Source organism: Sinohyriopsis cumingii, chromosome 4 (genome assembly GCF_028554795.1).
Source record: "Sinohyriopsis cumingii isolate HCF-2022 chromosome 4, ASM2855479v2, whole genome shotgun sequence".
NCBI lineage: Eukaryota > Metazoa > Mollusca > Bivalvia > Unionida > Unionidae > Sinohyriopsis > Sinohyriopsis cumingii.
The window spans coordinates 43,636,366-43,708,454 of NC_142964.1; the positions used below are offsets into that span (position 1 = coordinate 43,636,366).

Below are 72,089 nucleotides of genomic sequence, written 5' to 3' on the forward strand. Positions count from 1 at the left end.
ATCAAAATCATGTAGCAGGTATTGATAAATACTGATAACCATCGATTTATAAAGAAAGTATTGAAGAAAAAATGTTTTCCTGTTGTCTGCCAAAAAAGGGTTGCTGAAAATTTGTGCTTTTTCTATTTTCTTTTTTCATTCTGACATCATTGCACCAAAGGTGTAAATGCATTTTAAAAAACTTATGAATTGCATTGGGTTTTTAAAATATTTAAAAAATGGCTTTTGTCTGGAATTTGTGGGATTTGACACTTATTATTTAATGTGACAGAAAAGATAAAAGTCATTTTTGGCATTAGTGAACCTTATTTCAAGCCAGACCACTTGTGACGACACCCTTTAATCTTAAAATTAAGCTCATGATGATGACATGTAATGTTTAATCTGAATAGAATGCGATTTGTAATCAATTAAGGAAACTGTTTAAGTATGAAAAACAATAAAACAACAATGTAATTAATAAGGGATGTGGAAAATGACAACTATTTCTTAATTTAAAAAGAAACAATTAAGGATGAAGATTTTCCAAAGCAAATATAAATGAGAGCCACAATGTGAGAAAACATCCCTTTGGATATAAAATTGACAATGAGACACTACAAATTCAAAGAAAGCAATATTTTCCAAGTATACTGGAGGTTTGTTTTGCATAAAAAAAATAATGAATCTTGATGGAGATACAGTGGTTCAAATGCATGATGAAACAACATTCTGATGTTAGATATTTCTTCAATTTGTCCAAAGGGACATTTTCTTGCATTCCAGTTTATCTCATTATTCTCCGAATTTGTTTAAGAAAAAAAATGATTATTAAATTATGAGACAGGATAGAATTTTGAAACCATGCTATAACGCAATGGTCATGGTCCACAGAGAGCATCATTTTCTTATCAACCTATGCAAATAGTCCAGGTCAATTACTAATAAAAAGATGCCCACATGTCCCCTACAAATTGGGGGTTGGTATAGAGATGGGTACAAAACCATGTGCTTCAATGGCACAGTTACAATCTTACATTAATGCATACTAAATGAAAAATACTGAACACAGTGACTGCATATTTAATATTTGATATCAAGCAGAGAACATTGTCTTGATACATTCAAGAATGGCATGAATACTTTAAAATGTTAATATATGTAATCACTAACTGATCTCACTGCTTCCATAATAGTGAATCCAAATTACATGTGCAGATCAGTATGTATGCATATATACATGTCAGGGTCATTAAACCATGTCTGTATTAATGTCAAATTAATTTCAAATTGCAAATAATATTCTCTAAATTACATACAAATCTGAATCATGCAGGTAATCCCTTCAACTTCAGCAGGAATAACTGTTAACGAAAAATTTAGGCATTTTGTCAGAAACTGACCATATGAAAGATTGCATGATGACTGCAACAGCATGGGTACATGATGGTGGCTTCTTTTTTTTGTTGTTGTTTATGATGCAGTGCCTGATAATTTCAACAATCTTTTGCTGTGTTTGACTGTGATCACTTAATTAGGTAGATAAATTGATTTATAAATTCAGGTGATAAACATTTGACAACCACGATACTGTTTGGTGTTTAGCTCTGATTGAACAACTGTACACAGGATGAACTAAAGATAAACACGAAAAGGAATAATGGCTTTACTATGGATGATTCAGTAATAATTAAATTACAAATTATCAATTTATAAAGATGTTTCAGTCTTTCAAAAATAAGTTCAGATTAAAGTACAATTAATGACTACTGGCACAAATGAAATGACTATTTACAAATAGAAACTTTAAAAATTTTATTCGTATAACGAAGAAATAAAAGATATCTTTTTTTCTTCAAATATACAACACACCTTACAAAACTATTTAAACACACTTTTGTTTATTTTGGCACTAAAACTTAATATTACTTATTGAAACTACTGTAAAATTTCAAGGTCACACAAGGCCGTTTTATAGTCATATTCATAGAGTATGTCATGTCATAGCAGGGTTTTATTGTATGTCATTTATCTGTCACATAATTGTGACAAAACTCCCAAGCAATGAAATATTTTTTTAAATTACGAATATTTCAGTTAAAGAAATATTAAAAACCTGAATTTATAAATGAAAATCATTCTTCCAAAATAAATCTGTGTTCAGAGTTTTACTGGATATCAATCTGTACAGGTTTTGCCACATTAAAATTATTCTTGAATATTAACAGCAAAATTGAAAACAACACGTTTGACATTGTCTTTTATTTATGAAATGAAAACAATTCATGTTTGACACTGCCTTTTATTTATGAAATGAAAACAATTCATGTTTGACATTGTCTTTTATTTATGAAATGAAAACAATTCATGTTTGACATTGTCTTTTATTTATGAAATGAAAACAATTCATGTTTGACACTGCCTTTTATTTATGAAATGAAAACAATTCATGTATGCAGTACTAATGTATCTGATTATTATCCATAATAAAAAGTATTATCAACCCGAGGAGGCTTGTTTGAATTCTAAAGGTATACCCATACCTTCCTCTAGGATAGACTGTTTCTGTTTAAAGTAGTCTCTAAACCAATGAATGTGTTCTTTTTTCTGTTCCACTGTCATGTATGGGTTTTTGGATAAGCCAACTAGGACAAGTTCCATGAAGTGACGAATAGGGCCCTTTTGTGGGAAATCTGTAATGTGTTTCTCCAGGAAAACATGTTCATAAAATTTCACATTCTTTTCCTCTTCCCAGCCTGAAATAAATGAATATTTGACTCATTACTGATAATTCGTCATGCAATCTGAATAATCTGAGAAGTGTCATTCATTTGCTGAAGGCATATAATTCTTTGGAAAGTTGAATTAAGTCATTGCATTTTCCATCTTCACTAGTCAAGGGCAATCAATACACTTTATTATTCATCTTCAATAGCCTAGGTCATCAGAATATGCCATAATCCATCATTACCAGCCAAGGGTCATCAATATATTGTGTGATCCATCATTAAAAGCCAAGGGTCATCAATATACTGTGTGATCCATCATTAAAAGCCAAGGGTCATCAACATATTGTGTGATCCATCATTAAAAGCCAAGGGTCATCAATATATTGTGTGATCCATCATTAAAAGCCAAGGGTCATCAACATATTGTGTGATCCATCATTAAAAGCCAAGGGTCATCAATATATTGTGTGATCCATCATTAAAAGCCATGGGTCATCAACATATTGTGTGATCCATCATTAAAAGTCAAGGGTCATCAATATATTGTGTGATCCATCATTAAAAGCCAAGGGTCAACAACATATTGTGTGATCCATCATTAAAAGCCAAGGATCAGCAATATATTGTGTGATCCAACATTAAAAGCCAAGGATCATCAATATATTGTGTGATCCATCATTAAAAGCCAAGGATCATCAATATATTGTGTGATCCAACACTAAAAGCCAAGGGTCATCAACATATTGTGTGATCCATCATTAAAAGCCAAGGGTCATCAATATATTGTGTGATCCAACATTATGAGCCATGGGTCATCAATATATTGTGTGATCCATCATTAAAAGCCAAGGGTCATCAATATACTGTGTGATCCATCATTAAAAGCCAAGGGTCAACAACATATTGTATGATCCATTATTAAAAGCCAAGGATCATCAATATATTGTGTGATCCAACATTACCAGCCAAGGGTCATCAATATATTGTGTGATCCATCATTAAAAGCCAAGGGTCATCAATATACTGTGTGATCCATCATTAAAAGCCAAGGGTCATCAACATATTGTGTGATCCATCATTAAAAGCCAAGGGTCATCAATATATTGTGTGATCCAACATTACCAGCCAAGGGTCATCAATATATTGTGTGATCCAACATTACCAGCCAAGGGTCATCAATATATTGTGTGATCCAACATTACCAGCCAAGGGTCATCAATATATTTTGTGATCCAACATTACCAGCCAAGAGTCATCAATATATTGTGTGATCCAACATTACCAGCCAAGGGTCATCAATATATTGTGTGATCCATCATTACCAGCCAAGGGCCATCAATATATTGTGTGATCCAACATTACCAGCCAAGGGTCATCAATATACTTCATTCTACATCCACCCATGGCATATAGACCATTCTCAGAATGTATTCATGTATTCATGTTACCCTGGGTCAACGAATCCACAACAAGGCTAAGATAGGCACAGCTTCATTTTACCTCGCAACCATGGCTGCTACAGTTGATACCGGCAATGGAAAAAGTCGTGACAATTATTGTTGTGTTCCGTTGTGCAATGGGAATGCTAGAAGTCACAGAGATTTAAGCTTCCACCATAATCCATCAGTGAAGAAGATGAAGCTTCGTAGAAAATGGATTGTTGCAATACATCGTGATGAGGGGCCGAATTTTAAGGTAAGAAACTGGATGATTGTTGGTGTGTTTATATTTTCTTGCAACTGAATGATGTAAGAAAGAGAAATCCAAACGCAAAATAGATTCTGTCGATGAAGCAAATGATTGTATTTATGTGTGTTTTATAATGACAGGTTCCACGCAGAGCATTTATATAAGAAATTATGAATTGACGTAGGAGTAGTAAGTACAAAAAAAGTGAACTTTATTACCTCGTTAAAAAAAAGTAGAAAGTAGAATGTAAATGACCACGATAGAGAAGAGAGATAGCACCAGTACAGCGAAAATGATGAGAGTACAAGTTGAATGAAATTACGAGAGAGAGAGAGAGAGAGAGAGAGAGAGAGAGAGAGTGGATAAGAATTAATGAAACTGTTGATAAAACTTATTGATGTGTGTAAATGTAAGGGAAAACGCTCACTTAAATCACAGGCCATTAAAATTCTATCATTGTAGTAAGTTAATGTTAGAGAATCCCCTTCCAAAGGGGTGTGTGTGTGTGTGTGTGTGTGTGTGTGTGTATTTGTGTGTGTGTGTGTGTGTTTGTGTGTTTGTGTGTGTGTGTGATTTTTTTTCCCTCCCTTTTGTCTTCATATTCTGGCATTTCTATTTACCAATGATATAATTTCAACGGCCTGTGCTGAAATAACTGGGTTTTCTTACAACTAATTATTGCAATTAACTCATAGTTTATTTTTTCTTTTGTTAGATTGTCACAAATACAGTTGTCTGTTCTAGACAATTTAAGCAACATGACTATAGATGGACACCCAAAAGACGTTGCTTAAAACGAGATGCTATTCCATCAATTTTTACTTGGACAACTGAAGGGAAAGCAAGAAAACCACCTGCAGTGAGACAACGAATCGCAGAGAAGGTGGATAACACCATTTGGGAAGAGACACCAGTGATGAAAGTCTCAACGAATGTAAAAGAAATATCTGGCAAACAGCTCATGATCGTTACTCGATGTACAGTAGGACGCCATACTTTTTTTTCAATCTGCCTATCTTAGCCTCGTTTTCGCGATACATTAATATTGATGAGAATCTCATTAAGAATAGTCTATAAGCAAACCAAAACTCAATTGACTGGTCAAGAAGATCATTACAAGACCTGTCCAATTTACAAGACGGTGACTTCCATGCTGTCTACACACCGTTTACACTGGACATGTGTCACTGTCTATGGTAGCTGCTTTGATTATTCCAAGTATCTCTGAAGATGACTGCAATAAGGAATCTGATTGGATCATTTTTTTTGGGCTGGATCCCAACAGATAGTGAGATAGCAGATAAGTCTTGGCAAGCTACATATGCTGGTTGATATGGATTGATGACCCTTGGACTGAAAAATGAGCAATATCAGAAAAAGCAGTTCCCATTAGACTCTCCAGGGTCATAAGTAAAAATCATAGTACCTGACTTTCAGTTATACCCCATGAAATTAATGAAAACACACACAAACATGCACACATGCACATAAGCACAACACACGCACAGTAGAGGAAAAGCAGAAGCCCTTCCACTGCAGCAGCTGAGCCTATACTTTAAGTAAAATTCTGACTAAAGGTTTCTTACCAGCTTCATTGTCTATGGGAAAGGTCCAGATCTTGCCCTCCTTTGTTAGCTGGATTTGCTCTTCAAAGTAGTTAGAGGGTATGTTGTACAATAGCTCTGCATTCTCTTTCTCCACTTTGTCAAAAAGACTGACACAGACTCTATCTCCAATGTCTATATGGGTAAAACAAGGGCACAAGTACTCAGTTTGTTTTTCATAAATGTCCAGTGTGATACAGATTTACAAGTAATACAACAACTTTACGAGGAATGTATAGCTTTATCTGCATCACATAATTTAATCTCATTTAAAATTAGCGTTCAACTTTCTTTTGGCCCTGTCAACCCCAGCTTAGGCTTCAAAACTGTTGACCTAATGATTGCTTGGGATTCATCCATATGAAACTGCTCAGTGTAAGAAATCTAATAATATTTCACTTTCAAACAATGGAACATAATCCAACTTCCAAATCAGGCCCCATTTTTTCTATGCATGCATACAAAAACATTTTGGATGTGAATGTTTTAATGATTTAATATACACCAATGCTATATTTTTAATATAATACAAACTGGTTTCTATAGCATGTTTGAAAGATCTGTCACTTGGCAATACTTTGTGAATTATGTTACCTGGATACAGCAATACATAACAACTTCATCTGTGACATTCTGACCATTTATCATATTCACACTTTACTTCAGTTTAATGCCTAGTTGTGCTTTTGGACAAACTTTTGTTGTGATGTTTAATTGTCACATCATAATTATCAAGATGATATATGGTTTTATGTTAAAAAGCTTGAAAAGTTAATCCACGTGCCAATTAAAAAACTATTTACAAATTCATACCATAAACCTGAGGTGCTTTCTGCAAAATGAATTCTTCTAGAAAGTCAACAAAATGACATTTTTCCCAGTTATATTTTAGAGCTTTCAATGCTAGAAAGGAAAATGTTTACTAAACTAAAATACATCTGCAGTCATACCAACTTGAGTAAAATACTTCAGCAAACAGTCATACCAACTTGAATTAAATACATCAGCAAACACTCAAACCAACTTGAGTAAACTACTTCAGCAAACAGTCATACCAACTTGAGTAAAATACATCAGCAAACAGTCGTACCAACTTGAGTAAAATACATAAGCAAACAGTCATACCAACTTGAGTAAAATATATAAGCAAACAGTCATACCAACTTGAATTAAATACATCAGCAAACAGCCACACCAACTTGAGTTAAACATTCTTAGATATTACAACTCAAAGAAGGTATCATGTCTGTGAGTTGCAAGAATGATTTGTTTGCCTATTCATTTATTTACTTCAATAATCTGACAATATCAGGACTGAAACACTTAGCTAACCCTGACATAGTGTTCTTACATCATGAGTTGTTGGTGACAATACCCAAAGAATTTATATACACCTAAGGATTTAGCTAATTAGAAACAATATGTGTAACACTAGTCCTACATTAAAATATAATATGTGTAACACTAGTTCTACATTAAAATATAACAGTATGTGTAACACTAGTCCTACATTAAAATAAAACATGTGTAACACTAGTCCTACATTAAAATATAACAATATGTGTAACACTAGTCCTACATTAAAATATAACAATATGTGTAACACTAGTCCTACATTAAAATATAACAATATGTGTAACACTAGTCCTACATTAAAATATAATGTGTAACACTAGTCCTACATTAAAATATAACAATATGTGTAACACTAGTCCTACATTAAAATATAACAATATGTGTAACACTAGTCCTACATTAAAATATAACAATATGTATAACACTAGTCCTAAATTAAAATATAACAATATGTGTAACACTAGTCCTACATTAAAATATAACTGTGTGTAACACTAGCCCTACATTAAAATGTTACTGGAATTTTAGAAATTTCTGAAACAAATTAAATATCGATAACAATCATGCACTGTTTCAGTGTTACATACACATATTTTACCTCTAGGGTGATGCATGCTCACACTAAATAACAAAAGTTAATCTACATTAGAATTTAACAATAAATCTGACTGTACAGATCAACAGTGAGTTTTTTTTGGCTACATTAGAATTTAACAATAAATCTGACTGTAAAGAGATCAACAGTGAGTTTTCTTTGGCTACATTAGAATTTAACAATAAATCTGACTGTACAGAGATCAACAGTGAGTTTTTTTTGGCTACATTAGAATTTAACAATAAATCTGACTGTATAGATCAACAGTGAGTTTTTTTGGCTACATTAGAATTTAACAATAAATCTGACTGTACAGAGATCAACAGTGAGTTTTTTTGGCTACATTAGAATTTAACAATAATTTCAAAGCCTCTCACAATTTCTTTCTGAGCTAATCAAAAACATGGTTTAAAAAAAGGTTTCCTGCAAACAAAATGTAAAATTCACAATGATTTGTTTGTGTTGTGCTCCAGAATGAGTATAAATTAAACAAAACAGTAAGTAACCAAATGCACATAAAGTTCAATACAAATTCATCAAGATGGCTTCACTGATAAACCCCACCCAACAATAATGAGCATACATTTTTATGTACAGTAAAAAATACATCCCATCCAACAACTAGCATACATTTTTATGTACAGTAAAAAATACACCCGATTCCAACAAAAATGAACATACATTTTTAAGTCCATTAAAAAAAACACCCCATCCAACAACAATGAGCATATATTTTATGTACAGTAAAAAATACACCCATCCAACAACGAGTATATTTTTCCTGCACAATGTCAGTAAGAAAAACCTCCATCCAGCAATAATGAGCACACATTTTTATGTATGGTAAGAAACAAATCCCATCCAACAATAATGAGCACATATTTTTATGTATGGTAAGAAATAAATCCCATCCAACAACAATGAGCACACTTCTTTATGTATGGTAAGAAATAAATCCCATCCAACAACAATGAGCACACTTCTTTATGTATGGTAAGAAATAAATCCCATCCAACAACAATGAGCACACTTATTTATGTAAGGTAAGAAATAAATCCCATCCAACATCAACAAGCATACATTTTTATGTATGGTAAGAAAGAAACCCCATCAAACAACAATGAGCACACTTTTTTATGTATGGTAAGAAAGAAACCCCATCAAACAACAATGAGCACATTTTTTTATGTATGGTAAGAAATAAATCCCATCCAACAACAATGAGCACCCATTTTTATGTATGATAAGAAATAAATCCCATACAACATCAACAAGCATACATTTTTATGTATGGTAAGAAAGAAACCCCATCAAACAACAATGAGCACATTTTTTTATGTATGGTTAAAAATAAATCCCATCCAACAACAATGAGCACATTTCTTTATGTATGGTAAGAAATAAATCCCATCCAACAACAATGAGCACCCATTTTTATGTATGATAAGAAATAAATCCCATACAACATCAACAAGCATACATTTTTATGTATGGTAAAAAATAAAATCCCATCCAACAACAATGAGCACACTTCTTTATGTAAGGTAAGAAATAAATCCCATCCAACATCAACAAGCATACATTTTTATGTATGGTAAGAAAGAAACCCCATCAAACAACAATGAGCACATTTTTTTATGTATGGTAAGAAAGAAACCCCATCAAACAACAATGAGCACATTTTTTTATGTATGGTAAGAAATAAATCCCATCCAACAACAATGAGCACCCATTTTTATGTATGATAAGAAATAAATCCCATACAACATCAACAAGCATACATTTTTATGTATGGTAAAAAATAAAATCCCATCCAACAACAATGAGCACACATTTTTATGTATGGTGAGAAATAAATGCCATCCAACAAAAATGAGCACACATCTTTATGTATGGTAAGAAATAAATCCCATCCAACAACAATGAGCACATTTCTTTATGTATGGTAAGAAATAAATCCCATCCAACAATAATGAGCACACATTTTTATGTATGGTAAGAAATAAATCCCATACAACATCAACAAGCATACATTTTTATGTATGGTAAAAAATAAATCCCTTCCAACAATAATGAGCACACGTTTTTATGTATGATAAGAAATAAATCCCATACAACATCAACAAGCATACATTTTTATGTATGGTAAGAAATTAATCCGATCCAACAACAATGAGCACACATTTTTATGTATGATAAGAAATTAATCCGATCCAACAACAATAAGCACACATTTTATTAGGCCATAAAAGACTGCAATAGGTAAAACATTTTGTTTATATAAGCTATAACTGTATTTTTAGGTTTCCTGTTCTTTAAAAAAAGCAACAGAACATTTGATGATAATTATTAATATATTACCTGGCTGTTTTGATGTTGCCTTGAAGTCTTCAGAGAATATTCCAAGTCTCTGACTGCCAAAAAGCTTGGATTCAGCATGGTCTCTGAAACAAAAAATTTCTTTTTAAATGCAAAATTAGCTTGTATATTCCAGTGACCTACAGGCAAATCCCCTCCCAGCACTTATGAATAATTTCTTATATTAACCCCATCCATTCACTTAATTTTCGATTACATTTAATTTCTTTCTCAACTCTTGGTCAATGTATCTAATGTAAGTGAATATGTACAACAAATACTTGTTTAAGACCAAGTGTATAATTTTACTCTAAAGGCTGTTCCAGTAAAACATGTCTGGAACCCAAGGAAGTATGAGTCAAACGATACACCTCTGCTGTGTATTGATATAATTCATGATACACAGCCTATGATATGATACATTATTGATACATATATTAACTTGATTGTTTTTCCATTGTTAGAAGGTCAATCAGTGGTATGTGGTGCCCTTTGATGTGATTTACCGCTTGTATTTCCAGTATGTAGACGTACTTAGCATCTATTTATATGCCATTCCCATCCATCACAGGATAACAAAAATACTTTCAAACAGACTAACTGTTAGTTGTCGATGATTTGTATTTGATATTTTAGGCCAATTAAAGCTGCTCCATTTGATCTGATGCAGGATACTCACTTCAGCCACCAGACAGAATTATTCTGAACAAATAAATATCTTACTTCTTAATTTCATTTTATTCATTCAAATTTGTTCAGTTTATCTTAATCCTGAATGGAAAATATAGTTTTGAAGTGAATAATCCCTCTTGGCTAAATCGAAGTGAATAATCCCTCCCAGCTAATTTGAGTGAGAAAAGAAATGAAAATTGCATTTACTTTTAAATTATCTGTGTCTTAATCTGGCTTGGTATTTCTGCTTTTTCTACATTCTGAAAGGGTGATTGACTGGCATGCATCTATTTTCATCCATCCAGCATGTACACTGGACACGTATTTAACACCATTTTCAGGTTCAAAATAACCCACTGGTATCTCCATTACACTTTTCCCAGCTCCAATAATCTGATATACTTCACAACTTAAAAAACTACTGTCATAACTACCATAAGCCAGTATTAGTTGAACAAAATCATCATCTGAAGATGAACCACACTAAGAATCAACCATTTTGGGTTTTCTAGGTAGCCCATATTTTAAACACACATTTGTAAAACTTCCTTAACGCAAGTTCAAACTATGACATGTATAACACTTGTTCCATGGCACAATGTGCGCATCAATTCAGTTTAACAACCATTTATGTCATGTGTCTAGCAATGTAAATGGTGAGTTCCAGGTCAAATTTCATCAATGCTGCAGTTTTGTCTCATCTGTCAACAGATTAAAGACATACCAAACACTATACTTGCAATTTCTGAGAAAATAAACCATCTTCCAATCGATTTCATGCAGATATAGTCCAAAGTAAGGGCATTCAAGTTTGCTAAGCAGGCAAATAAGCAGCTACCCTATTCTGGTACTGCAGTGTCAGCAAATTCCAAATTTTCAATAGGCAATTGGCTCTGACCTTCCACCCCAACATAAATTTCCAAATATCAAAAATGGGGTGGCAAGGGTTAGCCTACTTTGTGCCAAACAAACTGTTACAATAAAATAATTATCATGGAAAGGGGGGAAATATTATGAACCATTTCACTTGGTGTTCTTCTGTAGATGGTGAGTGAGTGTTATCAATAAGTCTATTCCATTTTAACGAATAAAAATGAGTGCATAGCATTCTCAGTTTAAAAATAACACAGCGAATAACTGAAAAACGTTTGTCACTGCTGAAGATTAAAATAACTTGCATATGGTAAGTATCGTTTTGTATGAATCTTTCACCACTTGTATTGATATGTGTACTGGAGCAGAAAAAGTACTGATGCATCAATATATCAATTAATCTTTTCAACCTACAAGGAAGGCACATTAATGTCGGGTAAACATAATTGATGCAATTTAGAATTTTGCATTGTCTTCATATGAACTCTTTCAATAATCAAACTGCCTGTGCAATAACTTTTTAAACAAAATGCCTTCTCTGGATATCATGTATGTTTAAATGGAACATCCCAAACACATATTTTACTCTATTCCATTCCTGTTGGTCATTATGCAGGTCCAGATCATCAAATAAATGGAATATTCCAAACACATCTTTCACTCTGTCCCATTCCTGTTGGTCACTATGCAGATTCAGATCATCAAATAAATGGAACATCCCAAACACATCTTTCACTCTGTCCCATTCCTGTTGGTCACTATGCAGATCCAGTTCATCAAATAAATGGAACATCCCAAACACATCTTTCACTCTGTCACATTCCTGTTGGTCACTATGGTGGCGCTCTACAGTTTCATATTTTGTATAGGGTTAGAATTTTAAAGAAAAAGAATTTCCCCGTCTTTCCTCACTGGTTATACTGGCTATTTAAAAAAGACCTTGTATATATTAGGTTTAATTCAAAGAACCTTTAATTCCCTTTATTTTGGTGTATGATTTATGGGTGTAATATGGGTTATAGAGTATACAGCTTGGCCTTACTCCAGATGTGCACCTTTCAAAAAAGTGCTAGCTCCACTTGGTCATTTTCACTTCCTGACCTTCAGAGGGAAATTGTATAAGAAAAAGAGCTAATAACTTTTTTTTACATTTTATATATTTGGTAATTCATTCATTGCACTTTCAGAAGCTGGTATTGTCTAGTCTGGCAAAATTCATTTTCCCTATTTTAATTGCTGTTATGGATAGTGTACTTTAGACTAATTTAGGCTGACTTTTTAGCACAAGGGAGCAGTCATTTTAGTTAGCAATGTGCTTAGATCATGTACAATTTCCAAATGTACAATATCCAAAGATATATCATCCACATTACATTAATGTAGCATTGAGGTATGCCAACATTCACTCCAGTGTGCATGTATTAAATGCAAACAACTTCACCTTACATACGTCACTCTCTCAAAAGTACATAATAACTATTGAGCACCCCCTATGCAGATCCAGATCATCAAATAAATGGAACATCCCAAACACATCTTTCACTCTGTCCCATTCCTGTTGGTCATTATGCAGATCCAGATCATCAAATAAATGGAACATCCCAAACACATCTTTCACTCTGTCCCATTCCTGTTGGTCAATGTGCAGATCCAGATCATCAAATAAATGGAACATCCCAAACACATCTTTCACTCTGTCCCATTCCTACTGGTCAATGTGCAGATCCAGATCATCAAATAAATGGAACATCCCAAACACATCTTTCACTCTGTCCCATTCCTACTGGTCACTATGCAGATCCAGATCATCAAATAAATGGAACATCCCAAACACATCTTTCACTCTGTCATATTCCTGTTGGTCATTATGCAGATCCAGATCATCATATTCACAGAATTCCTTTCAAAGTCCATCCTCTATTTTTCTTCCATTATCGTGTGCTTTTTCATTGCATTCAAAGTATTTATCTTATGAAAATCCTGGTTACAAGAACTTGCTGAACATGTTATAGTGTCAACATTTTCCATCCATTGATTAAATGAGCAATTTTGGGTTAGGACCCTTTTTCACCCAACCGGGAAATGAAAAGAATAAGTACTTGAGCTGTGAATATATCCAAGATTCATGCAAAATACTTATTTTCTCTTATCTACAATGAAAATGTATTAAAGGAAAAATTTCTGTTTAATGAATAATTCTTATCAAAACATTCAAATACATTTAGGCCTGCTAAAACAATGCATACTTAAACAAATTTTGATTAAATTTAACAAATGGGTAACAATGTTATTGTAAACTAATACATTAGGAGGGGAAAAGGTCTGCTGGGATTAAAATTAAGAATAAAATTCCCTTATATTTAGCCAGAAAGTGTCCCGATGTGGTATCCTGAGCAAAAGATAGATGAAATCCCTGTGCATAACTACTAAAATAACTTCATGAATCATAATCTTTGAGCAGACACATTATGAAAACTATGTGAGAACTTTGTTTACTGGGTACGAAAGTAATCATTATGAAAACTATGTGACAACGTTGTTTACTGGGTACGAAAGTATTCATTATGAAAACTATGTGAGAATTTTGTTTATTTGGTATGGAAGTATTCATTATGAAAACTATGAGAACTTTATTTGGTACGAAAGTGTTCATTATGAAAACTATATGAATACTTTGTTTACTGGGTACGAAAGTATTCATTATGAAAACTATGTGAGAACTTTGTTTACTGGGTACGAAAGTATTCATTATGAAAACTATATGAGAACTTTATTTGGTATGAAAGTATTCATTATGAAAACTGAGAACTTTCTTTACTGGGTATTAAAGTGTTCATTACAAAAACTATCTGAGAACTTTCTTTACTGGGTATTAAAGTGTTTATTATGAAAACTATCTGAGAACTTTCTTTACTGGGTACTAAAGTGTTCACTATGAAAACTGATAACTTTTTTTCCTGGTTACTAAAGTGTTCACTACAAAAACTATATGAGAATTTTGTTCATTGGGTACTAAAGTTTTCACACTAAAGTTTCCAAAGAACACTAGATAAACAAGACCAGGTTATATAAAATCAACATACTCAGAAGGACATGTTAATAACTCAGATAAACCAGAATTCTAATGAATCCGGTCAAATTCCACTGTAAACCAATACTTGAACCAATAGTACATTTCTTTGATGATACTTACCTAATCATAATAATTTAGAATATGACCATTACTCCACAAATTCAGCCCTGCATGTTAAATTTTAGCTATTAAAAACCTAACAATTGTCTGCCCACATGCATGTCACATGACCCATCCATACTTCAGTAACTACTAGAGTGGAATGCATATAAATGAGTAAAGACTGGGAGGGTGTGTCTGTATTACAATTGACAACAAAACCTTCTAGAAGGCGGGGTTTAAAAAGTTTTTGCAGCCAATCAGTAAAAAGAATACTGCACAATAATTTCATGGGCTTATTTGGACCAATCAGAATCAAATAAAGTGATATTTTAATGTGTGGCAATATACAAAATATGAAACTGCACATACTATAAGAAAACTGTACCTACAATGTGATAACATTTTGTAAGTGTTATCAAAGAAACATTTCACTCCAAAAACAGGTTTCTTCTTTGATTATGTTACCTGATTATAATACCACTCAAGACAAGGTAAAAGGTGGAGAGAGTTACATACCTTACCGTGGTGAAGGCCCATCTCTGGTTCCATAAGGTATGTGAGGAAGTTGCAACTCTTGAGACATAAAAGGTAGGAGTAGTGACTTCATATTGCTAACTCCAGCTACTCAGGAAAAAATATCACCCCTAAAATCCAGTCCAAAAATATCACCCCCAAAATCCAGTCCAAAAATATCACCCCCAAAATTCAGTCCAAAAAGATCACCCACAAAATCCAGTCCAAATCAGAGAACCACAGCAACTACTAGCTGCCAAACAACCTGGGAATGAAGTCTGATGCACTGCTGCCATAGGACCCACAAGGTCCCTTGGGATAAAAGATCTTGGAGGTAAACTAGAAAAAGTATCCATCGCACAGCTAGCATGTCTGTTTGTGAACTGCTGTGCTGAAATTCAATTTTCTTGGCAACTGACCTAACTTGATGAGCTGAACTGCACAATTTTTTGATTGATTCTGGGTTAATTAACAGTGTGCAAAACAAATAACTCATCTTATGCAGGATGATAGAGCCAAAATATCAACCCTTTCTCTTCCAAAGGTATAGATAAATAAGATTTTTGAATTGATTCATTTCATTCAAGTACTGCCTCACAGGATCCTATAGGTAGTCTTGTATGATGGGTTTGACAAGAAAAGAGGTTTCACAAAAAAGGATTGATTGCCCATTGACAAGAAAAGAGGTTTGACAAAAAAGACTGATTGCCCATTGACAAGAAAAGAGGTTTCACAAAAAAGGACTGACTGCCCATGAGAAGTAGCTTGTTCTCAGCTAAGAAAGCAGGGTCCATCTTGAGTCAATTCAAACCATCATCATATCACAGTGATAGTTTGGAATAAACAACAAAAGCATATAGTTGATTGATTCTTCCTGCTTTTTTCAGTGAGGTTGTGGTGTGGTCTCATTGAGAAGATTAATCAGGTCGCTGAGATGATCTGAAGACTTGTTCTTGAGGGAAACAGATCCTGTTCACATCTTACTGGAACTCTATACCCAAATAGGTAAAATCTTGAGATGGTACAATAAAGGATTTGACCTTGTTGACAAAGAATCTAAGGCAAATCAAACATGAAACAAAAATCTGCATACTTGACCTAGAACAGAAATGAAGGGGCTCTGAAGAGTGACCCAACCCTTTTTATATGTGTGTGACACAACCCTGTTTAAGATATGTATGACAGAACCCTGTTTATGATATGTGTGACACAACCCTGTTTATATGTGTGACACAACCCTGTTTATGATAAGTGTGTGACACAACCCTGTTTAAGATATGTGTGACACCACCCTGTTTATGATATATGTGACACAACTCTGTTTATATGTGTGACACAACCCTGTTCATATGTGTGTGACACAACCCTGTTTAAGATATGTGTGACACAACCCTGTTTATCATATGTGTGACAACCCTGTTTAAGATATGTGTGACACAACCCTGTTTAAGATATGTGTGACACAACCCTGTTTATGATATGTGTGACACAACCCTGTTTATGATATGTGTGACACAACCCTGTTTATGATAGGTATGTGACACAACCCTGTTTATGATGTGTGACACAACCCTGTTTATGATATATGTGAAGATCCCAGAACTGATGTTTAAACCAAAGGAAAGTGCCTGAATTGGTATATAAAGTCCCTGAATGTGAAAATCCCTTAAGAATGTTATTAGCAAACTGTCAGTGTGTTTTCCATTTTGAACCATGGTGCCTGAATGAACAGACTGCAAGCTGGATCTATAACCTGCAAACAGTGTTGTTGGTCCTTGATCACAAGTACCATACATAGCACATCATGGTGATAAACTGCTGCAGGACATACACTTATTACATGTCTCTCATGGCAACTGTAATTAAGGGCAACCTTAGAAAGGAATGGGATTGCAGAACATGGTCTTGATGCCCACAAAAACCTGTACTACAACATACATGCCAACCCCTGGCAAGGAAAAAGTGTAATCCAATTGGACAAAAAGAGTAATAAGAGAAGAAAAAGAATAATCCACATATAACATAATAAAAATTCAATAAGCATAATGATTTATTTATCCCTCTGAACTTTTAACATCAATTACTGCTTCAGGTTTCTGTATATAACACTTTCAGCTTTAAAAAGCAACAGTCTCTCATAATGCATTTCCAAACACTTTGTACCAACTGAGATCATGAATGTTTTGCACACCAGTAGACCACTAAGTGCTGGGTTACAGAGCCTGGATCAGAATTCAGTTTTTATTTTTGTTAACAATACTGAACAATCTCTCACAGTCAGTATTTGAATGGGAAATAACCAATATTCTTTTCATAACCTGACAACGAAGAGGAAATTTATATCTTCCAGTTATTGGGTCTTTTAGCTGGGAAATAAGATAGAAAAAAAATCAACTCTGTCCAAATGAAGTACATTATCAGGTAGAGTGCCAACTTGATACTTCAGGAGTTCTTCTTCTAATTTATCAACAGCCTTTCCTGCAGCATGGTGCATCACATGACAGGGACAACCTGATATGTACAATGATGGAGACATTTTTAAAAATACAGAATGCAACTCTTTTATGTATTTCAGTCATCACTGATGCAGTATCAGCCGAAAACCCTATACAGTTCTGTCAACTTAGGTTTATTTAAAGCATTACCAAGCAAATAAAAAATGTTTTCTCCAGTGGAATCTACTGTTAATTCTGTGTGAAAGAAGAGTACTCTGACTTTGCCCTTTTCATTGTCAAAGTCTCCTACACAGACTGGGTACAGCTTTCTGTCATAATCATGTCCACAATTTAGTTCTGCTGTAAAAAAGAAGTTACCTTAGTATTGGAGTTAGTAAAATGAGCTAATTGAAGGTTTCTTTGTTTTATGACCAAGACCAATATTAAAATCCTTTTCACACAGCCTGCAAGGGGCGTGAAGCTGCCCTAGAATGGAATGCTGTATTGTACAATTCATGTATTCATCTCTGAATCAGTTTTTCGTCTTTTCCTAATCCATATATGAAATTATTTGAAAAAACATTTTTGCTCTAACACACACATCGACTAGAATAAATCTGACTTGACTTTTAGTGCCAAATACCTACAGATTTGATCTGTACCAGATATGAATTTGAACAAAGAATCTGCAAACAAAGATTAAAAGTTAGAAAACCAGTCTGTTCTTTCCTAACTAAGCCATACAGTTGCAATAAATAGAAACCAAGGTCAAAAGTTGAAAGTAGAAACCAGCACGTTTCGTGGAAATAGGGCAGTTGCTATAAATAGAACATAATACTGTTAGGAAACTGCATGCAAGTCTATGGACAAGCGTACTCTTATGTCGTAGTTAGAAGCCGTTTTTATAGAATACAGTCTGTGGGATTAATGGGATGTTAATAAAAATGAGAAAACAAATTATTAATTTTCTTGGAGGGGGATATACCAAAAACATATAATTCAAATACATTTTCACATTAGGCGTAATTTAATTAAAAAAGCGTAATGATTACGCCAAAAGCATAATGGGTGGCATGTTTGCTACAATGGAACAGCTGAACAGTGTCTTTTATTACACTGGACAAGTTGAATTCCACCAGAAATGGAATGTTACCAAGGAAGTGTAAGCATGGCATTATGGTTGAAGACATCAATAGAAAGAAAAGCAATGTTCCCTGTACCTATCTCTTGGATGGGCTTTCCCATTCCTTTCATCTATCCAAGAAGATGGCTGCATAGCGTTGTCTGTATGGGCCCATTAAGTAGGCTTCTCAAGTGGCCCATTGTAATCTAAGGGAACTTGTATGATGATATTCCAGATAGGAGACATAGAGAGAAATGCATCACTCTGTCAGAGGAAGAATAACAGAAGCAGCTATGGTATAAGGTATGTGGGTATTGAGCTGTTCTGTTATTGCATTGACCATACAAGAGACAAATTCACCAGAACAAGCTCAGCAGGGTGTTTGATGAAGATACCAAATCAAATATGGGTCTTATCATTATGATATATCGAAGCTGATTTTGTTTCTTTGGGCTATCAGTGGATGAAGCTAGACTATATTCAGATTTCTGAAACACAGCCATTTAATGTCGTACCTCAACCAGGCTTCGATTCTTCCCCTAACATGGTTGGAGTGAGCAATGATGATTCAACTTGTGAGTTATTATAAACTTTGATCAAAATACAAGTGCTAAATGAATTGCAAATGGCCTGGATAAAGTATCAGGCCACCTTCAGTGTAATGCTGCCATAGCCAGTACCATACTGGTAAGTCACAACTGGCCATGCTGATTGGCGATGGCAATGGACCTAGCAACAAGTTATGGTCCACACTGGGTCCATTATGATATCTGGATACTCAGGCACAAAACTTGTCATTAACTGTCATGGGTCTGTCTTGGCATGAGATATATATATATCATGGTAACAATACACTGTGACACAATACCAGTCATTAACTGTCATGGGTCTGTCTTGGCATGATATATATATCATGGTAACAAGACACTGTGACACAATACTTGCCATTAACTGTCATGGGTCTGTCTTGGCATGAAATGATATATATCATGGTAACAAGACACTGTGACACAAAACTTGCCATTAACTGTCATGGGTGTGTCTGGTGCAAAGGAGACTGATGCTGAGACAAGATACATGATATCATGTCATTGTAAGCTGTCCTGTCAGGCACAAGCACAGGCTGGATAAATGTTAGTGTTGACTGTAAATGGTCTACATCTGATGGCAGATTCTGGGCTTGCGGGAACAGCTATAATGTACTTCTGGTACAAAGTTCATGATGCTGAGACAGGATATGTATTAGAAGATTATCATAAGTAGTCCTCTCATGCATTGATGCCGATTTGATTGGATTGTGTATTAAAATTAAATAATGTACATCTGATGGCAGAGTCTACTCTTGATTGAACAGGGCCACTGTGAGAGAGGTTCATAATGTACAGGTATGGGGATAATCGATCCCTGTGACTGGTCCATATCTGCAACAGGGCTTCCATGAGAGGTTCATGATGGACAGGTATGGGAATAATCGATCCCTGTGCCTGGTCCATATCTGCAACAGGGCCACCATGAGAGGATCATGATGGACAGGTATGGGAATAATCGATCCCTGTGCCTGGTCCATATCTGCAACAAGGCCACCATGAGAGGTTCATGATGGACAGGTATGGGAATAATTGATCCCTGTGCCTGGTCCATATCTGCAACAGGGCCACCATGAGAGGTTCATGATGGACAGGTATGGGAATAATTGATCCCTGTGCCTGGTCCATATCTGCAACAGGGCCTTAACAGGGCCACTGTAAGAGGTTCATGATGGACAGGTATGGGAATAATCGATCCCTGTGACTGGTCCAGATCTGTATCAGCAATGTATGAGCTTGTATTGTCAATCTAGATTCAAATGTCATTCCTCAGAAGGTTGTTGTTGTTGTTGTTGTGGGGCTTAACACCATTTTTCAGCACACGATTGGCTATACATGGCGGCCAGTATTAATGGTGGAGGAAGAACCCAGGAAAACCCCGGAAAGAACCACCAACTCATGAGAAGCTACTGGCAAGCTTTCTCACATATCTACATTGGCTGAGCCCAAGACTCGAACCGACACAGACAGAGGTGAGATGGCAATGATCTGTAACGGAGAGCGCTTTAGACCACTCGGGGCCCCCTCCTCAGAAGGTACAGATAAACCAATGAGGAATTAGACCTAATGGTACCATCAACTGCATCTATTCTGGTTGATGAGGTGATGGCTTAGATGAACCTTGTGAAGCACTGCATGTGTGAGCACCATTTCCAAATTTTCTGCTAACAGAAACAGAAATTTATTCACAGAGACTGCAATATTACTGTGTCCACCTCTCTACTTGGTGCACCTATTCCCCTTTCTTTAATTATCTGCTATATATGGTCAAGCTGGTAAACAATATAAATATCTATAGAAATTACTTGCAATTCAAGCTTGGTATATGAAACTGTAGAATCAGTGACAGAAAAGCATCATATACACTTACTGTGATTTGGATGCTAGTTAAATAAAATATGTCTAGAAACTGTCTGCATGACATGACATTTCTGGGCTGTAATATTATCCATGCTATCTACCAGCACAGGAATGTACATGGCGCTAGCATGCACACTGTACAACAAAGTTGTTGTTCTAATAGAGAACTTAGTTTTAGACAGAGAAGAGCAAGAAATAGTTAGAAATATAGACACCCTTATGTGAGAAACTCCACCAACACTCTAACATAGCATGCTTCCTAGCAAAGGCTGAAGTTGTAAGTGAAGTAATGATGGCATTTGGTACCAATCCCACACTACATGGGGAGATCACTCCAGTCTGACTTCCACCTTTTAAGCTAAGATTTAACTTGGGAGAGTTTGATTTGTGAGGTCGTACTCCTAAAGTATTTTAATCATGCAACATATCTGAAGAAGAAATGCACAAAACTACATGTGTGTTTTGCTAAGAGTTGGTGGAAAGAACCAGCTTGATATGGTGTTGGGATGCATGAAAATTCTGAGCTAAGACATTCATATGTCATATCAAGCTAGTCCTTTCCTTTTACTTGGAATGAAACAAATAGGATTTTGTATTTATTACATACCCATGCTCTAATATATTTAATTGTACAGTGGGAATGGAATTCAAAACTAAATGGGAATTTTTTTTAAAGCTAATTCCAGTGAATCTAAGAATATAACTGCATATAATAATAATAATGAGGACTTTGTATAGCACCTAATCTTTAGAAGCTCTAAGCGCTTTACAACATTAGATAACACCTATAAGATAAAAAAACATATAATGATATGATTTCAAAAACGAACACCATGAAATTAGGAAACATTAAAAAACATGCTGAGAATATTTAAGGTAGGAAACATTATTAGGTCTTAAGTCTGTTCTTGCAGTCTAAATAAGTGACTTTTGAGAGCACTCTTGAATGTGATCACTGTGTTTTTGTGTCTAAGTTCAGTGGGCAATTCATTCCACATTGCTGGGCCCTGGTATGCAAAAGAACGCTGTCCATATGACTTTGTTTTCATAGTGGGAATAATGAGTATACGATTGTCAGAAGCGGAGCTTAAGTATCTTGCTGGTGTGTACACATGGGTGAGGTCGGATAGGTATGTGGAAACACGTTATACAGTAAAGGTCATACAGGTCATGTACCGGTATGCTTATTTAGTCATCAAAAATTAAATATAAATTGTTGCTTTAAAATTTTAAACTAATTTTGTTTAACTGAAATCTATTCAATCCTGATTATGGAATGCTCTGCACCTTAACCATCACCAAGACACTTCCAGATGAAAATGTTTTGATCACTATGGACTTTCACAATGGTGGCCATATGCTAAACTGGGTAAAGAAAAGAGTATGTCGAGTCTAGTCATCACAAAATAGTCAAACGATTTGTTTATCAACATGCATAGATTTCACAGCATGTGAATTAAATCTGAATTGATCTGGATCACCCCTTTAATCTGATCTTGTCCAAAAATGTCCGTGTACTTTAACATTAATTTTGCCACATGTATTTCTTTGGGCATGTAAATAATGACCTTCAAAAGGAATATGGGTGTATGAAGGTCCAAATAAACTGAATGATTCCATATAAAGGTATTTAAAATCAAATTCTAAACAATTAAACCCATTACTGAAAATATGGCGCTGAACACATACATGACCTGTATAACTTTTACTATGATTTAGTGTGCGATACTGAAATATGTACGGAACATCATGACCTCATGTCTGATCAAACATGTAAAATTAAATGTGTTAACGGCTTTTAAAACCACTAAAAGAAAACTCAAGTCATTCCACAAATCTGTCTAATGTCATTTTATGGACCCTATATAATTTTACTACATAGGCTAACCTTCCAGACATACTACCAAAAACTGTCTATTCTCATTTTGTGGACCCTGTCAAATTTTACTATATGGGCTAACCTTCCATACATAATACTGCATAATCCGTCTATTGTCATTTTACGGACACTGTCAACTGTAAAATTTTACTGCATTGGCTAACCTTCCAAACATAATAACACAAATGTGTCTACAGTCACTTTATGGACCCTGCCAAATTTCAATGCAATACAATACCAACACTTAAAAATGTACTACTGTGACTATTATCTCCCATATGCAATATAATACCCACACTTAAAAATTTACTATTGTGACTATTATCTTCCACATGCAATATAATACCCACACTTAAAAATTTACTATTTTGACTATTATTTTCCACATGCAATATAATATGATCACTTAAAAATTTACTATTGTGACTATTATCTTCCATAAGCAATATAATACCCATACTTAAAAATTTACTATTGTGACTATTTTCCACATACAATATAATACACACACTTAAAAATTTACTATTGTGACTATTATCTTCCATATGCAATATAACACCCACACTTAAAAATTTACTATTGTGACTATTATCTTCCATATGCAATATAACACCCACACTTAAAAATTTACTATTGTGACTATTATCTTCCACATGCAATATAACACTCACTTAAAAATTTACTATTGTGACTATTATTTTCCATATGCAATATAATACCATCACTTAAAAATGTACTATTTTGACTATTATTTTCCACATGCAATATAATACCATCACTTAAAAATTTACTATTGTTACTATTATCTTCCATAAGCAATATAATACTCACACTTAAAAATTTACTATTGTGACTATTATCTTCCATAAGCAATATAATACCCACACTTAAAAATGTACTATTGTGACTATTATTTTCCACATGCAATATAATACCCACACTTAAAAATTTACTATTGGGACTATTATCTTCCATAAGCAATATAATACCCACACTTAAAAATTTACTATTGTGACTATTTTCCACATATAATATAATACACACACTTAAAAATTTACTATTGTGACTATTATCTTCCATAAGCAATATAATACCCACACTTAAAAATTTACTATTGTGACTATTATTTTCCACATGAAATATAATACCCACACTTAAAAATTTACTATTGTGACTATTATCTTCCATATGCAATATAATACCCACACTTAAAAATTTACTATTGTGACTATTATTTTTCACATGCAATATAACACCCACACTTAAAAATTTACTATTGTGACTATTATCTTCCACATGCAATATAACACTCACTTAAAAATTTACTATTGTGACTATTATTTTCCACATGCAATATAATACCATCACTTAAAAATGTACTATTTTGACTATTATTTTCCACATGCAATATAATACCCACACTTAAAAATTTACTATTGGGACTATTATTTTCCACATGCAATATAATACCATCACTTAAAAATGTACTATTTTGACTATTATTTTCCACATGCAATATAATACCATCACTTAAAAATTTACTATTGTTACTATTATCTTCCATAAGCAATATAATACCCACACTTAAAAATTTACTATTGTGATTATTATCTTCCATAAGCAATATAATACCCACACTTAAAAATGTACTATTGTGACTATTATTTTCCACATGCAATATAATACCCACACTTAAAAATTTACTATTGGGACTATTATCTTCCATAAGCAATATAATACCCACACTTAAAAATTTACTATTGTGACTATTATTTTCCACATGAAATATAATACCCACACTTAAAAATTTACTGTTGGGACTATTATCTTCCATAAGCAATATAATACCCACACTTAAAAATTTACTATTGTGACTATTATTTTCCACATGAAATATAATACCCACACTTAAAAATTTACTATTGTGACTATTATCTTCCATATGCAATATAATACCCACACTTAAAAATTTACTATTGTGACTATTATTTTTCACATGCAATATAACACCCACACTTAAAAATTTACTATTGTGACTATTATCTTCCACATGCAATATAACACTCACTTAAAAATTTACTATTGTGACTATTATTTTCCACATGCAATATAATACCATCACTTAAAAATGTACTATTTTGACTATTATTTTCCACATGCAATATAATACCATCACTTAAAAATTTACTATTGTGACTATTATCTTCCATAAGCAATATAATACCCACACTTAAAAATTTACTATTGTGATTATTATCTTCCATAAGCAATATAATACCCACACCTAAAAATTTACTATTGTGACTATTATTTTCCACATGCAATATAATACCCACACTTAAAAATTTACTATTGGGACTATTATCTTCCATAAGCAATATAATACCCACACTTAAAAATTTACTATTGTGACTATTTTCCACATATAATATAATACACACACTTAAAAATTTACTATTGTGACTATTATCTTCCATAAGCAATATAATACCCACACTTAAAAATTTACTATTGTGACTATTATTTTTCACATGCAATATAATACCCACACTTAAAAATTTACTATTGGGACTATTATTTTCCACATGCAATATAATACCATCACTTAAAAATTTACTATTGTGACTATTATCTTCCATAAGCAATATAATACCCACACTTAAAAATTTACTATTGTGATTATTATCTTCCATAAGCAATATAATACCCACACTTAAAAATTTACTATTGTGACTATTATTTTCCACATGCAATATAATACCCACACTTAAAAATTTACTGTTGGGACTATTATCTTCCATAAGCAATATAATACCCACACTTAAAAATTTACTATTGTGACTATTATTTTCCACATGCAATATAATACCCACACTTAAAAATTTACTATTGTGACTATTTTCCACATGCAATATAATATCATCACTTAAAAATTTACTATTGTGACTATTATCTTCCATAAGCAATATAATACCCACACCTAAAAATTTACAACTTAAAAATTTACTAAGCAATATAATACCCACACTTAAAAATTTACTATTGGGACTATTATTTTCCACATGCAATATAATACCATCACTTAAAAATTTACTATTGTGACTATTATCTTCCACATGCAATATAATAGCATCACTTAAAAATTTACTATTGTGACTATTATCTTCCACATGCAATATAATACTCACACCTAAAAATTTACTATTGTGACTATTTTCCACATATAATATAATACCCACACTTAAAAATTTACTATTGTGACTATTATTTTCCATAAGCAATATAATACCCACACTTAAAAATTTACTATTGTGACTATTATTTTCCACATGCAATATAATACCCACACTTAAAAATTTACTATTGTGACTATTATCTTCCATAAGCAATATAATACCCACACTTAAAAATTTACTATTGTGACTATTATTTTCCACATGCAATATAATACCCACACTTAAAAATTTACAATTGTGACTTATTTTCCACATGCAATATAACACCCACACTTAAAAATTTACTATTGTGACTATTATCTTCCATAAGCAATATAATACCCACACTTACAAATTTACTATTGTGACTATTATCTTCCATAAGCAATATAATACCCACACTTAAAAATTTACTATTGTGACTATTATTTTCCACATGCAATATAATACCATCACTTAAAAATTTACTATTGTGACTATTATCTTCCATAAGCAATATAATACCAACACTTAAAAATGTACTATTGTGACTATTATTTTCCACATGCAATATAATACCCACACTTAAAAATTTACTATTGGGACTATTATTTTCCACATGCAATATAATACCATCACTTAAAAATTTACTATTGTGACTATTATCTTCCATAAGCAATATAATACCCACACTTAAAAATTTACTATTGTGACTATTATTTTCCACATGCAATATAATACCCACACTTAAAAATTTACTATTGGGACTATTATCTTCCATATGCATTATAATACCCACACTCTGCACTTAGAAAATTACTAGTGCAACTATTGTCTTCCATATGCAATACAATACCTGAACTGTGCAAATAAAAATGGACTTTGTTTTGGTAAGTTTCAGGATGATAAAGCTCATAGTTGTCACCCATTAAAATAATTATTGTTTTGGCAAGTTTCAGGATGATAAAGCTCATAGTTGTCACCCATTAAAATAATTATTGTTTTGGTAAGTTTCAGGATGATAAAGCTCATAGTTGTCACCCATTAAAATAATTATTGTTTTGGTAAGTTTCAGGATGATAAAGCTCATAGTTGTCACCCATTAAAATAATTATTGTTTTGGTAAGTTTCAGGATGATAAAGCTCATAGTTGTCACCCATTAAAATAATTATTGTTTTGGTAAGTTTCAGGATGATAAAGCTCATAGTTGTCACCCATTAAAATAATTATTGTTTTGGTAAGTTTCAGGATGATAAAGCTCATAGTTGTCACCCATTAAAATAATTATTGTTCCCAAGAAGTACAGATAATCGTAGTTTAAGTGCACTAAGAGTAAACATCCAATTCTCTAATTTACCTCCTTCTTGATGGCTGATCCAACTGATTGCTTTTTCTTGCTAACACAAAATTGGATAAGTCTGTTCTTTGTACTATAAAAATAAATAAGATGAAAAATAACTGGATGAAATAATAAAGAATTTACCACGGTGATGTGCATCAGTTTTATATCATTAAAATAACCCCAATGATCATGGGGTATATTGTAATATTCTGTTATGAAAACATGACATGCAGCATTATATAGGACATAAAAATGCTCAACATTTGACTTTTAATTTAAAGTTTATTTTGATAGCATGTTATAAATCTGTTTATTAATGATAAGTAAATAGAGCATTAGTGTGGGGCTATGATAGCATGTTATAAATTTGTTTATTAATGATAAGTAAATAGAGCATTAGTGTGGAGCTTTGATAGCATGTTATAAATCTGTTTATTAATGATAAGTTAAATAGAGCATTAGTGTGGAGCTTTGATAGCATGTTATAAATCTGTTTATTAATGGTAAGTAAATAGAGCATTAGTGTGGAGCTTTGATAGCATGTCATAAATCTGTTTATTAATGATAAATTAAATAGAGCATTAGTGTGGAGCTATGATAGCATGTTATAAATATGTTTATTAATGATAAGTAAATAGAGCATTAGTGTGGAGCTTTGATAGCATGTTATAAATCTGTTTATTAATGATAAGTTAAATAGAGCATTAGTGTGGAGCTTTGATAGCATGTTATAAATCTGTTTATTAATGGTAAGTAAATAGAGCATTAGTGTGGAGCTTTGATAGCATGTCATAAATCTGTTTATTAATGATAAGTTAAATAGAGCATTAGTGTGGAGCTTTGATAGCATGTTATAAATCTGTTTATTAATGATAAGTTAAATAGAGCATCAGTGTGGAGCTTTGATAGCATGTCATAAATCTGTTTATTAATGATAAGTAAATAGAGCATTAGTGTGGAGCTCCCTGACATCTAAAATCCAACTCCTATTTGAATAAAATGTCACTCTACTCTTGGTCAAGTGGGGTACGCATTGACTTTGGCCTTCTAAAGTATGACTAGGTTCACGAAGACTTGACCCTTTACTTTGAAGTATAGCCTGGACGTTAAGGATGCTTGTCACTTTGGAAAGTGATAATTGAAATCAACTTGCACAAAATTAGTTGTCAACTGAAATAAATAAAACAAGACTCCCTAACATAGACTAATGCTCTTCTATCCAAAATGAATTTCTAGGAAGGCTGGATAACATAATTTATATAATTCATTTTTAAGCTTGTTTATATATATATATATATATATATATATATATATATATATATATATATATATATATATTATAACTCTGGGTACATAGTTTTATCCAAGTTTTGTAATTTTTATTCATGGTTGTAAATTGTACAGAATAATTTTAGGTAGATTTTGCCTACGTGATCCGAGTCTGTTAAGAGTGAAGCATTACAAAGGTTCTATAAATAGATATTTACATGTAGTGAAATTTTTTAATAATAAATCTTAATAATAAGACTTAATAGCACCTTTGGATTAATTTCTCATTGACTGATGGGTTTCAATGTTTCTAGAAGAATTCAGTAACTTCCCATTGGTTGGGCTAGGTCACATGAATGGAAAATTCAAGGCAGAATGAGTAGTAAGATCTGTCACATGGGATATATTGTGAAATATAGTCACAGTAGAACATATATATAAGGAAAGAACTGAGCAATCAGATTCATTCCGATTTCTGGTGTTCCTATTGTAAGCTGTATCTAGATATTATTCAAGCGGAACATTTTGCTCAATGGAAATAGAATTTGCTCATTATTTGGACCATGATATTATTCTGGAAATATGGTGAATTATTCGAAGGAGATCTGGATGATGCCATCTTGACATAACGATTCTTGGTGGACCAATACATTTCTGGTTTTTAAATTTATACAGAACTTTTTATTTATTTAGGAATTTCATAAAGCTTTTATCAGGATTATTCTGGATTTACTTTATACTAATGTAAGTTCCTCTCACATTTTTATTTATGACTTTGATAATTAAATTCTTTTCTAAGTTTTACTTGATGGATTTGCTTCTTTCTGTTACTTAGTTTGTGGCCATAGAGTCATAACAGAAATTGGGGGTTCATCTGGGATATGACCTTTAGAAATATTTCAAAGAATCTGAAATTGTTTTGAAATTAAATTTAATTTTTTGCCTACATTTTTCAATTTCTGATTTTTTATTTTACATTGTGAAACCAACAAGCTTTCCCAATGTCAAACTAAAGAGGATAACTTTATTTTATATCCTGCCCAGAAATGGTTAGTCCATGAAAAAGGATGAATTGCTCCATCTTGAAAGACAATATGACCTTTCAGAGGCAAAGCCATCATTTGTTAAAACAAGAAATAACAAAAACAAGAATGAAATGAAGTTAAGAAATGAGGAAAGAGATAGACATGTCCAAAAAGAAGAAACTAAGAGACAAATTAAAAAAGAAGAAAAAGAAACAGAGATAGGCTATACATGTTGGCCAGTATTAATGGTGGAGGAAGAATCCGGGAAAATCATGGAAAGAACCACCGACCCATGAGAAGCTACTGGCAAGCTTTCTAACATACCCACTTTAGCCGAGCCCAAGACTCGAACCCATGCAGACAGAGGTGAGATGGCAGTGATCCACAACGGTGAGTGCTTTAGACCATTCGGCCACTCGGGGCCCCCATAAAATGAAGAAAGAGAAATGCAAATGAAATTACAAATACAAAAAGAAGAGGGATACAAATGAAATTGCAAGTACAAGAAGAAGAGAGATGGAAAGGTAATTAAAATTAAAAGAAATAGAAATGACAAGCAGAATGCACTCCACTCATGAAAGTTCAGCTTTGATGTTACAAAAAATACAGATTAGTGTCCCTTTTTAAAGAAAAAGATCAAGATCAATACTTTTCACATTTTGAAAAAATAGAGAATTTAAAATGGCCAAGACAGCACTGGACTTTGTTATTAGAGAACATACTTTTGGCAAAGCTCTGGAAGCATATACTTCAATGTCAGTAGAAGCATGTACTTCAATGTCAGTAGAAGCATGTACTTCAATGTCAGTAGAAGCATATACTTCAATGTCAGTAGAAGCATGTACTTCAATGTCAGTAGAAGCATGTACTTCAATGTCAGTAGAAGCATGTACTTCAATGTCAGTAGAAGCATGTACTTCAATGTCAGTAGAAGCATGTATTTCAATGTCAGTAGAAGCATGTACTGGTTATGATCTGGTCATGATGTATCTTGATAGATTTTGAGATGGTGGCACATGAACAGAGGTTTTGGAATTGCAGGAAAGCCAACAACCAGACCTATGTCAAATTTGCCCTGGAAAAATCACAACAATTTGATAGATGGTGTGCATCTAAAAACATTGATACAGATGACAGACTTAGACAACTCATACTAGTTGAAGTGGTCAATCACTGTGTTCATGGTGACATCAAAATTTACCTTGATAAGCACTAGATACTTAAGAAAACATTTCTCATGAAGCAAATGAAAATTCCTTGGCTCACAAAGTTTCATTATGACAAAATGGAAACTACCTAAGGTACCCACTGATGATGAATGGTCAGTGAACTATCAAACTGTGGTACATAAGTCATATACTGTGGTACCCAAGTCATAGACACCCAAAACTACAAATCTAGCCATCCAACTGAAGCTGATGCTACCATCCAAGGTGTAGAGAGATGCATTATTGATGTGAAATCATGGATGACATGTAACAAATTGCAGATGAATGATGATAAAACTGAGGCCATTCTGATTACAACACAAAGACTTTCTCATTCACATCCTTTACCTCAAACAATAAATATCAGCAACACCAACATTAAATTCACACAGTCAGTACGAAACCTAGGCGTTACTCTGACAGTACTCTCACATTGTACCAACATGTCATGAACATATGTAAGGCTGCATATCTTGAGCTGAGATGCATCAGCTCCATTTGCAAATATCTTTCAGCTGATGCCACTAAAACACTTGTGTGTTCATTAGTACTTTCAAGACTGGACTACTGTAACTCAATTCTGTCAGGTTCATCTCAATATCTACTCCAGAAACTTCAAAAAGTTCAAAACACAGCTGCACGGATCATTCTTAGAGTACCACGATCACAGCACTCCTCCCCGCTGCTCTGTACCCTATCCATTCGATCCAGAATCAAACACAAAATTTGTTTTCTGTGCTATGTTTCACTGACGAACTCCAGTCCAACATACCTATCTGACCTCACCTATGAGTACACACCAGCAAGATACTTACACTCCTCTTCTGACAATCGTATACTCATTATTCCCACTATGAAAACAAAGTCATATGGAACAGCGTTCTTTTGCATACCAGGGCCCAGCAACGTGGAATGAACTTAGACACAAAGACACACTGATCCCATTCAAGAGTGCTCTTAAAACTCACTTATTTCGACTGCAAGAACAAACTTAAAGACCCAATAATGTTTCCTATATTAAATATTTTCAGCATGTTTTTTTATGTTTTCTAATTTCATGATGTTTGTTTTTTGTAATCATATCATTATATATATATTTTTTATGTTATAGGTGTATAATGTTGTAAAGCACTTAGAGCTTCTAAAGATTAGGCGCTATACAAAGTCCTCATTATTATTATTATCATTATTATTAATAATAATATTATTATTATTATTATTATTATTATACAGACCGGAAATTTTTATGTTAGTCCATGAACACCCTTGACACGTCATTTAGGAGTTGATAAAATCTAGATTTTTTTTATGGGCCAAAAATTAAGAGTAATGTATCTAAATACACTAGCTCTTGTCACACTTGACAAATGGTAGGAAAATCTAACCAAAAGCTCATTTACAACTAATTACTGCATTTGATGAAGTATTAAGTAGAATAATGTCAGACTACATAGGTCACTTACCAAACAGCAAGTCAGGCAACCAATACTAGCTGACTATAATGTGTCTGTTGACAAGGTTTCCAGGTACAATTCCTTTATAAAATATTAAGACTAAACTACAGTCAAATCCTTAATAAAGTTCTTTACACTTTTTGACCTTCCATCCAATCTGATCAAGGGGGCATTGGAAAGATTTCATCATGCTTTAAAGAATATGACATGGAATTTAATTATCAAAGTCATATATGAAAATGTGTGAGCAACTTACATTATTATGTTAATCCAGAAAAATGCTCATAAAACTCCACGAAAGTCCTAAATGAATGAAAAGTTCAGTATAAATTTCAAAACCAGACACGTACTGGTCCACCAAGAATCGTGACATCAGGATGGCATCATCCAGACCTCCCTCGAATAATTCACAAGTGGAGAATATTATAGTCCAAATAATGAGCAAATTCTATTTCCACTGAACAGTCAAAAAGACGTTTTTCCTCTTGAATAATATCTAAGAACATGAGACACAGGAATACAATAAATGAAGATGACTCCAAAATAGGAATGAATCTGATTGCTCAGTTCTTTCCTCATATACACCTTCTCTTGTGACTCTATTTCAATACATACACTATGTGATGGATCTTACTACTCATTTTGCCTCATATTTGCCTATTCACGTGACCCAACCCAACCAATTGGAAGTTACTGAATTCTTCTAGAACTGTCAAAACCCCATCAGCCAATGAGAAATTAATCCAAAGGCACTATTAAGCCTTAATATTGAGATTATAATTAACAATTATAAGCATTTACACCGACTTCCCGAAAGGATGATTGTAGGTGGGCTGCCCAGCCTTCAATATTTGCAATGGTACAGATTGTAGTCTCAGGCAGTTGTACTTGCAGTGGATTTAAACATGATAAAAGCCTAGCAAGTATGATTAAGCAAATCTAACTTGAGGAAGACAAATTAAATTTAGAAGCCATGCTTGTATCCATAGGTAGATGACCTAACTGATACTTTCATGTCATCATTTCATTTTTTAAAAACAATTTTGGACACTTTATGGTGAAAGTCTTATTAGAACGGCTCATAAAAAACCAGTTGAAGTATACAAATTTAATACGCATATGTTTAAGTAAATGTAGATTACCCGTTTAATTTTTCACGCATTTTTTCAGTCAATTTTTCAAATTGAAACATTTTAAAGAATTTTTTAAAGACTGTTTTTGCCTTTGGCATTGGGGACACATGTTTTACAAACGAAGATCAATTTTTTTCCACTTATGCCTCCTAAATACAAATTAGTCACACATTAAAACAAGTCAATTAGCCATACATTACAACAAGTCAATTAGTCACACATTAAAACAAGTCAAAACCAAGACGTTACAAAACCAGTCATTAACCTAAATACAAATTAGTCATACATTAAAACAAGTCAAAACTAAGAGGTTACAAACCAGTCCACAACCCTGATCCAATGCGAGTTTACTTGCAAGAAGTTCAACTAGATCTGGATTACTAATGAATACCTGCATCTATTCAGTCATTACTAGTTCCAAAAAGCATAAGGACATCTGACAAATCTTGTGTTAATAGGTGGCAATTCTTAAATTGCTGATGCAAGGAGAGAGGAATTACTGTGTTTCTGTCATACAGTTTTAAACTCAAAGTTTAACATAATGAGGTTTGTTTTTAAATTTGAAACATAAATCATTCCATCTCCATCTCATTTGTCCATCCATCAAACCACCAAACCATCCATCCCCAGTGCTCCACCTAACTGGAAACAGATGGATGCTCTGTAATCTTTAACCCTTCTTAAGGCCCTCATATCGGATACTCCAAATCATTAACTCTTTAATCCTTACCCCTTCTTAAGGCCCTCTGTAATCCTTACCCCTTCTTAAAGCCCTCACATCGGAATCTCCAAATCATTAACTCTTTAATCCTTACCCCTTCTTAAGGCCCTCTGTAAACCTTATCCCTTCTTAAGGCCCTCTGTAATCCTTACCCCATCTTAAGGCCCACTGTAAACATTATCCCTTCTTAAGGCTCTTACATCGGACTCTCCAAATAATTAACCTGGCTCACTAAAACTCTGTAATTTATCATTATTTAAGGATATTTTTATGTGCATTAGATTTGTAAACAAATGAATGTGTTTCTGTTTCACACCAAGTAAGATTAAAGTCCCATTTTGCCATAGTTATATGTCCTTCAGTCAACATAATGTTTCTTCATTTAACAAAAGTGTACGTTTGAGAAAAGATGCCCCTCTTGCCCAGTCATGTGAAAAATTCCTAGTTTGAACACTGATTCACACATTTATCCACCCTTGAACTTAATAGTCATACCTCTCTCTGTGGTTTTCCATTCCCTTTCAGCATCCTTGTTAGACATCACTATTCTCATGGACTTCAGTAGAGTCCTTGGGGAAAGAAAAAGATTGATGTGTAAAAGAAAGAAGCTGGAACTGGCACTATTGGCTAAAATAAGTTCACAGTCACCTGGTTTCTGCACAACCTAATATAAAACAAATGCCCCATCTGCAACAATAAGCACCTGATATGCCATCACAAAGGATGTGTTCAACAGCTTATTGACAGGTGCACTCAATTAAATGGCTCTATTATGTGTTTTCACCTGGATTCTAATACACTAAAGTTTCAAATTTTCATAGATCATCCAGAGCTTGTACAGTTCATATTTATCAAATGCAACATAGATCATTCAGAGCTTGTACAGTTCATATTTATCAAATGCACCATAGATCATTCAGAGCTTGTACAGTTCATATTTATCAAATGCACCATAGATCATTCAGAGCTTGTACAGTTCATATTTATCAAATGCACCATAGATCATCCAGAGCTTGTACAGTTCATATTTATCAAATGCAGCATAATAAAACCATAACTCTGCCAGCTGGAGAAAAATGCTGACAACTTTGAATTAAATACTTGAAATTACATTGTTTAGCAGAGTTTCAATACAGTAAATATTGCATTTTGGTCAATTTATCTGCAAAAAATTAATCAAATACACAGTTTATCTAGAGTTCTGTTGTTCCTGGCATATTATGATTTTTATGCTGTTCTTTGCTTTTGGTTTACAATGAAGAGGAAAAATCCTGACATGACAGTTTTTGATTGTTACACATATGTCAAGTAGGGATCCCTTCGGATTATGTTTATGAGGTCAATACAACAAACATTCTGTAATACCTTGTGTCTCGCCTACTTCCATGTGATGCTGCATCCACTCCTCAAAAGTAAAATAACCTGCAAAAACTTGAATACACAAACTTACCATACAATTTTCACACCTTTTACACTGCCAACGATGAAACCATAAAGTGACACTTACGAATTTATCTCTGACAAAAAGATACAATTTAATAATCGTAATTTAAAGCAAATATATCCCAATATTAAAAATCATTCAATTCACCCCAAAGTCAGATAAAAAAAACATTTTAAATGAGAACTATCTTAATGTTTGCTTCATGGAATTGTAAAGACAGGACAGTCAGATATATGCAGACGGCATCTTAATTACCTAATTACAGATTCATGGTTTGTAAAGACAGGACAGTCAGATATATGCAGACGGCATCTTAATTACCTAATTACAGATTCATGGTATTGTACAGACAGGACAGTCAGATATATGCAGACGGCATCTTAATTACCTAATTACAGATTCATGGTTTGTAAAGACAGGACAGTCAGATATATGCAGACGGCATCTTAATTACCTAATTACAGATTCATGGTATTGTACAGACAGGACAGTCAGATATATGCAGACGGCATCTTAATTACCTAATTACAGATTCATGGTTTGTAAAGACAGGACAGTCAGATATATGCAGACGGCATCTTAATTACCTAATTACAGATTCATGGTATTGTAAAGACAGGACAGTCAGATATATGCAGACGGCATCTTAATTACCTAATTACAGATTCATGGTATTGTAAAGACAGGACAGTCAGATATATGCAGACGGCATCTTAATTACCTAATTACAGATTCATGGTATTGTACAGACAGGACAGTCAGATATATGCAGACGGCATCTTAATTACCTAATTACAGATTCATGGTATTGTACAGACAGGACAGTCAGATATATGCAGACGGCATCTTAATTACCTAATTACAGATTCATGGTATTGTACAGACAGGACAGTCAGATATATGCAGACGGCACCTTAATTACCTAATTACAGATTCATGGTATTGTACAGACAGGACAGTCAGATATATGCAGACGGCATCTTAATTACCTAATTACAGATTCATGGTATTGTACAGACAGGACAGTCAGATATATGCAGACGGCATCTTAATTACCTAATTACAGATTCATGGTATTGTAAAGACAGGACAGTCAGATATATGCAGACGGCATCTTAATTACCCAATTACAGATTCATGGTATTGTAAAGACAGGACAGTCAGATATATGCAGACGGCATCTTAATTACCTAATTACAGATTCATGGTATTGTAAAGACAGGACAGTCAGATATATGCAGACGGCATCTTAATTACCTAATTACAGATTCATGGTATTGTAAAGACAGGACAGTCAGATATATGCAGACGGCATCTTAATTACCTAATTACAGATTCAAGGTATTATAAAGAAAGGACAGTCAGATATATGCAGACTGCATCTTAATCACCTAATTACAGATTCATGTATGAGCTTTGTATTAAGTGATTTCGGATGAGATTTCCTACTCAAAATCTGTTTATTTTTAATTTTGTGGGATAGAAAAGAAAGAGAAAATTGTACAACACTTACAACATAAAATGATAGTCTCATTCAAACCAATTCATAGTTCCATAGGATCTATCATACAAGGATCTGGTAACAAACCAAGTTTTACTTGTAATGCCATAACAAGGTTTCCCCAAAAGTTTGGAAAAGAAAGCAACTCATACAGACAAATGTCTGTAACTGTTGCCACTACCTCCCTTTGCCTCCTCCAGGTGTTGCTAGTTCAGAATTTGTACAAACTACCACTGAGGATGCTTGCATAGTGGGGTGGAAGGGAGGGTCTTTAAGTGACGAATCTCAGAAATCATCTTACTGTCAAAATTCACTGGTGAATTTAATGAAGAGGTGTAAGTTTAATTAGGTCTGGTGGTTGTCTGGGTTATAGCCACAGGACCCACCTGATTCAGATTCTGTCTCACTAAATCCCTGAGAAAAAGATTAAAGGAGGCTGACTCTGCATGCCTCAGTCTGAAATGTTACATTTGAACATGAGGTCTGCAGAGGTTGCCATAACTTCATGATCTGAAATGCTCATGAAGCAATTCTGATCTTCTGAGACATCAGAACACACAAAGCATAAAACCGACTTAAACCATTAAGATGGAGCTTGAGAGGTGATATCCTACTTTCTCACCTCCACAGGGAAAAAGCTGACTGTGGTTGCCACAACTTGTCTCTTTGTGTTTAAAGTAGTGCTTGAGAGAGCAAACAGGATCTTGTAAGGCCCTGCTCTCAACCTATTTATAGATGAATGGTAGTGTATGATGACTCACTGACTATCATTGACAGTAACCAGTTCTTGTTCACAAAGCCTGTTTTATCAGAATCACTGAACCACTTGATCTGAAATGAAGATGGTTCATGTCAACTGAAAGTTGAAACTAAAGCATTTAGGAAACAGATTATGTATCATAACATAAGTGAGGTCCAATCTAACGGCTAAAATTTCTCTAAGTTTAGCCATGTTAGGAACCAGGACAGATGCCATTTTGGAAATAGGGTGAAAGATTGTGGTGTATTCAAAATCAAAATTGGCAAGCAGGTGTGATCAATTTTTATCATGACTGATATCTTCTCTGCTATGGTGCCTTAATGTGTCAGGTGTCACGAGACAGTAGCATTTGATGATAATTGGTACCTTAATGTGTCAGGTGTCATGAGACAGTAGCATTTGATGATAATTGGTGCCTTAATGTATCAGGTGTCATGAGACAGTAGCATTTGATGATAATTGGTGCCTTAATGTGTCAGGTGTCATGAGACAGTAGCATCTGATGATAATTGGTGCCTTAATGTGTCAGGTGTCATGAGACAGTAGCATCTGATGATAATTGGTGCCTTAATGTGTCAGGTGTCATGAGACAGTAGCATCTGATGATAATTGGTGCCTTAATGTGTCAGGTGTCATGAGACAGTAGCATCTGATGATAATTGGTGCCTTAATGTGTCAGGTGTCATGAGACAGTAGCATCTGATGATAATTGGTGCCTTAATGTGTCAGGTATCATGAGACAGTAGCATCTGAAGATAATTGGTGCCTTAATGTGTCAGGTATCATGAGACAGTAGCATCTGATGATAATTGGTGCCTTAATGTGTCAGGTATCATGAGACAGTAGCATTTGATGATAATTGGTGCCTTGCAGAGCCAGATAAAAAAGTTGGCCAGTTGAAGGATCAAGGCACTCAAAGGGACAACAGTCCCTGAAAACATGCTACTTTCCCTCATTAGCCTTCAGACTGGATGACCTTCAGATTCTCTCCACAATCAAAGGTGAGAAGACTTTCTCTTGCAAGGCTGTCGCAACAACAGCCAAGCATGAAAGAGAAAACAGTCTGGGCAGGTGTGAAACACCTGTGACAGTAGATGTTTTAGATTTGGTTTGGCTGTAATCTTTCTGGGTAGGTTTATCGCTAGCTTGAGTAGATCAGTGACCCAGGATTTGTTCCCATCTGAAGTGAATTCTCAGAATTATCTAGTAATTCTGACTTCATATTTTCTGCATTAATTTCAGTACTAAGACAGGTGGAATTGAATAAGTGAAGTCCTATAACTTCACCGAACTGATTCACAGATCTTCCATGGCCCAAGCTTCTCAGTCTGGGACTGGTGAGACAAAGGTGGGCAGCTTACAGTTCCATCTTGTTGCAAACAGGTAGATTATCAGATGCCTGAATAAATCTGATGAGAGCTGAAGGAGCTTTCTATATGAATAACCTGACCTTGACTGGGCGGAACATCAGCCAGAACATAGAGTCTGCTGGGAATGTAATGTACCTGATTTGCATGTCGATCTGCAATGCCAACAAAGAAACTACCAAAACAACACACACAGATCATGCGATTTGGTGCCTCCCTGTTTGAGGAAGCAAGTCACAATGATGGAGTTGTCGGACATAATCAGGGCTCACTTCCAGAGCAGGAAGGCATTTATACTCGCATTCATTTCTAGAAGGTTGCTGCACAAGGTCAAAGAGGTCATGCACCAATAGTACATTGGTGTGAAACAGGCAGAACTCATGCACGTCTTCTGCTGTTTTGAATTTCCTATATTTAATTCAGCTAGAAAACAGGTCTCTGAACTGATAAAATAATAGAAACAATACATAAATGAACACATCAGTGTATTAAGAACTTGGAAAATAATTAGCTAAATAAATAGTGTGTGAACTAAGTATGCAGACCTGCCAACCCTAAAAAGATTGTCTCAGTAAGGCAGATGGGTTTTATTCATCAGTTTGACCAGTTTTCAGTAAGGTGTAACAAAATATCATGTACTGCTATCGTCAAGTTGGAAAACCTATGGGGTGAAATGATTCATCGATATACTGATGCATCGATATATTTGCTGAAACAACACACATATTGATACAACACATGGAGAATCAACACGAAACGATACTTACTGTATGCATGTTATTTTAGCCTTCAGCAGTCATGAATAATTATTATTAGTTGTTATTCTGTAAAATTATAATCCATCTGAAACAGCATTTGCATTCACTGGCACTCATGTAAAAATGAAAATGATTATTTGAGAATACTGACTCGCCATCTGCAAGTTAACATAAAGTGACATGCAAATTATCTTAACCAGAAGTATTTTCAACATACACCATACATTCCAAACGTGTTCAACATACACCATACATTCCAAACGTGTTCAACATACACCATACATTCCAAATGTGTTCAACATACACCATACATTCCAAACGTGTTCAACATACACCATACATTCCAAATGTGTTCAACATACACCATACATTCCAAATGTGTTCAACATACACCATACATTCCAAATGTGTTCAACATACACCATACATTCCAAATGTGTTCAACATACACCATACATTCCAAATGTGTTCATCATACACCATACATTCCAAATGTGTTCAACATACACCATACATTCCAAATGTGTTCAACATACACCATACATTCCAAATGTGTTCAACATACACCATACATTCCAAATGTGTTCAACATACACCATACATTCCAAATGTGTTCAACATACACCATACATTCCAAACGTGTTCAACATACACCATACATTCCAAACGTGTTCAACATACACCATACATTCCAAACGTGTTCAACATACACCATACATTCCAAATGTGTTCAACATACACCATACATTCCAAACGTGTTCAACATACACCATACATTCCAAACGTGTTCAACATACACCATACATTCCAAACGTGTTCAGCATGTTTAATTAAGCACTTTACTCATCATTTAATACCATTTTCACATGAAGTTTCAACTTTGAATTGTATCTTGACAACTTTGGTCGATTTGAAAACTATGCTACTAGTTGGGTTGCAAGTTGAAATATGTTACATTGAATTCTCATTTGCTGTTGTTGCTTGTTCCACTCCAGGTTAAACAATAAACACCAATCAGAAATCAATGTAGCTTTTTCTCTGCATGACAAACAGGAAGTATTGGCAGAGAAAGAGAGAGACTTCACAGGAAAGTCATTAGATATGTCAAGTACTTAAGTGGAGAGATGTTGTCAGGATATGCCATTGCGTGAATCATGCAAAATTTGCATGCTTGAAGAGCAGTGAAATGCAAAGACTCCTGCAAATTCAATGAAAGTCCCACATATGAAAATGTGCTCGGTGAAGTATACATTTATATTTAACTGTTCTTGTCAAGGCATCATTTTTCAGGTAACAATTGTTTCACATCTAGATTTTTCAAACACAACATGAATTGTTATGAAACTAAATTTGATTAGAACAATGTGCCCAGGAAAAAAAATTATGGTCTAGTTTGAACCATTCATGAAGAAAGTTTTACTAATGTGTGTTTAAAATACGGGCTACCTAGACAACCCCAAATGTCTGATTCTCGGTGTGGTTCATTATGATTTCATTCAGCAAATACTTGCTGATGAGAGTGATGATGACAATAATTTTTAAATACTTGCTGATGAGAGTGATGATGACAATAATTTTTAAAGTTATGAAGTATATCAGATTATTGGAGCTGGGAAAGTGTTAATGGAGACACCAGTGAGTTAATTTTGAGCCTGAATAGGTGTTAAATACTGGTCACATGTACATGCTGGATGGACCCTTTCATGACCCTTTTCAGTGATATTTCAAAATCAAACATGTACAAAGGGCAGAATACTGAGCCTAATTAAATTGTCTAGGTAATTTAAAAGTATAACGCAATTTTATTTTTTTTAATTATTCAATTTTCACCCTGTGGATCATATGCTACAAAAACGGTTATTTTGAATAAAATAATGGCTAAAAAATGCAATTAAGAAGTACTTATATTTAGTTTAATACCTCTGTCTGCACAAGCATTGATGGACTAAATACCATTATAAAGCATCATGGAACAGATAAGAAATTTGGCATAGTAGTCAGTAAACTACTGATTTAACAAAGGACGTTTATGTTAGTGAAAAATCCAATTTGAAGCAGATGTATCCAAAAGATAATGATCTCAGGAAAATTGTACATACAGTCACAAGGAACAGTTTCCCAACATATTCAAGCTGACAAAGCTACCTATGTATATGCCACTTCAGAAAGAAGCACAGAACAATACTGATACAAAGAAAAGGAGTATGCTCAGAACTAATTATCAGATTAATGCTATACAACTAGAGGTGACATCTGTCAAAGATTTTGATTTCAGATGAGCTATAAGAAAGTAGAGCAGGAAGAAAGAGACAGATATTGAAGTTTAGATAAATATTGACCTATGACCTTCCTCCCCTCTTTTTTTCTTTGATAATTGGTGAGGTTTCCTTTAAGATAAAATCCTGTCATCATCTCTCCTTAAACTGTACACGGGAAACAAATTTGGAATTTCTGTTTTTATGCAGAGATATTTAACCAATGAATGAAGGTGCTGATGGAATAATTGAAATTAGCATAGAATGAGCAATGGGGCAGATTTCAAACTGCTCAAGTTTATCACCTTGTTTAAGTTAAAAGAAAATTGTAGAATAGGACTGGGTGTAGGCAATTGTTTTCCTTCTTCACTAACACATACAAGTACCTGTGGCTGCAGCAGTCTTTTCCATCTGCAGGAAATAAAATATGATAGATTTTGTTGGTATTCAAACTTATTCTCAATGCCCAGATTTGTTCAAGATGAGATTTTCTTTGCATGAGGAAATTGCATTATTTCTTCTGTTTTGAAAATAACATCATAATGTCTTCCAAGTATAACTGAGACATGAAATTGGTAATATGTCTTCAAATCATTCATGTTGTACAAAACAAAGAAGTTAAATGGAGCCACAATTAAATGGCCTAAAGCGATGGATAAAACTCATTGCAACCAACAGGTAATTTGTTTTAAAGTGTTGTTGATATCTTCTCATCTATAAGAATTGCATATAAATATACGATAACTATGTCTATCTGTAGTCTGCTTACTGCAAATACAACCAAGAATGTCAACATACATGAAAGGACACCACCTACCTTCCAAAGATGGAAAGACCATCAAGTTCATATGTGTATCGATATGTATTGTACTGCAGGCTGCGTATCATGAATCATGTCATTATTGATTTTATTCAGAACAATTTGAGTATTCCTTTTCATTCTTCTTTACTGATTATTAAAACGTTTTTAAGAAGCTTATTTTTTCCTTTCTTCTTTAACATGTATTGGTAGCTGGACACCATTTTTAAAAAAATTATATAATCAACAATTTGATCATGCAGATGCATAGCATAGAAAATTAAGTGCAGTTTAAAGAGTCTAATGTACTACTATAAAGTTAGTCTGGTTCTCTTACTAATTCCACTAAAGCTAATGTGAAACCCAGATCCAAATCAAACACGGACAACCCAATTATCTGGATTTTACCGCAACTATCATATTTCCGAAGTTTTTCCTTTCATTCCTAAGTCTGTATTTTAAGGGTCATTTTCGTAAAACTTAAGGCAAAATCTTAAGGGTTGGCAGGTCTGTAATTTAAGGGTCTTTTTTAAAAGACTTAAGCCAAAATCATAAGGGCTGGCAGGTCCGAGTATGGCAAGTACAAACACTTGAAAATCATGCATCAATGAGAGTGTTGTACCATGTGGTCTAAAATTTACCTAGTCCAAGAAAATTATAAATTTGACAAACTATCTGCCAAATTAAAAAACATTAATCTAAACCACCATCGAAATAAATCAAAATTTTGGAATGGATGGCTTGAATTTCACACACAAAGACTTCATAGGAGGCTTATTCTGTACTATATTGTGTATGGAACCAAGCTTAAAAGCTAGCAACATCTAGAAATGATGAGGGGAGGTAATGGACAAGATTTATTGCCCTTTGTCTACAAGATATAGACATAAAAGATGAAATGTCATCTTATAGTAGGGCTGGATGTGGGAGGTAGCAGATTTATATCCCTAATGTTTCATGTAAACAGGGACTGTATTCAAAGGAGAAATATGATTATGGTTCACTGCTCAATCCACAGAACTCAAAAGGTCAAAAGGCTGGTTTTCAATCACTCAAAGTTATTGCTGAGGTTTCCTAGCATCCTCTACTAATCCTGCCACCTGTGCCTTAAGCATACTCAAGATATCATAAATCAAAGTATTTTAGAGTCATTCCAATTCTGTGAATCTTTTCATCGTGTAAAATTTTTGCAAGCATAACAATGTATCGAAAATTAGCTTGCTTTCTAATGTTGCAAAGTTTGGTGATTTTCAGTTCATCATTGGAACTAGCTATACAAAGTAAATTTAATTTAAATTGGCTTAAAATAAAAAGTTTGTCGTTCAAGCCTTTCATCTTGAACTACAACATCCTATATAACAGTTATTCTTACCCAGTATCTTCTTTTGACTTAGGAGCTTGCCCACTCTTTTGACTCTGAGAAAGTTTAGCTGCAGCTCTTAATTTCTGCAATAGATCAGACTCTATCAACTTTTTATCTCCTGGCAAAGCAGAGGCTACAGATTTTGCTGCAACAACCATCTTCTTGTCCAATCCACCTCTGCAAAAAAGAGTCATTTTGTTCAACTGAATGCAGTTCATTTATGAGTCTAACTGCAAAACTGCATAATGTGATGGCAGATCTGGGTCGATACAATCTGTTAGGAGTAATCAGTAGAACAAAAAACTATGACCATAATCTGCTAGGACATTACGTGACACCACATTTGAATCTATGATGTTTTCAGTTACATCCACCTTATAAAATTATATATATACAGTATTTAGCAAGGAAATATTTACCTGTGTTCTTTGTACTACACATATCTATACCTTTAAAACAAATGTATGTTTACATTATATTACTGGTTTCTGCGATAACAACAGCCAAATATAAGAATAAGACCACTAGGATTTTGTCCTCAACTAATTTACTTCGATATGCAAAATATTATCAAAATTTCACAAAAACTGTGTATATTGCATTTAGGTTTCAATGATAAAATATGTAAATATTTTATATGATAATGTCTCAAGATCTAACTATGACTGAAGTGGAGTTATGTAAGGATTCTTATCTGATAATCTCTCATAATCTAATTATGATCAAAGTGGAATTTTGTAAAGCTTCTATCTGATAATCTCTCATAATCTAATTATGATCAAAGTGGAATTTTGTAAAGCTTCTATCTGATAATCTCTCATAATCTAATTATGATCAAAGTGGAATTTTGTAAAGCTTCTATCTGATAATCTCTCATAATCTAATTATAATCAAATTGGAATTTTGTAAAGCTTCTATCTGATAATCTCTCATAATCTAATTATAATCAAATTGGAATTTTGTAAAGCTTCTATCTGATAATCTCTCATAACCTAATTATAATCAAAGTGGAGTGATGAGAAACCTGCACACAAGCCAAAACATTGATGTACAGGCAATAACATAGTTTAAATCTTTCCAAACAAAAATCCATTGTGACTCCACTATAGCACACTCCATTATAACACGAATTCAGATATAACATGGTCATGGTGTGGCTCCCGAAATTTCATGTACATGTATTTTTCTCATACACGAAAAAATGGTCTTTCTTTAAAGAATGCAATAAAAATCGTAAAAAGTTTATTATCATTTTGGGGAAGAGATCATGTATGAATATTACAAGACAATCGTGGCGTGACTCCTGAAATTTTATATGTATTTTTCTGGTACCCGAAAAAGTATTTTCTTCTTCTTAAAAGTACAAAAAAAAGTAAAAAAAGTTTATTCTGGGATTGGGTAGGCTTCACCAATGTCACATACTTGGACTTTTTTCCTTACCGGTGGCAAAATATACCATCTGGCAATTTATTTTTATTGGAAACATTGTTGGCTGTTTAACTTGTATATACAACCATTGGTTTGGAGTGGAGAAATTCAGAGGCCCCATGAATGGAAGCCAGAAACTGGATATAAAATGCACTGAAATTTATCTATTGTTACATAAAAAAATTCTTTGTCCATACTGACAAACCATCTAGAACAGTGCATTGTTATTTCATAATTCACTTGTCTTGACATGTAGCATGAGTACTCTATGTTGTGAGATATCTGCTTCTTTTTGCTGACATTTCTGGTAATGGAGATCAACCAGATGAGGCATTATCTTGTAATCTATCTTTCATCAGATTTTCGGCCACTCACTAGTAATTACCATATTTACAAAGACTGACATTTGTGTGTGGATGGTATGTAAAATTCCTCTTCTTTTCACTCAGAATTATAAAGAGTTATAGCGGGGTCACACTGTACCTTCAAGAAACTGAAAATGGTTTTTTTTGACAGATAAGTGACTGAAATCCAAGTCCAGAGAGAAAGACTGAATAAAGAATTGCGATGTAAAGAACATGTTACATTTTAAAAAATCTAGCAAAAGAAATGAAGGAATAATCTGCATAGTCCATGGTTCAACATGCCTTTCATCATCTGTCACCTTGGCACTATCTGATTTCTTCTTTAGAAAGAACTGACTGACTGAAAAAGCTCTTGTTCCCGGACACTTATGAATTCTGTAAAATATAACAACAATGAATCATTAGAAATGTATAAACTATTACAAATCACAACTGTTTTACTATCAAAAAGCTAATACACCGATCAAGAAGAAATGTCACCCTAGGTACCCTATATACATGTATAAGTGTGTCTATATAAACCTGTAGGTACTCTATATACATGTATAAATGTGTATATATAAACCTCTAGGTACTCTATATACATGTGTAAGTTGTATATATAATCCTGTCAATAGTGGCCACCTATTGGAAAAGGCACAACTGGCCATTGTACACAGGTGACATCTGTATAGTTTCATCTTTCAAGCTTTTTTTTGAGCAAATACCATGCATTTATTATTATTATTATTATTATTATTATTATTATTATTATTTTATCAAGACTGTTGAATGTGCACTGTTCAATAAAATTATAAAATACATGTTTATGTTTTCTCCAAAGTTCATGTTTCACACAAGATTATTGTATCATGCCTTCCTTATAACATCATATAAATTAAATCAATACCAACTTAAAATAATCACTGATCTTACCTTGTTTTGTGCACCATGACAAAACACTAATTTCACTATTGATTGGCAGCTTAAAACAGAGGATGGAATCTTTGGTAGGTCAGCATGTAATAATTAGGTTTGGAAACAGCTGATCACACATTTCAAACAACATCGGGATCAAGATCTTGCTCAGATCACTCAGACTGTTTGGCTTACGAAAGAGGCCTCTGATGAATTGGGAATCAAAAGAGGTCACATATGGCTTATGTGAGAGGCCTCTGATGAATTGGGAATCACAAGAGGCCATATATGGCTTATATGAGAGGCCTCTGATGAATTGGGAATCACAAGAGGCCATATATGGCTTATGTGAGAGGCCTCTGATGAATGGGGAATCACAAGAGGACATATATGGCTTATGTAATTGGCCTCTGATGAATTGGGAATCACAAGAGGCCATATACGGCTTATGTGAGAGGCCCCTGATGAATTGGGAATCACAAGAGGACATATATGGCTTATGTGAGGCCTCTGATGAATGGGGAATCACAAGAGGCCATATATGGCTTACATGAGAGGCCTCTGATGAATTGGGAATCACAAGAGGCCATATATGGCTATTTTTGTGACCTATGAACTGAAACTTTGCCTCTCTTTACAGTCAAGTTTGAAATGCTGAATGACCCTGACTCTAATGAAAAGGGATGTAACTCATATCTCATTTCCAAGATGAACATTTTTCATCAGATATAGCTTTAATTCACTCAAAGATATCAAATATTACCTGTCACACTTGCACAAAAACTAACAAAACTTGCACAAAGAGCAACTTCGGTTTTTGCTGCAAAGATATGACTACTTTTTCTACCATCCAGCACATGGATTACTTTGACAAAAACTTCATTTTCAAACTTAATATATTAACATCTTCAAGTTAAAATGACAATCTGACTTGAGTACATGAAAGATATGCAATGTCTGCACATCAATTCACATGATAAGTCTTTATCTATACAATGCCTTGCTCATCAAACAAAGGTGGAGGGTGGCAATTGAGCATGGAATCAGTACCAATGGGAAATATTTAGTATACAGTATTTAAAAATTTTAACGGTTTTCGAAATCTAAGTGCTTGATTCACTCGAGCGGCTCGCTATTGTGTATCATCTTTCTTGTCAAATTAAAAACTTATGAAATATAATTATTTTACAAAAATTATGTGATATAAATTAAGATTTAAAAGTACTGAAACAGGTTTCTATAAGTATTTTAATGCAATAACAAGCACTATTGATTAGTGATCAGAATTTTTCAGCCATGTGACTAATGGTTTTTTCTTGTTTCTACAAACAGACATGTATATTTTTTGTGCTGATTAGAACTGTAATTAGCAAAAAAATTTATTTTTAAATATCAAAAATCCATATTTTTTAGACTGATTCTTTGTCATATATTTTTGCTCAAAATGGCAGTTATGAAATTAAGAAGCGAACACAGGAACTTATTTTTTAGCATATAGCCTTTTCCAACATATAAAGTTTGCTCTAATATTACTATTTGTGGTGAAACGTTAATAACAATAAAACTGAACTAGTTCAAAGAATGACATATTATTGTTTATGTTATCAAAAATCCTTCAACAGTACTATTCAGAAGTTCAACTGACTTCCTTTAGAAACCTATGGATGCAGAACATGTTTATAAAAGGTGGACACAATGTTAGCTGCTTTAATCCTATGAATAAATTATTTGCTTCATATTTATTTTCTACATTCAATCTCTCAGCCATATAAGTGATACTTATGAGTACATAATAATTCATATTTATTTTCTACATTCAATCTCTCAGCAATATAAGTGATAGTCCTGAGTACATAATAATTCATATTTATTTTCTACATTCAATCTCTCAGCCATATAAGTGATAGTTATGAGTACATAATAATTAATATTTATTTTCTATATTCAATCTTTCAGCAATATAAGTGATAGTCCTGAGTACACATAATTCATATTTATTTTCTACATTCAATCTCTCAGCCATACAAGTGATAGTCCTGAGTATATATAATTCATATTGGTAGTTTCTGGGTACCTATCTTAATGGATTTGTCATGAAAGGCATCAAATGGCATCTTTACATAGTAAAGGGGTTGATGTCAAAAAATGTCATTATGCAATAAAGGGTTAAACATCAATAACTCCAATGGACTCATTCTCGTTTTTTTTTTTCCATCAGTAAGATGCTGAAGATGCTATCCATTATTTTAAAACTGTAAACCATGAGTACAATGATGTAACAGACAGAAGTTGATTCTTCGGAAGTGTGGCAAAATGCATGATGCAAGACAAGAACTTTACAACAAGGTTAGCATAGTTGTAACCATACCTAGAAAAATACAAAATATATCCTTGATTTTTTTGTATGCATGCTTAACTAACTGAATTTATTTTGCAAACTAAAAAATGGATGTCAATCTGAATGAAGCATACTGTAGAAAGGTCACGGTAAAGTGCTCAAGTGCATTAAAACTGATGACTCCAGGACATTATTGTCGACCATCCTAACTACTTCATACCTATCTTGATTCATGCTCCATGTTTCTCATGACGTCATTTGCTTGTTTTGAGATCCTGATGTCATCATCTTGGTTAATGCCTTTTATTATCAGTGGCAGTAAGTGCTGATTAAGAAATATCGGATGAAACAAAATTGCAATACTTGCTACTATTCAAATGAAAAAAAAAAAAATCCAATGCAAATGCCTAATTTAACTAATACAATATCTGCCACATGTTTATGGCCCCAGAGTGAGTGTTAGCTGTTCAAATCAGGGCCGATGTTCATATGTTAATTTTATTTCCCTTGTAATAAGCGGGAAACCCATGATTGAGATTTTTTTGTGATGGCAAAAGTGATGTAAGAACTTGCTTACTATATAGTACACTTCTTAAATCATGTTAGGAAAAATTAATCTAATGGAAAACAAAAGAGAATGAAATTTTTCATAGAAATATTTTAACATGAGTGGAAAAAAATCTTTGTTATGATATAGCATGGGAATTTTTTTTTATACAAAAATTCACTACATCTTTAAATATGGCATTTTATCAAAAGCTTGAAAGAAAAAATATTTACAAAAGCATCATATTTGTTTCCTTTATTTTTTTTGCCATCATTATTTATAACTGTTTTTTGCAGTTAATATTTATTTGAAAGAAATAAAATATATTACAGATATAAATATTTATAGCACAGGGATATCTTGCCCCAATGTAACATTCCCAATTTTATGTCAGGTGGCATTTATTTCAGGGGTATAAACCATGAATGTACTTCTGGAAATAGAAACATTTTGACACACTTGGAAAAGCGGTAGATGGCAAACAAATTTGAGAGTTTATAAACATTTTTCAAATAATAATAAATTAAGCAGATAAAGTTGAACAATTTCTATGTCGATTTTAATAATTTCATGCAATATTATCATAAATGTGCTACAATTCAATTAATGGAATGAATTGAGGCAAGTGGAGGATATCAATGACTGTAATAACTTAGTGCCTGTCCCTGATTCGTGCATCATGTTTCTTGCAACCTCATGTGCCTAATTAGAAATCATGTCATAAGTTGGGTCAATACTTTTCATTGACAGTGACAGTAAATGCTATTAAGAAATATTTGATGAAATAAAATTTTAATATTAACTATGATCCAAATGATATAAAACAAATTGGAAATGTCCAGTTTTACTGATGCCATATTTACCACAAGTATGTGACCCTGGAGTGAGTGTGAGCTATTCAAGTCAGGGACACATATAGGTTTTCTTTACCTTTTTATTAGTGGGAAACCCATGACAGATACTTTAAAAACAGCAGACACAATGCAAAAATTTGGTTGCTATTATATGCACTTCATGTTAGGCATAATGAATCTAATGAAAAAGTATACAGAATGAAATTTTTCGTCAAAATATTTTAATACAAGAGGAAAACATGTTTGTTATAAAATAACAAGAAAATAATCTTTTAAAAATCCACTAAATCTATAAAGAAAATTTTATTGAAAGTTTGAAAGAAAAATATTAATAATATATATTTTTCTTTGATATTTTTGTCATTATTAATTATAAGCATTTTACTGCAGGTAATATGAGTTTGACAAGAAATTAAATATACACAGCTACCTCGATAATTTGCACCTTGATAACTTGCAAACCCACATATAATGTTGGGTAAGGCATGGATCCCATTTTTTAAACCAAAAAATGTATCCCTATTTGTTGAATTTTTTAAAAATCGTGACCAAAATTGGTAACAGAAACTCTGATATATCACATGTTTTATCGTTAAAAACGGTAGATAAGACCTGGAAATTTTAGTCAACATTATGAAATATCATCTTTTAATAAGAAGTCATATAATTTGTTACATTTCTTTCCAAATGACATTCTTAGTACACCGCAATTAATGATATTCAAAGAAATTTTGATAAATGAAAATGTCTCTTATGCCAAGTGGAGGCAGTACTTTAATTAAAAAAATACCAATTAAATAATTTTTTTATCAAATGAAATTTGTGTTCTAGGTCTATCTTTTAGTTCCTTTTAAGTGTAATCATCATAAATGCAATGTGTCCTCTAGAAATTAAATGTAAAATATGTCAATCTACTGTAACAGCTATGTCTGCGAGCATTCCTCTGAGAACCTAGTAAGTGCCCACTGTCTTTTGATATCAGACTAGTGCAAGCATTTGTTGTATTGTTGCACTAAATAAAAAGTAGGCCTTCTTTTCTGTTATACATTAATTATGTCTTTTGTATCAAATAAAGGAGGTGGAATTTTAAAAAAAGTTAGAAGGCATACAAATCCTACATGCTTAAGGACGAGTGGCCCATGTCATATGTCAGGTAACTCATTTCAGCTGATCACTGAAGACTGTTATAAATGTTATTGTGTATGTAATCTAAATAAACTACCTAAAATTAACCTACTCAGTCATAACTGTAATTAAAGACAGCAAGGCAACCAAGCAAAATGTGTGCTTCATAAAATAAAGTGCTTCATTTCACAGATACGGACACCTTTGGAGATAACAAGTTTCAGAGAATTCCTGAATTCACACATAGAGATATCCTCAAGGATGATAAGAAGTTTCACTATTACTTGCAATGATGAAGACGATTTTCTCACGAAATAAATATCACATGTTTTTGATAAAAAGGAATCTTGTTTGGTAGTGTATCAACAGTTAGTCCGATGCCCTTCTTTGTAACTCCTTGTTGCACAAAATTCTATTGAATATCACTCTGGGAACCAGACTAGTTAACAAAACAAAAAACCGTGACGTAACACATGAATGTTTTTGCATACCATATTGGTTGTTGTAACCAGTTAGAATCAGATTATTGATCGCTCAGATGTTGGACATTTTTAAATAAATTAATTTATAGAGAATAATGAACAACTTCATAAAAAAAAGCACTTTATTGACAATTATTTTCTATGTGATTATAAAAGGAGGATTCAGTCACTTAACAGCCTCTCAACCCCGCAGTTCTCTGGCAGATTTTTGGAAAGCCCCTCTGTAACTCATGCCCTCACTTATAGTGTGGTGTTTTTGGACACTTATGTGTGTGAGTTATCAAGGGAGATGTGTTTTATAGAGGCACATATTAATAATACAGGGACATCATGAACAACTGATTTATATACCTTGACCTAATTGTTGTATTCCAATCTTACATGCCATTGATATAAGGGGCATGAACCATGGATATACATCAGGAAATAGATAAATTTTGACATGCTTGGTAAAACTGCAGGTGGCAATGAATTTTTTGAGTTTTTAAATATTTTTTTAAACTATAAATAAATTATGCAGATATAGTTTGACACTTTAAATGGTAATTTCGCACAATATTATAATATAAGCGTTACAGTTCACATTAAGTGCAAAAGCCATGGCAGGTTTAGGATGAAACATAGTCCTGCAATGTAAGACATCCACCATATTTATGTGTTTTTGGGTCACCATCTTAGTGCCTAAATAATGGTTTTGTGCTGAGTGTTCCGAGGCTGACTATCATTGTAAAATTTTCAGGAATATCTCAAACACTTGACAGTCCATATCAATACTTTTATAGAAATTAAAGTCATATTGCATTAGATGGACTTTACTTACTCTGATCTCTTTCTTCTAATCAATTCAAATTTTTCACAAGCAAATGGCCACATTTACCTACATTTCAATTTGCTGGAATGCAACTGAAACCATGAATGATGAAACTGGATTAACTGAAGTATGTTCTTTAACAAAACAAATAAAAATAAATGTATATTAATATGAAGAAAATGTTTAGATAGCTTCATTTTATTCAAGATACTTATCCATTTAACCTATTTTGACATTCCCCCAACCACTGCATTCCAGCTAACTGAAATGGTGCTCAACTGAACTTGAAAACACAACCATATTCTCGTGTGAGAATCTGAATTTATTAGAAAAAAGAATCATAGTAAATAAATTCTGTCTAAATCAATATGACTTTAATTTGTAGAAATACGTCAATATGAGCTGCCAAGAATGTTAGATATTCCTGAAAATTTGACTTGTCATTCCGATGTTTGTCAACTCAGGAACAAGCTATACAGCGCTATTATTTTAGGGCAAGACGGCGACGCCAAATACAAACATAACAGGGGAGGCGTGTTATACTGCAGTACTAGGGATACAACATTGATCAAGAACGATTTCTCAAATTGTTACATTTCTTTCAACTTATAGAATGCATTTTTCATAACAAACGAATATAAATTTTAAAATACACTTCAATATCATAAACTGAAGTCGGTGATAATATATAAATCTTAGCTTCATCAGTATAGTTACAACGAAAATTGGTTATTGTCAGGAAACTCGGAAACTTTCGACGTCAACGTATAAGTTACTGAGGAAAATACATTGTAAGGCTGTATGTTGCTGGGCAAACTGTGTGTAAAACAATTAGTTAGCAATTTACTACCTAATGCCTGCATGCAGTTTTGTGATATTACAGCTTGAATTTAAAGATATAAGACGGTGGAAACAGTACAATCTCCGATAGGGCGTCGCCATTTTGGGTGTACTGAATACACAAACAGTTCGTGCTTCCGTTCCGCTTTGAAATGTTTAAGAAGTTTTAATAGCACAGAAATGTAGGATGCATACAGATCTAACTTCTGAATTTTAGAGGGTTTTTTTCTCCAACATGTTGTCACCTGTTGTTGTTCCTTGTTCTTCTGTACATAAGAAGTTTCCATATCGTTATTTCTTGCTTATTTCACACACACACATTGCTTTATACAATCAGAAATTTTGACTGTTACAAATATTAACTAAAGCACATGCACAATTGTGCGCACGCCACTATAATTAAACTCAACAACAAAAAAAAAAAAGCACGTAATAAACACAAATATAGGTAGAGATGGGGATATGTATAGTGAGAAAACTGAATTAACAATCAAGATAAAACGATCACACTATTCCAGAGAGTAACCAGTAGAAGCCAAGAGACGACGGAACGTCTTTCGATGTTGCCTGATTCACTAAGTGACGTGTTAACACAAGTACTTGCTAGTTATTTCGAAGATGACATAACTGAGCCCAACAAATACTCCATATCTCTATCATAGGACCAGGGGAGTCAAGAAATTTAAAACTAATACTAATGTGCACACGGTAAGCTCTAAGTCTCAAGTGACCCAGATAAAGCAACTATTTTTTTATTGCAGATTTGTGGGATTCATTGTCGGAGACACTGAAACGGCAATGACAAGGGAAAGATGACGATCGTTTGAGTTTCCCCATCAATCACGACGCTTTAAAGTCTCCATTGTGGATCGAGTTTTAGTACACCGGTTCCACTAACACCTTCCAAAATTATTGGCCAGTTCAAGCCGTCCAACAATCCAATGACGACTTTAACATGACCGATAGAAAGAAAAACTACTCTTCACATGAGCCACGTAACATTTTTCGAAAAGTGATATTTTTGTTTGAAATTTGCATTGCCAAGCTCAGTATTGTCTAACATGATAATTAGCTATATTCAATGTGTTTAGCCCTTGCCATCGTCGTGGGTCGAACGTGTGCCAAGAAGGATAACATAGCAGACATTTAAAAGATCATGAATGAACACTGGACGACCGGACAGACTTCGGCATAGACGAGAGGTAGAACTCTTTTTTACAGCAAGCAGCCATTTCTAAAGAGATCATGTTAGGCATTTTAGCAGTGTCAAGCAAATTGTATTGGTACAGTTATTATTGTGAGAAATGTGACCAAAGTATTTGCAGTCGAGATCAACACATTCAATACGGAGAAACGTGGTGGGTCTTTAACATCCTGAAATCAAGTAAGGAATTCATTGCCCTCCGTGCAAGCAAATCTTAGCCAATCCATCTTGTTAGGAGCAACATTTTATGAAACAAGTTCAACAAAAGAGAAGTGTTTGTGCATTTATTGTACTCCACTTAAGGAAACCAACAATCCGAGGAAACACGTTTATCCTGAGAAGAAAATATGCCGTTTTGTTTTAAGAAATCGTGAATTTCAACATCAATATTGCATTAAAAATAATAGAATGAACAAAAGGAATACTTAAAGGGCCACCAGAACAAGAACAAAAGAAACAAGTTAATTTATCATTTTTACTTTGAATGTACACGATGGACTGGCATGCACGTCCCTATTGTTTCCGTAGAGCATCGTGCTTGTAATAAGTATGTACAAGAACCTACATTTTTTCATTGTCCCAACTGTAGAAATATTTCGAGGATCCAACACTCTTTGCGATTTTGCAGAATGGATATCAGGTTCTACAGAGGACACTTGGAGTGAAGTGTACATCCAATGTTGCAAGGACTGTCATTACTAAGCTATAGTCGAGGCTCACAATTTCTAGGGATACAATAGACAATTTATTTTTAAATACCACGCAGAACAAGATACCAAATGAGTAGTGAATAGGGGCACCCTACGTACAATGGGAATTAGCATTACAGACCCCCCTGGGCAAATCTACGTACAATGGAAATTTAACATGGCGAAAAATCGTGGGCAAATCTACGTACAAGGGGAATTAACATGGGAATAAATCGTGGGCCACTTTACGTACAAGGGGAATTTAACATGGGAATAGAGTTTGGGCTTGTTTAGGGACAAAGGGAATTGAACATGGGATTTTTTTTTTTTTTTTAAAAATTTAAAAAAAGGGTAGGCAATTGAAAAGTCATTCTCTTTTCGAGTAATATGCGTGGCCCTGAAAAGGGCCTTTGGGTTTATGTTAATGTATCCATTAACATAAAGGGCACCGCATTGGTCTTCTTCTTGTCCTTAGGCTGCGTCTCACTGTAGGACCGTAAATCAGGACTCTTTTGAGGCATCCTTGTCTTTCTACGTAGATCCTACGTACCCACAGACTGGTGTCTGTCCTGTGGACAACGGTCCACTTGGATCGGACATACATGGGTATGTCCGTCCGGAACATCATGGAAGACACAAGCGTAGAAGATTGCACATCGGTCCACATCTTGAAGCGACGAGAACAGGTGAATCAATGCACTGAACTGCGCTTATTTATAGGTAGAGGAAGGATTGAAACGGATTGAGTTCATTCACCAATCCGAACACGCGTTACAAAATTCAGTCAGCCCGCATCCAATCCGAAGAGAGTAGTCTGTGACGTCAGTTGGTCTATATAGATTCGCTAGCGCTTGTGTGCAGTCAATCTATGCGACAGTGATTCAACATGACGGAAATTCAGAAAACGATCCATTGGGATGTACCAACAGGGGAGACTGCCCAAGGGAACCCGGACTTACTTTCAGAAAAGTACTATTCCATTCGAGAGACGGAAAAGCGCTCCTCTAGAAAATTTAGAACCACGGCTTACACCTACACAGTGAAGTTTAAAGATTTCAAGGCTGACGTACCATTGGAGAAAGCAGAAGGGTTTATCACCGAGATGTGGGATTCTTTGCTCACCGCACTCAAGCGACAATGTCAACCCAAAGAAGACGATCGCTTGACACTATCCATAGATCACGACAGCTTGAAATCCCCTGTTTGGATCGAGTTTAGCAGACCCGCAGAACTAACCCCTTCCAAAGTCATGGACAAGATTCAACACGTACAACAATCTAACGATCAGTTTGACATCACCGATGGTAAAGCCACACTGAAAATGGCACACGTCTCTCTTCCTCAAGGGACTGTACGCAAAAAGGTCTTATTGGTGAACGACCTTCGCAGCACCAAAACAAGTCTCGTCCGAATTAACAACACTCATGACCAGATGTGTTTAGCCCGTGCCATCGTGGTGGGACGAACCTATGCCAACAAGAACGACACGGCAGAATGGAAAAGAACTTGGAACACTATTCAACGTTCCTATCGAGCCAAACAACGAAACGAAGCAGAACTCCTGTTGCAACAAGCCGGCCTGTCCAAAGACACACCCTGTGGCATTCCTGAGATGCAAAAATTGCAAGATGTCCTAGCTCCACGCTACACCTTGAAAGGGCACCCTCAAGAAATGCGCGGACCTCCGTTGTTTCGAGGCCAAAATTTTAAGGACGGAAAATACATTCATCTTTATTATCACGATGACCATTTCGATACCATTACCAGTATCACCGGATTCCTGGGATACAGTTATTATTGTGAGAAATGTGATTATGGTTATAACAATCGAGAGCAACACAAGCATTGTGGATCGAAATGCCCAGGATGTTTGGCCTCTCCACCCTGTCTGAGCGAAGAACCAGTGCCTTGTTCAACTTGTCTGCGCACGTTTGTCAGCCCTGCCTGTTACCAACAACATTTGAAGACACAAGGTTCACAGAAGAAATGTGCTTGTCAACTGCTGAGATTGTGCCCTACCTGTGGACAAGGCATATGTACCAATACTGCCAAGGCACACGTATGTCAAGGAAAGAAAAAATGTCACATTTGTCACCACATCGTGGACTTGGAACACCAATGCTACGTGCAAAAATACCAACCCCCACCAGAGAAAGAGGACGGTCACAAGAAGAAAGGCAATTTCATCATTTACGATTTCGAATGCATGCAAGAAACCGGCATTCACATTCCTAATTTCTGCGTGGCTCATCGAGCGTGCGAGAAGTGCATTCAAGAACCTATCTTCAGTCATTGCCCTCACTGGAGCAAGATTCCCGGAGGGCGTGAAAAAATCTTTCGAGGACCGAACACGTTAGCCGATTTTGCCCAATGGGTCTTAGATCCCATCGACAAGACGTGGAGCCAAGAGGACATCGAACGTTACGGAGATTGTCATCGGCATGCCACGGTGATGGCTCACAATTTCTCCGGATACGATGGACAGTTTCTTCTCAGATACTATACGGAACAAGGCACCGAGCGTCCTAAAGTGACTTTGAACGGAGCCAAAATCATTTTCATGCAAGTGGGACAAGTACAGTTTAAAGATTCGATGAGCTACTTGGCCATGCCTTTGAGCCGAATGCCTAAAACGTTTGGAATGACAGAAATGGCTAAAGGGTACTTTCCACACTTTTTCAATACGGAAGCCAATCAACACGCCGTTCTACCCCATTTACCTGAGGCTCACTATTACGACCCCGACAACATGCGTACCGAACAACGAGAAGCTTTCTACGCTTGGTACCAGGCTCACGCCTCGGACCCTTTCGACTTTCAGGAAGAAATGCTAAAGTATTGTCGTTCTGACGTGGACATTCTACGGCGTTGCTGTGGAAAATTTCGAGAACTGTTCATGGAACACGGAGGGGTCGATCCTTTGAAAGAAGCTTGCACCATTGCCAAAGCGTGTTCCTTAGTGTACCGCCAAAGATTCATGCCTGAAAACACCGTGGCTGTCATCAGTCCTCAAACGACCCACTATGTCAAACGTCAATACTCGGTCAAAGCCCTACGTTGGTTAGATTACTTGTGCGACAAGGAAGACAAGTGGATTCAGCATGCTCGCAACGGAGGGGGCGAAAAGACCATCGGAACATATTCGGTCGATGGCTGGGACTTAGAAAACCCCAAGATCGTGTACGAGTTTAACGGTTGCTTATTTCACGGATGTCCCGTCTGTTACCTTGACCGTAGCACTAAAAATCAGTTTTTGCAACGAACCATGGAAGACTTGTACCGGGACATTTGTCAGCGACGCCTAAAGTTAGAACAGGAAGGATACCAAGTGGTGGAAATGTGGGAACACGAGTACGATCACCGTATGAAAACCGATCCCGAGTTTAAACGTCTCGTGGAAAGTTACCAGTTCATGGACCCGCTGAACCCGAGGGATAGTTTGTACGGAGGAAGGACCAATGCCACCTGTTTGCTGTACCAAGCCGACGAAGAGAAAGGAGAAGAAATCAAATACTTGGACGTGTGTTCGCTGTATCCCTACGTGTGCAAATATTGTCGCTTTCCTGTAGGGCACCCGCAATTGCTGACGGAACACATCGACCTGAGAAGGCTTGATCAAGTGTGAAGTTTTGCCTCCCACGAACCTATACCATCCCGTCTTACCTCACCATTGTCAAGGCAAACTGATGTTTCCCTTGTGTCGTACTTGTGCCGAAACGTGCAACCAAGACCAACCTTGCCATCACACCTAGGAAGAACGTGCCTTGACGGGAACCTGGGTCAGCGTAGAATTGTTCAAAGCTCTGGACATGGGATACCAACTGTTAGAAGTGTACGAAATTTGCCACTTTCCCAAGACACAACAATACCACAGGGGTGACCCCACACAGAAAGGCATTTTCGCCGACTACGTGGATGCCTTTTTGAAACTGAAGCAAGAAGCCAGCGGCTATCCGTCCTGGTGTCACACTCCCGAAGACCAAATACAATTCAAAGAGAAATACTATGAACAAGAAGGCATCTCTTTAGACCACATCGAGAAAAACGAAGGCAGGCGATCGTTTGCCAAAGTGATGTTAAATTGCTTGTGGGGTAAAATGGCACAACGACCGTGTTTACCCAAGACGGAATATTTGACAGAACCTTCCCGCTACTTCCAGATGATTCACGACAAAACCAAATACATGAAACACGTGGACGTCGTTCGCGAGGATTTGATCTTGGTCAATTACGAAGAAGATCTGGACTTTGTACAAGACGACCCTTTTGGAAATGTCATCATTGCGGCTTACGTGACAGCCCATGCTCGCTTAAAATTGTACGAAGCTTTAGAACTGTTAGAAGAACGCGTCCTGTACTTTGACACGGACAGTTGCATTTACATCCATCACCCGAGTCAACAGCACCCTGACATCGAAGGAGACCGTTTAGGAGCCTGGACAGACGAGCATCCCGACGACAAGATTCTAAGTTTCGTCAGTGGCGGTCCCAAAAATTACGGCTACGAATACCGGGACAAACAAGAAGTGCACACCACGTGCAAAGTGAAAGGACTGACTCTGAATTATCGTACCAGTCGTGTGGTCAACTTTGGGGTATTGAAAGAAGCCTTGCAATCGGGAGAGGATGGAAACTTTAAAGTGACCACCTATCAACCGAACAAGATTGTACGTTTACCCACTCACCACATCGTCAGTCGACCGTTGGAAAAAGTCTATCAAATCGTGTACCAGAAGCGAGTGCGACTTCCCAATCATTTCACCTTACCGTATGGACACGTTGGTATAAAACATTGGTTGTAAGAGGATAGTCGCACGCTAGAAGGATGACTTCGCCACAGCAAGAATCGACTGAGAAACCCAATGAGAACTCCAAGTTCAAACCCTACCATTTTCCAGTCTTCTTACCTGACTATTGTGATTGTGCCCGTCGATTGGACACGTTTCAGAAATGGCCTACGGATAGGGAAGGATTACCTTCTTCGCATGTTTTAGCTAGAACAGGATTTGTCTACTTGGGACCTGAGTCAGGATTGGGATACGAGGTACAGTGTTTCGCTTGCGGACTGAAGTTACGAATGGATCTATGTATCTATAAAGATTCAGCTATTCTGGAACATACTCGATGGTGTCCGCACTGCCCTTACCTTTCTATGGCCTTTCCACCCATCACACTACGGTACAATGTTGACGGTACCTTAGAGACGGTACCTTCCAGAACAAGACATAAAAAACGTAAAAAAGGAAAGATGTACAAGCTGGAGACTGCATTGCGACTAGTATAAAAAGGGGGTTATGGTCAAGATCGATAGTTCATTGTGACTACCAAGACCGAGCGAACAAGATGAATACTTTCAGAGAAACACAGAACAAGTTGTTTAGAAAGGCACATAATTCAAGTGTGAGGTTTCGGAAGTGGAATGCGATTGTGAGCCTTGCGATGGGTACGATGCTGTACGTTGTGACCTGAGCGATGCCGTAAAGCATCATGGGAACTTTGTTCTCACTGCCCCTATCATGGAAAGTGATGCTGTGCGTGTCTAACCTGAGGGATGCGAAAGTGATGCCGCTCGTCCTCTTGGACATTTTACTGGGTTTCGTTTTAAAGGGGAATGTTCACCTTCACGTCTACCCCCCTACGGATGTCATCCAGCCCTGAGCAAACTCCTGCCCATGTCACTCAACCCTCATCGAAACGAACCTGTGAAAGACGAATATTCGTTTCCTGTGCGTTTGTCGGAATACTGCGACTTTGAAAATCGTCTTCAGTCGTTCAAAGGAAAATGGCCTAAGTATCTGGGAGGACCGACCCCCGAAGAATTAGCCAGAGCCGGATTTTTCTACTTGGGCGAAGGAGATAAAGTCAAGTGCTTCAGTTGCGGTGTGTCACTTCACCACTGCGAACCGCAAGATTCGGCCTACGTAGAACATGCTCGATGGTCACCGAATTGTCATTACTTACCCTTAGTGGGACCGAGACATTGAAGTAACTTACCATAATCTGTTCATGGATACTTTACAAGAGAACATTCGTGCTTTGCCTGTGGAGTTGAGAGAACGCATTTACCGAGAGCTGGTCAAAATACAAGTGAAACGTAAAGAACAATTGCATCCGTTACGTCACCGGTGTTTGAACCACTGGTACCTGAAGGCTATACAAGGATTGATTCAATTGAAAGTGTTCCATCGGACAGAGATTGATCAACGATCCTCTAGTTTTAAAAAGGATTGGTTTGTTATGGACGATTCTACCTACATCATTGTAAACTTACTGCATCGAATTCCAGAGGAAGAGTTAACGAATTACCAACATCTTGAACACAATGTCAACTTAGTGAAAGAGGAAACTTCTGAACGAATTGTGATGTGCAAATTAGTGACTAAACGATTTAAATTCGACACTGAAGTAAAACCATGTTTGTGCAAAGAGTACATTTCTTGTGTCAGACCAAAGAGGATTTAGTATGACCTATTCATGGATACTTTGCTAGAGAACATTCGTGCTTTGCCTGTGGAGTTGAGAGAACGCATTTACCGAGAACTGATCAAAATACAAGTGAAACGCAAACTCAAAGTGATTCATCCGTTTTTAAATTATGCTCTGTTCCAAAGTACAAGAAGACTGATTATGAGTGGATATTACATCAGGCACAAAGTTAAACGGGGCTATTGGCCACCACCCAACGATTCCAAAAACAGTGTATATACTTATGGATACTTTACAAGAGAACATTTTGGGCTTGCCTGAGGAGTTGAGAGAAAGGATTTACCGAGAACTGGTGAAAATACAAGTGAAACGTAAAGAACAATTGCATCCGTTACGTCACCAGATCTTTAACCACTGGTACCTGAATGGTATAAGAGGACTGATTCGTCAGAAATTTTTTCAGTGGTCAGACCTTGTTGAACACTTTCAGTTTGGGGATGATGATGGACTAGACGTTCGTAATTTTGGTTACTTCGAGATTCACTTATTGCAACGTATTGAGGAAGACGAGTTAAAGGATTACCAACATTTGTTACATGGAATGTGCTTAAAACAAGACGAAACATCTAGACAAACTCTGACGTTTCAGTTACAGTATGTAACATTTAAATTCCCTACTGGAGAACGAACATGTTTAGTTAGAAATTTACCTTTATTGCTTCCGAAACAAAGACACTATAAAATCAAGTTGCCATGCCACGGATTATGTCACATATTATTGAACAGATTCCGTGAAAGGAACTCACTGACCATATTCAAACCGTGGATCATTACCATCGATTATTACAAGAACTGTATCCATTCAATTTGGATCGACAAGTGGTGTGTGTCTTAGTGACTTGTTTTCTGGGATTTCGTTTACCAGCCGATTCTTTGTGGACTCTTTACGATCAGTACTTACCACCTCAATGGCCTTAAATGGTCACGAAAAACTCCTTTTGCTCAAAGCCTTGCGGTTTCATCTGGATACTTCTCGACCTCAACAGGAAAAAAAGATTCGTCAACTTTTAGCTACCCAAGACGTGTATGACGATGTGTGTGTAGCTTGTGACTTACATCCCCATTGGACAGATGTCCGTGCCTGGAAAGAATGGGATTTTGAGGCTTGGACCCAAGAAGTGGCCCAGTATGCACGAGAGTTGTTCAAGGAAAAAAGTTACTTTTCAACCCGTGTTAGTGACGGTGCCAGAAGAACCCGTCACCCAGGACGGACTGTCGTGGACAGACCTGAAAGACCCTTTCGGGAGGACACTTGTGTGACCTTACCCCCTACTATAGAACTGGTTAGAACATTACCCAAAACATGTTGTACAGACACTTGTGTTTATTCCACGTTAATGGTTATCATGTGCCTTTTATTCTTGTACTTAAGACTTTGGCTTTTATGTATTTTTGTCTTTCGTATTCATGTTTAAAACATTCAATAAACGTGTTCTGAAAAAAGTATATAAACTCTTGTCTTGTTTGTTTTCGTGTCACAAGTGACATTCCTGACACAGTGGCTACCTCTGCTATCTCTGCTCCCTCTTCCTCTACTGTCAAAGTCATCGACGAACACTTAGATCGTGCCAGTTGGGAGGCTTTGTATCTTCGCCATCCCTTTAACATGCTCATTGCTGGACCTAGCAGTTCAGGCAAAACCGAATTCGTCAAACGTTTGATCCAACATAAACATCATTTGATTGATCGGCCACCTCAACGGATCGTGTGGTGTTACAAAGAGTGGCAATCGGCGTACAACCTCTTGCGAGAAAGTCAAGGCGATTCCATCGTGTTTGTGGAAGGCATTCCTAAAGAAGACGACGGCATCGTCTCTGACTCCCGTCAGACCCATTTGGTCATTTTTGAAGACATGTTAGGAGAAGACGAAGAAGAAATTAAACTGTGGTTCACGCGTAAAGGGCATCACCGTAATGCCAGTGTCGTTTACATCACTCAAAATTTGTTTCAACAAAGTAAAGTCCATCGCACCATCAGTCTCAATGCGCATTACGTGGTCTTGTTTAAAAGCCCTCGAGATAAATCGCAAGTGCAAGTCTTAGCCAAACAGTTAGGAACGCCTTGGCTGACTCAGGCGTGCGACGATGCCACTCAAACGCCACATGCCTATTTACTCGTCGATTTGAAACCTACGACCCCCGAGGATTTGCGATTTCGTACCCACTTGTTTCACCACTGGTGCCAAGACGGAGGGCCTGTCCTGTACACGTCTCCGTCCTCGACTTCATTTCACTCCCCATAAAAAATCTATAAAAACCTCAGGCCCTTTTTCGTCTGTCTCACACAGTGTGAACATGACGTCCCTTCAGTCGCATCTTCCCGTCAAATTGATTCGTGCCTTGTATGGCATCAGTCGAGAAAAAATCCACAAATACGAGCTCGTGTCTTAGAAGCTAGTCTCAAAGAAGTCTTACGATGGTTCACGGTGACGGCACGTCAAATACTCCAAGGAATCATTCAGATTCCTCATCAAACCAAACGCTTTTTCGATCGAAACAAAGTCGCTTTGGTTCAACTGGCCGATCCCCGCATCGACACTCAAACAAAAAAACAAATCATTTTGAAACCTGGAGGGAGCGGTACTCTAGGAGAGGTCATCATTCGCTCACTCTTAAGATGGGATCCTAATGCCCCCAAAGTTATCCCCAAGAAAAAAGTCCAACAAAGCCCCAAGAAGAAAAAGTAAAAGACCAGGTCCCCAAGGAGAACTTCTCCAGTGGCGGGACCCTCCTCTGACCAGACACCACCCCGGAAAAAGAAAAGAAGCCCCCAGAGAAAGAAACAGAGAAAAAGTCCCCAGAAAAAGAAAAGTCCACAGTAAAAAACTAGTCGCAAGAGAGGCACTTCGGGCAGGACGCAACTTTACACTCGCAAGCCACGACCTGCCACGGCAGTGACACGGTCACCGGCAGCCTCACGTTCATCCACTTCCCCGTTGATGACACCAAGAACTGAAGAGTACTTGGAGACGTTGATCACACCAAGAACATCTCCGTTGATGACCCCCAAAAGAACTTCCCCAGTGGCAGGACCCTCCAATTTAGCGGCAGTGGCTGCTGCTCACAAAGTACCTTCTCCCAAAATCAAAGTCCATGAAAGATCGGGCATGTTACAAAGTTTACTGGATTTGTCCAAGCAAGAACTGGCTCGATTTAGTCCGTTGCGAACCCCTGCACGACGTGTCATGCCTGTCCTCAAACTGATACGACGTAAAGACAATCAGTGGCGACGCGTTCCAGTATAAAAAAGGTGTGTGACCAAGTCGGGGGTATCAGTGTTTTTTGGTGCTCCTGAAGACTCAAAGATGTCACCCTCCAGAAAACCCCAAGGAAAGAAAAGAAAAGGACTACCACCACGTTTAGTCAAACATGGGGACATGTTATCTGTCCTGTCCAAAGCTTCTTCTCCTCTACGAAAAAAACTCATTCAATCGGCCTCCAAAGAGGTCATTGATACCGTGTGCGAATGTTGTTTGAACGTCTTGAAAGGCACGATCCCTTTGTCCAAACACCAGAAACAATGCTTAAGCAAACATCGTCACGTTCTTCGCCAAATGGTTCGAAAGAAAATTCCCATTCGTCAAAAGAAGAAGATGTTAGTGCAACGTGGAGGCATTTTGCCTCTCTTGTTAGGCCCCATACTGAAAGGAGTCTTGGGAACCATGTTGGGAGGACTGGTGGGAGCAAGATAAAAAGGCCCTCGGAAGTCCCAAGATCTCAGAATCAACCCCTGACAACCCCATGGAAGGACGAAAACTAGCTTTAGTGCCTTACAAACGATGGATGGAATACCATCGGTGGCAAGAACAACGCACCCCGCATTTACCTCCCAATCCCCATTTGAGCGAGATGTCCCAGTTACAACACGAATTGCAGTCCTTGATGGATCGCCAAGATTTGTCCGAAACAGAAAAATCGCAAAAGTACGGTCAACTCTTGCAACGACTACAACTCTTTCACAAGAAAGCTTTAGACGAAACAGTTCTACCCACTCTGAAAGATTTTAAGACCTTGATGAAAAGTCCAGCACCATCACCAGTACCAGTACCACCACTACCAGTGACCAAGACAGAAAAAGGAAAAGAAGAAGAAGAAGAAGGGTTTCAAACTCCACCAGAAAAAGTACGCAAGTTAACAACACCACCTACCTCCAGAATTGGATGGATTAAAAAGATGATGGCCACCCCTTCTTCCTCACAAGAGAAAAAGAAAGTGAAGACAGAAGTGAAACAAGAACCGATATCCCCCGCTCAGACATCCTCCTCTTCAACACCTATTGCCGGTCGCACACGCAAAGCATTGCAATCCAAGAAAATACCCCAAGAGAAAAAGAGTAGCATCCTCCAAGAGTGGGTGTCTTATTAACACACAAACACACCAAAAATGGAAAAAGTTTTAGCTAGCATTTACTACGATCCCTCGCATCCTGCAGGTTACGCAGGAGGTCAAAAATTGTATCGTGCTGCCAAAACGCGACTGAAAAGTCTCCGTTTACCTCAAGTGCAACGATGGTTACAAGAACAAGCTACCTACACTTAACACAAACCCATTCGACACAAGTTTGCCAGAAGTCGCACCCGAGTGGAAGGCATCGATCATCAATGGCAAGCCGATTTAGCCGATGTCTCTCATTTGGCCAGCTACAATCGTGGCTACAAATATTTGTTTTGTGTCATCGACGTCTTTTCCAAATTTGCCTGGGTCGTGCCCTTGACTTTCAAATCGAGCAGCGAGTTAGTGCGAGCCCTGCAACGGGTGTTGAAACAAAGCGGTCGTCACCCTCTTCGATGGCAAACGGACAAAGGCACCGAATTTCTGAACCAAGCTTTCCAAAAAGAATTAAAGAAACGTGACATTCATTTTTTTACCACCGAGAATCCCGAAACCAAAGCCAGCATCGTGGAACGTTTTCAACGCACTTTGAAAGAACGCATGTGGAAATATTTTACGCATCACCACACTCAGAAGTACATCGACATCTTACCGCACCTGGTGAAAGCGTACAACCAATCTTACCATCGAAACATCGGACGTGCCCCGCAAGACGTGACTCCCGAGAACGAAGTGCTGGTGTTCGAGCGTCTGCTTGGTACGTCCCCGACGAGGGCTGTCCCCAAGAAAAGTGGAGTGTTGGCCGTAGGAGATTGGGTGCGCATTGGCAAAACCAAACGCACTTTCGACAAAGGTTACTTACCTAACTGGACAACCGAATTGTTTCGCGTCGCTGGACGAGTGCATGGCCGTCATCCTGCCGTCTATAAATTGGAAGACATGAACGGAGAAGTGCTCAAAGGAACGTTTTATTTACCCGAGTTACAACGTGTCACCAAAAAAGAAGACGACATGTACGACATCGAAAGCATTCTCGAACGCAGAACCCGTAAAGTGGGCAAACGACGTGTCAAAGAAGTCAAAGTACGTTGGAAAGGATATCCACCCAGTTTTGATTCTTGGATCGACGCTTCGCAAGTCATCGACTATAAAAAGAAGTGACCATCATGCCCTTTCACACAGCAGACGCAGCTACGTCGACCACTCCTCCTTCACCCAGTTCTTCTGTGCAAGATTTACAAAAACAACCTTTGTGGGTGTGGTGCGGAGAACGTGTGCCTAAAACGCAAATCGTCTTTTTCTGCCAAATCTTCGTGGTGTATTGTGTCATCGGGGCAGCCATTGCCAATCTGAGTTTGCAACAAGGAGACAAACAATCCCTCCCTGAAATTCTCCTCGAACGGGAACCTTGTGTCCAGTGCCAGTGTCAGTGCCAGTCACCAGTCCAACCACAACCAGAACCCCATTTTGAGCGGAAACACGCCTCTGACGTTCAGTAACCCCTCGGACAGCCACAGAACTCTGGAATTATGAGTCACCAAAACCAATTTTACTTAACCTTACCCAGTGACAGTTCCATGGAGGTGTTTCCCCACAACACGTTGTGCTGTTACACGGCCAAATTACCTCAGGCCATCCCCTTAGATCACGAAGCCCATTGGGAAGTGGCTTTAGTGGAAATCATTCACCCGACCCAAGTCCTCAATATCCTTCCCAATCAAATTTTTTTTGATGTGGAAGTTCATGACCAGCAAATGCAGCAGTGGATGGATAGCAATGTCAAATATGACAAGAAAACCCGTACACAAAAGTACACCACCTATCACTTGTTTATTCCCCCAGGGTATTATTTTAATGGTCAACATTTGGTAAGCACCATAGCCACCAGGTTTAATGGCGTGTTTCTGAAAGCTTTGGAGCATATCAACAAAAGTGTCACCATGGAGTACCACAAAGCAGCTCGTCGCTTCTCGATGAAATTTGAACGAAGTAAAATCATGTCCATTTTATTTTGTCATGAATTGTTTGACATGTTGGGCGGAGACATGAACATGAGAATGGCCATGATCAAGAAAAACGAATTACCCATCGTTTACGACAACGAGTCGTTTAGCAAGTTATTTCGTACCCCAGTAGAACTGAATCAAGGACTGAATTTGATGTTCGTGTATTCCGATGTGGTGGAGTACAACGTGGTGGGACACACCTCCGTACCGTTACTACGTGTCATTCCTTTCAAAGTGGATTCTGCCACGAACGCTGACGAGGAAGGTGGAAACACTTACCACGTCCACCGCGAATTTGTACATCCTCACTATTTGCCCGTCAGCAAGTCGTATTTGGACACGGTCAACATTACTATAAAAGGAGATTTGGGACAAAATATTCCATTCGCCAAAGGGAAAGTCACGGTGAAACTCCATTTTCGAAAACGGTTTTCTCACGACACTTAAGTCATGTACCCAGTGTACCGAGTGGTTGCTCGACAGCGAGGACACGGTTTAGGAGATATGTTAAAATCGGCCTTTCGTTCGGTGGCCCCGGTGTTGAAACCGATGGTGACACGCGGATTGCACGCCTTGAAAGATGCGGCACTGACGCAAGGCAAAGAATTTCTCCAAAATGTCATCATCGACAACAAAACCCTAAAGAAGCCTTCATGAGGGCAGGCCAAAATGTCTTGCTGCAAACGGGCAAAGACATTTTTGGTCGCCGAGAAACACCTATAAATGCTCAGCACGCTACCGAGTCAGGCATTCAGCAAGGACAAGGCAGAAAGAGACGACGCAGAAAACACCCTTTCACCAGACTTCAAGCTAGAAAGGCCAAGAAAAGAAGAACCGTTCGAGACTTAGACGTTTTCGATTATTGAGAAAGAACAAAAAAATGATGCACCGAGAGTCTTGCGCTTGTTCCAAGTCGGAACTGGATCTGTTTGCCATGCCCCCCACCATGATGACCATGCAAGAATCCCAGTGGGTGGAATTTCACCCCGTCTCCTCTTTGACGGATTCCGCTCCCATCGAGTTTGAAATCAAAGGACAGCCCGAAGATTACATCGATCTGAATAGCAGTTACTTGTACCTGAAAGTCAAAATTCTAGATAAGACTGGAGGTCCTATAGACGATGAAGCAGTAGCTCCCGTCAACAATTTCATGCATTCCTTGTTCAGTGGAGTGGACTTGTACTTGAATAACAAACTGGTTAGTAGCAGCATGGATACTTACCCTTATCGTGCCTACCTGGAAAATCTCTTGACGTACGGAATAGATGCCAAGAACACTCATCTCAATGCCTGTATGGTATGGGACGCTGACGAACCTACCAAGTTTGAAATATTGGAAACTGATGAAAAGAAAGACAACAATGATGGATTTGTAGAACGAAGAAAGAGAATCACGGGAGTCGACACAAGTTTAGAACTGATGGATCGTTTGCATTTGGACATGTGGTTGCAAGAAAAGTATTTGCTGAACGGGGTGGATGTCCGCCTGAGACTGAATCGGAGCAGTACCGCTTTCCATTTATTGGCTGATAGTGACGGTTCCAAAACCAAAATCCAAGAAGCCAGACTCTACGTACGCCGTGTGGAAGTGTTACCTAAAGTGGTAAACGACATCAGTCAGACGTTGAGCAGAACGACCGCCAAGTATCCCATACGACGCGTGGAAGTGAAAACCTTCACCATTCCCAAGGGACAGCGATCCATGATCGAAGATCATCTGTTCCAAGGACAGTTACCCAAACGTTTGATCGTTGGTATCGTCGAGAATACAGCCTTCAACGGAGCTGCCGAAAAAAATCCTTTCTACTTTCAACACTTTGGCGTGTCCAAAATCGAAGTCAGTCGCGATGGCAAAACCTTGTGTACCCGGCCGTTTGAACCTGACTTTACCCAGAAGAATTACTTGAGATCGTACTTGTCCTTGTACGAAGCCACCGGACAGTTAGGAACCAATACCAGTCACGGTATTACGTACGAGGATTATTCAGGAGGCTACGCTTTGTGGGCTTTTGATTTCACTCCAGACCAAGGCAGCGACGAGGGACATTTCCACCCTATAAAATCCGGCCAGATTCGTGTGGAAATTCAGTTTAAAGACCGAGACCCTGATGAAACGGTGAACGTCATTCTGTATGCAGAATTCGATAATACCATAGAAATCAACAGTTTGAGAGAAGTTATTCTAGATTACTAGAAACCATGGAAGACTGTTATCCCTCTTTACCTAGTGGAGAAACTTTGGACATGAAATGTGAGGAGACCGTGGAAAAAGAAGAAGTGTTCATGATGAAGTCAAGATGGCCAGAACAAGAAGCCCATTTATTCTCCTGTTTTGCCAAACACTTGGTCGAAAAAATGACGGAATTGATCAAGAAAAATTGCTATGGATGTCAAAACGATCATCCCATTCAAATTCAACACGATAAATGCCTGATGTTGAGTCAAGAAGAAAAATTGGACGAGTATCTGGACGAAGCTTGGAGTCTCATCTCGGACAAAGACGTGTTGCATCAGTGGTATAAAGACTTGCGTGAACATTCTTGTCCACCATTAACCACTCAAGAGATCCGTCGTATCGAAGCTCTCCTGAATCAGAGTGAGGAGACGAAACGAAGAAACGGTTATTTGTCAGACATTTTCAAGCAAAAAGTCAGGATCGAATTGA

At 36.1% G+C, this 72,089-nt stretch overlaps 1 protein-coding gene across 1 annotated transcript; it reads right to left on the reverse strand.

Annotated features, from left to right (window-relative positions):
- Window positions 1–2,302: 2,302 nt before the first annotated feature.
- Window positions 2,303–54,816, reverse strand: LOC149801061 (small ribosomal subunit protein mS31-like). Its single transcript, XM_089955095.1, has 8 exons — window positions 54,719–54,816; window positions 47,097–47,189; window positions 45,031–45,198; window positions 35,270–35,343; window positions 27,980–28,052; window positions 10,314–10,396; window positions 5,984–6,136; window positions 2,303–2,735 (listed from the first exon to the last, which is right to left on the reverse strand). Exons 1-8 carry the CDS (start codon window positions 54,808–54,810, stop codon window positions 2,479–2,481), a joined length of 993 nt encoding a protein of 330 aa, XP_089811221.1. The 5' UTR covers window positions 54,811–54,816; the 3' UTR covers window positions 2,303–2,478.
- Between the last annotated feature and the right edge of the window lie 17,273 nt (window positions 54,817–72,089).

Coding starts and splice junctions, on each gene's coding strand:
- LOC149801061 (XM_089955095.1), bottom strand. CDS start 54,810: ATGGCGACGCCCTATCGGAGATTGTACTGTTTCCACCGTCTTATATCT. Junction 45,199..47,096: donor AAGGTGACAGATGATGAAAG/GCATGTTGAACC, acceptor TCTTTTTTGCAG/AGGTGGATTGGACAAGAAGA. Junction 28,053..35,269: donor ATGGAAAACCACAGAGAGAG/GTATGACTATTA, acceptor TTATTTTTATAG/TACAAAGAACAGACTTATCC.